This window comes from Armigeres subalbatus, chromosome 2 (assembly GCF_024139115.2).
Source record: "Armigeres subalbatus isolate Guangzhou_Male chromosome 2, GZ_Asu_2, whole genome shotgun sequence".
NCBI classification, from domain to species: domain Eukaryota; kingdom Metazoa; phylum Arthropoda; class Insecta; order Diptera; family Culicidae; genus Armigeres; species Armigeres subalbatus.
The window spans coordinates 36962430-37034518 of NC_085140.1; the positions used below are offsets into that span (position 1 = coordinate 36962430).

The 72089-nt window shown below is 40.7% G+C and overlaps 1 protein-coding gene and 1 long non-coding RNA gene across 4 annotated transcripts; one reads left to right on the plus strand and one right to left on the minus strand.

Annotated features, from left to right (window-relative positions):
- Positions 1-11731: 11731 nt before the first annotated feature.
- On the minus strand, positions 11732-12564 carry LOC134214256 (uncharacterized). The gene is made up of 3 exons (XR_009979718.1): positions 12402-12564; positions 12082-12328; positions 11732-12024 (listed from the first exon to the last, which is right to left on the minus strand). It is a non-coding gene; the product is annotated as an uncharacterized LOC134214256 (long non-coding RNA).
- A 4335-nt stretch (positions 12565-16899) lies between these two features.
- Positions 16900-57065, plus strand: LOC134218466 (uncharacterized). 3 transcript variants are annotated; one of them, XM_062697479.1, is made up of 6 exons: positions 16900-17261; positions 18087-18489; positions 37899-38315; positions 41031-41954; positions 56181-56330; positions 56531-57065. In XM_062697479.1, the coding sequence occupies exons 2-6, from the start codon at positions 18445-18447 to the stop codon at positions 56597-56599; spliced, it is 1605 nt and encodes a 534-aa protein (XP_062553463.1). In that variant the 5' UTR covers positions 16900-17261; positions 18087-18444; the 3' UTR covers positions 56600-57065. The 3 variants fall into 3 exon arrangements, with proteins under 3 accessions (XP_062553463.1, XP_062553462.1, XP_062553464.1); XM_062697478.1 differs by having other exon boundaries at positions 16905-17261; positions 18185-18489; XM_062697480.1 differs by having other exon boundaries at positions 16905-17261; positions 18185-18489; positions 41058-41954.
- The last annotated feature ends 15024 nt before the right edge of the window (positions 57066-72089 follow it).

Here is a 72089-nt window from a genome sequence, read left to right on the forward strand (position 1 = left end):
CCAATATGGACCCAGAACGCATACGCACCACTAGAAAATGCGGAGGATTTCCCAAGCTTACCAAACACATACGTGGAAATGTCGTCTGGAATGTTCTCCAACCCACTACGAGAACAATGGCAGAAGACTAACGAGCAGAGAGCAAAGATCCAACCGGCGGTTAAAATGTACAAGGACAAACCCAAAGACAACACCAAAAAAACATCTGGAGGAAAAGGCCTAGGACCGAAGACACCCAGCAAAATCAAGCGACGCAGTTAAATAGCAAGGCCGAGCCCGGTAGCCAGACCAATGGAATTACCTTGAACAACACGCACAAGGTTTCTGAAAAAGAAAGATGGGAACGATTAACACAAGATGCCAAACGGAATGCAGAAGCAACAGCGAACCGGAATCTGCAAAGCACGGTGATGTCATTCTACGCCGACTTCCTACAAGAGATTGGAACATCCGAGGAGACAAAACGTAAGTTCAAAATATGCACGCAAAAGCACTTTAATCTAACTAGTTCTGTAGTCGAAAACGAATAAAAAAAAAGTAAGTTCTGAAACAAACAAAAAAAAACTATATCAAAGCTCTATAAACATTTTCTTTAAAATTCGCGGGAGAAAATAAAACAAAAATTTTGCAATGCAACGTTCAGAGTTTGGAAAAGCAAAAGCTGAAATTCGGAGAGTACTAGTAGAAGGAAACTATGATATAGCTATATTATCAGATACGTGGACGCAACCAATACTAGAAAACAGCAGTAGATATAGAATAGCTAACTACCATCTAATACCTAAATCTCGTTATGATAATTATGGAGGAGTGGCGATATTACTTCACAATGATTATAACTTCATTCCCCTGACACTACCCGATACAGCCGATGGCGTACAGACATGCGCTGTGAACATACCAATATTAGATATTGTAATAGGTGCCATATATGTGAGTCCATCAACATCAAACAAAGATTTCGAAGAGGATATACAGAGGCTTCTTAATCAGCTTAGGGTACACCGAAAAGTTGTATTAGGAGGTAACATAAACGCGCACCACTACCTTTGGGGAAGCGACAATTGTGACAGGAAGGAAATATATTTGCAGACATTATGCTAGGGTAGATCTGGTCCTCATGAACACTGGGGAGAGCACATTCAGGCCGATCCAGCTAAATAAGAAATCAAGTGCAATAGATGTAACCCTTATCAGTCCTAACCTGTACAATGACGCCGAATGGAAAGTTCTAGAATTCGGCATAGGTAGTCATCACATGGCCATAGAAGTAAACATAGTCGGCTCGCAGAGAAAGAAGAAATACATATATAACATGAACAGGATAAGCGAAACCTTGGGCGCACTAGGCAAGGAAGATGTGAAAACAATAACAGACCTGAACAAACACGTAACCAAGGCATACAGACAGAACAGGAAGAAGGACGATCGAACGCCGAAACCATTTTTTTTTTTTTTTTTTTTTTTTTTTTTTTTTTTTAACTAATTTTATTTGCTAATTATCTAATACATGCATTTATCTCTTAGACTAGGTGTTCCGTGTTTTCTTAACACTATCATCCTTATTTGCTATGTTACGCTTTTAGATATTATTAATACATTTCAATTGCCTCTGGCAGTTACGATATTTCCTCTGGTTGAATTAAACCATGTAGGAATTACAATGTTTTCTACTTAAACTAAACTTAACCTAATTTATACTAAGGGTACAAGGAGCTAATCGTTGCAATAGAAGATTGCAACGATTTTTGTCTAAAATTGGAAATTATTTTGTTGGACATTTGTTGCAATGTCTCAATATTAGAAATTCTATGAAGTTCATTGGTACTATACCACGGAGGTAACTTCAGAATCATTTTCAAAATTTTATTTTGAATCCTCTGGAGTGCCTTCTTTCTGGTATTGCAGCAACTAGTCCATATTGGCACAGCATACAACATGGCTGGTCTAAAAATTTGTTTGTAAATCAAAAGTTTGTTCTTAAGACAAAGTTTTGATTTTCTGTTTATAAGTGGATATAGACACTTAATATATTTGTTACATTTGGCTTGAAGGCCTTCAATGTGATTTTTAAAAGTTAATTTTTGATCTAGCAGAAGTCCTAAATATTTAGCTTCGCTAGACCAATTAATTGGAACCCCATTCATAGTGACAATATGTCTGCTAGAAGGTTTCAAATAAGAAGCTCTCGGCTTATGTGGGAAAATTATAAGCTGAGTTTTGGAAGCATTCGGGGAAATTTTCCATTTTGCAAGTAAGTGGAGAAAATATCCAAACTTTTTTGCAATCTACTACAAATGACACGAAGGCTTCGCCCCTTGGCTGAGAGACCTGTGTCATCTGCAAACAAAGATTTTTGACACCCCGGCGGTCAATCAGGTATGTCAGAAGTAAAAATGTTATACAATATGGGCCCCAGTATGCTGCCTTGAGGAACACCAGCTCTAACAGGTAATCTATCAGATTTAGAATTCTGATAGTTTACCTGCAGTGAGCGATCTGATAAATAATTTTGGACTAGTTTAATAATGTACAGAGGAAAATTAAAATTCATCAATTTTACAATCAAACCTTCATGCCAAACACTATCAAATGCTTTCTCTATATCAAGAAGAGCAACTCCAGTCGAATATCCTTCAGATTTGTTGAGCCGAATTAAGTTCGTAACTCTTAATAACTGATGAGTGGTTGAATGCCCATGGCGAAAACCAAATTGCTCATCAGCAAAAATAGAATTGTCATTAATATGAACCATCATTCTATTTAAAATAATCTTTTCAAACAGTTTGCTTATTGAAGAAAGCAAACTGATTGGGCGATAACTAGAAGCCTCAGCTGGATTTTGTCCGGCTTCAAAATTGGAACAACTTTGGCGTTTTTCCATTTATCTGGGAAGTATGCCAATTGAAAACATTTGTTAAATAAATTAACCAAAAGGATAAAGAGCTCTCAGGAAGTTTTTTGATAAGTATGTAGAAAATACCATCATCACCCGGGGCTTTCATATTTTTAAATTTTCTAGTAATAGATCTCACTTCATCCAAATTAGTTCCCAACGAAGGGTCAAAAACATTATCTTGGTTGAGAATGTCTTCGAAGCTTCGTGTAACCTGATCCTCAATTGGACTAGTGAGACCTAGACTAAAATTATGGGCACTCTCGAACTGCTGAGCAAGTTTTTGAGCCTTTTCGCCATTTGTTAATAAAATTTTATTTCCCTCTTTAAGCGCTGGAATTGGCTTTTGAGGTTTTTAAGAATTTTCGTTAATTTCAAAAGGGTTTCGAACTGGGATCCAACTTCGAGACATTATTCTCAAAGTTGGTATTTCTCAGAATAGCGAAACGTTTTTAATTTCATTTTGCAAATCTCGCCAAATAACTTTCAACGCGGGATCGCGAGTTCTTTGGTATTGCCTTCTTCTCACATTTTTAAGACGGATCAGTAGCTGAAGATCGTCGTCAATAATAATGGAGTTGAATTTAACTTCACATTTCGGAATTGCAATGCCTCTGGCTTCGACAATTAAATTTGTCAAAGATACGAGAGCATTATCAATATCACTTTTGGTATCGAGAGGAATATCAACATCAAAATTCCTATCGATATACGTTTTATAAATCCCAATCAGCTCTATGATAATTAAAAGTAGAGCTGATTGGATTATAAATGGCTTCTTGTGAGATTTCAAATGTCACAGGAAGGTGATCAGAGTCAAAGTCAGCATGAGTTACCAATTGGCCACACAGCTGACTTGAATCCGTTAAAACTAAATCAATTGTAGAAGGATTTCGACTGGAAGAAAAACAAGTTGGTCCATTGGGATATTGAATAGTATAATATCCCGCAGAACAATCTTCAAATAAAATTTTACCATTTGAATTGCTTTGAGCATTATTCCATGAACGGTGTTTGGCATTGAAGTCACCAATTACGAAGAATTTAGATTTGTTGCGAGTCAGAATTTGAAGATCAGCTTTCAACAAATTCTTTTGCTGCCCATTGCATTGAAAAGGCAAGTAAGCTGCAATGAAGGAAAATTTTCCAAAATTTGTTTCAACAGAAACTCCCAAGGTTTCAAAAACTTTGGTTTTGAATGAAGAAAATAATTTATGTTTGATACGTCTATTGATGACAATGGCGACCCCACCACAGGCGCTGTCAAGACGATCATTTCTGTAGATAAAATAATTTGGATCTCTTTTAATGGAGAGTCCTGGTTTTAAATAGGTTTCTGTTATAATGGCAATATGCACATTATGAACTGTTAGGAAGTTGAATAATTCATCTTCCTTACCCTTTAGAGAGCGGGCATTCCAATTTAGAACTTTCACACAATTATTTGGATCCATTGAAACGGAGTCCGATAACAATTTTTGTGTGTACTTTATACCAACCTGAACAGCTTCTGGAATGGTATTTGCTTTGAACATTGCATCAATCATGTGATGCAATTGTTCAGTTAAAAATCAAATCGGAAGCAGTCATGCTACCTGAATCGGCAACATGACCATTATTTTCCGTTGGGACATGGGTATAAACCTCATTTTGAGAAGAGAAATTTTGTCTACCAGCAGCGATGTTTGCATACGTAGGTACATTCGAAAAATTGGAATTTACTGAAGTGCTTGCTACCCGTTGACGAGCGGCGAAATTTGTTTGTGAATTGTGGTGGGTATGAATTGCTCGACCGGTAACTGGTTTCGAAATTTGAGCGTTTGAAAAATTTCTACCCGGCGAATCTTGGATCCTATTGGAATTTCCCGTCATCCATTTTGCACGGGAATTCAAAACTTTTTTGCGTGAAGAGCATTCCCAGCAATTGGATTTATGATTGCCCAAACAATTGTCACATTTAAATTTATTGGAATCTTCTCTCAGACGTCCTTGGCGTGAGAGATTTCACCACAAATCATGCATTTAGCATCCATGTGGCAATGTTTAGTTCCGTTTTGGCACTGAGTGGAGTTTTGGAAATTTCCCCCAGGCCTGTGGAAATGTTCCCATGTAACGCGGACATGGGACATAATACAGGCCTTTTCCAAACTATTCATATTATTTAGTTCACTTTTGTTAAAGTGAACTAAATAAAGTTCTTGAGAAATGCCCTTTGGGAAGTACCAGAGTGGGATTTCTTTTCATCTTAATTACTTGGACTGGTGAAAATCCAAGTAATTCAGAAATTTCAATTTTAATCTCATCCAGTGATTTGTCATCACTGGGCAGACCTTTCAAGACGACTTTGAACAATCGCTCAGTTTTGTCGTCGTATGTGAAGAATTTATGGCGCTTCTCAGTTAAATACTGGATAAGACGTTTGCGATCGTCAAAGGATCCCGGCAAACGCGGCAGTCACCCTTCCTAGCAATCTGAAATGAAACCTTGATTCCCCGAAGGTTACTCAAGATTTCATTCCGAAAGCCAGAAAACTCGGCAACAGATACCACAATTGGCGGAATCCGTTGTTTCTTCGCATGAATCGAATCACCTGGGCTAGAGGTAGATTCGATTTCCTCAAATTCGTTATTAATCAAATCGAACTGATTGCTCAGTTCGATGGGAGAAGAAATAATGTCAACGTTAGATTTAGAAGGAATATCTGAAGTCTCCAGCTTCCTTCTATTTTTTCCGCGCTTGGGCAGGACGGTCTTGAAACCTTGTTTCTTTGAAGGAAGTGGAGAATTCAGAGACTCCCCCTTCCTCTTGTTTTTATTAATACTCATTGCTGAGCGTGGAGACGTGACCTTCTTAGAGGTTTTTTCCCAGAACGGTGTCCCTGCAGGATTACCACCGCTTGTCGAAATTTTACTTCCGCAAACGGGTCCAACGTAAAACGAAGGCACGGGTCCTTGCAAAGATCGTAACGGGATCAGTGGGTACAAATAGCGCTAAGAAGCACCGTTGAAATTAAAATAGCTTCGGGTAGTATTAAAAACTTCCTTCCGCAAAGAGAGAAAGAACCGCACAGCACGAAAGCACGATGCGGTCTGAACGCCGAAACCATGGTGGTCGGAGCAAGTAGAGGTAGCATGGAAGCAAAAATCAGAAGCCAGGAAGCAGTTCAACGGGATGTCTACACTAGAAAACCTGCTAGAATATAAAAGAAAAGCTGCATTGTTTCAACGACTTAAGCGAGATGAGATGAAAAAAACATTCGAAGAATTTTCCAACGAAATCACACCATTCATGAGCTCAAGCGAATTATGGGCTAAAGTAGGACGATTAACAGGGAAAAAAATTAAGCGAAAGGTAACGAATATACTGGAAGACGATAGGAAAGTAGCGGAGGATTTTCTAGATCTGCATTTTGGACCTAATGATCCCGTAGCATACACACCGTCCCTACCTTTAGCCCAGGACAACATTCTCACCATCGAAAAATGGAGCACAATCTTAGCCGATAAAGGGAAAAGAAGATCCGCGCCAGGCGAGGACCGCATAACATATGAAATGTTGAGGAAACTGGATACAGAAGTGGCGAAAAACCTGATTGAAGAACTGAACGGAATGTGGAAAAGAGGACACGTAGAGGACACCTTGAAAGCCATAAAAATAGTGGCGATTCCCAAACCTGGGAAAGAACAAACGACACCTGCTGGGAAACGACCTATATCACTAGTCCCCACTTTAACAAAGGTAGTGAATACGGCGGTCTTAGAGAGGCTAAGAGAAGAGGTAGAGGAAAAACAACTATTACCTGAAACATCTTTCGGCTTCAGAAAGGGATCATCGACGACAACCTGTCTATCGTACATCACGAATGCCATCAAGAAAAACAAACGCGAAAAGATGCTAACGGCCATGATCTTCATCGATCTAAGCAATGCGTTTAACACTGTCGATTGCACAATACTAGCACAGATACTATACGACATCAGAATAACACCGGAATTGGTTGCATGGATACACAGCTTCCTAACAAATCGCAAAATAATATTCCATATGAGAAAAGAGACAATAACTCGGACGATAAATAACGGTCTACCACAAGGAGATGTGTTGTCGCCAACGTTATTCAATCTCTATTCTGCATCTTTACACGAAATACAGGAGGAAAATGTGGAGTTAGTACAATACGCCGACGATTTCGGCATACTTGTAACAGCAAGGAATTTACAAGAGCTAAATGAAAAGGCGCAAAATACAGTAGACAAATTCATTGCAATAGCAGAGAAACTGAAGCTAAAGATCAACGGAGCTAAAACAAAAGCAATACTATTCCAGAACAGCAATAAAGAAATGGACATACAAATCAACAATGAAAAATTAGAGACAGTACGTACACACCCATACCTAGGAATCACTATGGATAGATACCTCAGTTTCGGTCCACACATACGAGAACTGCAGAAGAAAGTGGTGGATAGAACGAATATGTTTAAAGTCCTAACTGGTATTAAAAAAGGGGCACACCCATCAACTGTGATCAAAATCCACAAAGCGCTAGTAAGGAGCACAATCGAATATGGGTGCATGATACATAACAATGCCAGCGCAACGAATCGGAAAAGAATAATTACCGCGAACAATATGGCTCTGAGGAAAGCGACAGGATGCACCAGGTCTACGCCATTAAACACCTTGGCTGCAATTTCAGGAGAAGAGCCAATTGAGCTGAGGCAAGCGTACGTCACATCGAAAGAAATAGCGAGATACTTCGAGAGGAACAACGTAGTAGCTGCACAACTCAAACAATTAATTCGACCAGAAGACGACGATATGAGCAAGTACTCATACCTAGAAAAAATATATTTCCAACATCAGAACATGTTCAACAACATAATTCCAATCACCAAAATACAGACTAAAAATGTCGAAATACATGCATACCTTGACGGAATGGTTGGCAGCAAAAAGAACGCAAATCCAAGAAACCTTAAACAAATGGTTTTGTACTTGCTTAATGGACCCTACAAAGAAAAACAGAGAATCTACACGGACGCCTCCAAGATTGGAACGAGATGTGCTGTAGGCGTGTATGTGGAAGCACACAAGAAAAGACTGTACTTCAAACTAGAAGAAGAAACGAGTATCACGTCAGCGGAAATTTTGGCTATTCGGATAGCAATGGGATATATCGAAGAAAGGGAAATGAACAACGTCGTAGTACTCACCGATTCCAGAACTGCCTGCGAAATGCTAGAAGACGTCCAAGCACTCAGAGCCGGACCTGAGATACTAGCTGAAATACTATGCATCGCCGACCGTCGGAATACATCTCTACAATGGGTACCCAGTCACACTGACCTAAATGGTAACGAGATAGCAGACGAGCTGGCCAAACTAGGACTCACTTGCGACGATCCACCAGTTTACCGCAATAGGATTCTTCGTACCGATTCACAATTTCGACTGAAAAATATAAAACAGGAGAAAGCCGAAAACTGGTACCAACAATATTCAGCTGAAAAGGGGAAAAAATACTATGAGATACAACCATCTTTTGACCTAGAACCATGGTTCACAAAAACAGACATGTCAGGACCAGACATACGGCTTACAAACAGATTAATGGCAGGACACGATTTCTCCAAATACTGGCTGGGAAAATGAAATTAACAGAGAGCGAAAACTGCGATACTTGCCATGTTCCCGAAACCGCAGAGCACACAATTCTGCGATGTCCGGTATATGATACTATTAGAGCAAATTATAGTTTTGGAACAAAATTCACTAGCTTGACAGAGCTTTATAAAACTAAACAAAAAGAGCTTTACTCAGAAGTCATCAAATTCGTTCGACAAACTAATCTGAATCTATGACAAAAGTCACAAATGTCATAAATACAAAAACAGAACAAAAAAGTTAAAAAGTGCATTTTGCATAAAGTGCATTGCGTTATGAACGTTACGAATTGCATCTGGTCATATGGTCTTTGCTACCGGGCCAACAACAGAAGTTGACAGCTGACAACTTCGATTAAGAAAGAAGAAGAAGAAGAACTTCATTCATGTCTGTCTGTGGGCAATGAATGTGTTTATGTTTTATGCTTTGTGTACTTACCAGGTCCGTACCGGGGTTCAGGCAAAACGCACCAAGCGCCAACAAAAAATTACCGATTTTTCTGCTCAAACTTTCGTTTAGCAGATTTAATTTATTCAAAGTATGTAACGAGTACAAAGATTAATCAGAAGCTTCTTGCTTCGTCGCAAGATCAATGTAACAACAGGTTGAATCACTTTCATTAGAGAAGTTTTTTCTTCTTCCACCAACATAAATTGCTTCTTGGAGAACAACTTGCAGTATTTAAGGTCTTTACTGTTGATATTGTTTGCGTATCCAAGTTCATAACGGCCTTTTTCAAACACCACTTTTTGCATGGAATCCACATACGGGCGTGGCTTGCTGTGGTTTATCGTATACTCCAAAACGGTGAGCTTTGAAGAAGTCAGTTGCTTGTATATCAAGTACGTCAACATTGTTCTTTGCATTGCCAACCACAGACTTGAAGTTTTCTTAACTGACGACATGTTTATGGCGCATTTTGGAATCAAATGCCGAAAGAGTAACGGCCGTTAACGTATGTCCCGATTGAAAGTTCTCCAACAGTATGCGCTTGACCTGAATTTCATTAAATCTAGACAAACATTTCAAATGGTCCTATCTAACAATTACCATGATTGGAGAAATATCAGATGAAATATTTGGCAAAAGAAATTAAATCTCAATTAAAATTTCAACTTCGTACAAGAATTTTTAAATCGTTATCAGACAAAATAATAGTGGAAGAATTGATTCACAGTAATTGTTTTCCAGTTCTGGTCGTTTTTCTTGGATTCTAAGACATTTTTGTTACTTTGGACCTTTTGCATTTGAACAATCAGTTGGGACCTGTTACATTGGACATTATTCACAAACCAAATTCACTTAGGACCTTGAATGAAAATAACTCGTTCTTCGTTAAAGGAGGCTAGTTTTTGGTGGATATTACAGAAGATCATGCATAATTAAGCAAATATTCATATTCTTCAACATCAACACTTTTTTAAAGTAAGATTGAGCAAGTAAATTATGCAATCTTTTAACATGTACGTGACTTAACTTGTTCCATATATATACATACGTTCAATTCGCATTTAAGCCAAATGACTTATTCGATTTACTTGCTTAATCTAAATTTAGCATATAAGTTTACTGTCGTTCTACGCATAACTGTCCCATGTTAAGTTTGATAAAAAAACATCAAACTTGCGTCAATTTGTCCCACTAATTTCAGAATCATTCGGCTCTAAACATTTTACCAAAATGTTTGGTATGTAATTAGCGTTGACTGCACTTTCCAGAACACAAAATGGATCACTACTTATGTAAATGTTTTTCAGTCTCCATTATCATCAAAAACCTACTTCATTTTTTCAGTGGGACAGATCGACTCGAGTTTGATTTTATTTTTATCAAAGATAACTTAGGACAATTATGCGTAGAAGGGAAGTTCAGATTATGCAAGTGAACTAATTGATTTGAAATTGAGTTTTCTAGCGCCAGAATCACAGACACCATACTTTACGGTAATTTCAGCTGGTCGCATCATAGAAAGATATTGATTCAGCCTATACGTAATAACCTACATATTTAAATTTCTAAATTTATTGTATAACGAAAAGTAGCTTGATGGCAATGCTAACACGTTAAATTGGATTTCTTAACGTTAACACGTAATAAAGCTTGTAATCAAAATAGGCTAACAGGGTTAAATTAGCACAATTGCTAGCATTGGTTCTGTTGGAATTGACATGTCTCTACTGTAACAACTATTATAGGATTAATTTAATACTACCTTCAGACTATTAAGCCCATATAGGGGGCTATATGTTTCAAATACATAATACTCAAAAGCTGCAATCAATCTTATTGGTAGGGAGCAGGCATTGAAAGCGTGAGTGAAGCGGGCGAGCATTGATCTAATTCAATCATAGCATCATATGCCAGTGAGTGAACAGCCTTGCTCAGATGGATACCAAACAACGATTATGAGCGATCGTTGCTGCGTAAACAACGAGCAACAGAGTTCGCCAAGGTATGGTATCCAGGGAAGCTACGACTGGAGCTACGCCTACGCTTGCTCTACTAGAATAAAACTGAAACACATCAGGTGTTCTGCTTTATTCACTCTGATTTCAAGTTGCTGGGATGGAGGAGAGAAAGTATCAGAGCCTCCCATGCAATGTATCAGAGTTCCATTCTTATAGCGGACTTAATTTTCCTAATGTCTGGAAAGATTTTTCTAACAGCGTGCGGTAACAACACTCATTGTTAGGTTACCAAGTGATTTGCCTCGCTCAGTTGTCTTCCATTGGTGAGCGATGAAGATCTTTAAACATTGAATCAACGAACGTCAAATTTCAACGATCTAGAAAGCATCAGCGATTAGGCCGCAGCAGAGCATCAAGTTGGCATGAATTTAGCCGATTTTTACTCGTGAACTGATTTTTTTCAATGCCTGGTAGGGAGAATATGTGTGTGGTCTCACATTATGTGCTGATGATCCGGTATTTAACGTTGGAGTATATTTTTTTTCTATAAATTGGCACCAATTCGCAATAGTCTATATATAGCTGGATAGTATCATTTTGCTTAGGAAAGACTCCCTTATGAATCATTATGCCATGAATCCTATTACATATGAGTGCATTAACTGGGATGAAATTATACAAAAATATTTCTTCCGTATTCGGTTACATTTTGACGCTTTAATAGCTGTTTCAATTCTCAATCATTTAAATAAAATAAGTGTTTATTTCGTAGCAATAACTTTATTTTTGAATCTTAGCCACATGTCCACCGGACATGTCTTGCTTCACATCCATGGACAGCAATACAGTCGTCAGTTGCTCTTTTAGAGATACGCTTTCGCGAAATAATAACGTTAACTTACTGGATCTGGATATTTGATTTTTCACACGAGTGTCGCCGTTGGCTTTCCTGCAAGTTCCCCATTTCGAAGAACGGCAAACGCTGTGAGGAACCAAGCCGCTATATGTTGTCTTAGTATAAAGATGATTCCGAAGGTTCCAGGATGTCTCAATCTGTTATTAAATATGTCCGGTATTATGAAATGTTTAATAAAGTAAAACAAAACTTACATTGGCAATGATTCGGGGAACGATTCGAGGGTTGTTCAGATATTATAAAACTTGTACAGATGATCCAAAGACAGGTGCGATTTCCGCTCTTCGTCGAGTTTCTAAGACCATTTTTAATATGGTTTAATGTGCTAGCGGAACGCAATATGCCAATCGGTTGCTATTTAGGAGTTCCCAGGAATCGGGATCCGGTTAGCGAAGGCACAGTGGACAGTCCACGCCATAGAATCGATGGCCCTGATGTGAGCTGCAAATATAGATACAAGTACTACATATGATAAGTAAAATTGTCAAATAAAGAAAATGCATGTATTACTTACCATTACATTCTTCTGTTTTTCTCAACGCAGGAGTTTCCATTGTGATCATATTTTATGATATTTTCACTAAAAAACTTCGAATTTATTTGATTTAAAGTTTTGCTCAGAGGGTCCAATCTGAAATTTAAGTTTGTTTTGATGGATTTCAGATTGGACTGTCAAGTGACAAAAGGTCCAGACTGCAGATCTGGGAGATATTGCCGGTAATGCAGTTTGGACGTTTTGCACGGGAAGATTTTTAGGCAAAAAATGAAAAAAATATGTTGGGATTTAAATTGACCGGTAAGATTGAGAGCAAAATTGAATGAATACATTATTAACTCGATTTGTTTACAAATGTTACTTAGGACCTTTAGAAATATTCATCTAGAAATACTGTTTATCAGTAGGGTAATGCGATGGAATAAATTCCAGTTCTTATTTGGCAAACAACAATTATCCAACCAAAAGATAATTGGGTTGTTTAGCAAAGAAAAATATGAGGTTTTTTATAGTTTAACATAAAGAGCATGCTCTCCGGATCTCTAACATATTTTTATTTTTTTTGTAAACCTTTTATTTACATTTTTATACAGCAAACAATAAGCCATTTCAATCGATAGAATGACACTAACATTCATAGAATGACAGTTAGCCCATGCAGCATAAGAACAAATTTTTAGTCCCATATAAATTTAAAATGCAAATTAAAAATAGTTCCGGGGCTCCAAAAATTCTGAAAAAATGGGGTTAGGCTCAGTTTTTTTATGCAGATTCAGAATATGTACAAACATGTATACATATATATACCCCTAAACAACCCAATTGTCTTCAGGTCAGCATACTGGTAGCACTTTGTCACCATCATCTCTATAAGACAGTCTTGATTCCATTGGACGTTGAGGATTGAAACTACGCCACTGCCGCTAAGAACCGGTTGGTCAACCTCTGGGACCGGTAATGGAACGTTTGCCGGCTCCGCAAACAAAACACGATCACCTGTGTCATTTTTTTTAAATCGAACCCGAGGAAGTCCTCTTCTGATTCCGCCTCACTGGATTGTCTGTATTGGATATTCCATTTGCGGTTCCACTTTATACCGACTGCGAAAAATCACACCAAAGAAATACAATCGTCGCTGGCGAAATATAAAATCAAATTTACAACCATCTCTCAGTTCACGGTGTGACAAATATGCGTACATTTTTTGCCTGGCCAGTGAATTTCGCGGCATAAGTGTCACATTCGATTGAAAATTGTGGGAAAATAGTTGTTTTTGGCAATGTTTGAGTCCGGCCCAAAGAATATGAATATTTTTCTATAGTTTATTGGGTTGAAGTAAAAAAAAAGCAAAATTTTTCGATAATAGGATGAATGCATTTTGAAACTTCAAATGCGTTTTTCTCATTTTTCTCGTTTGTAACATGTGACATTTATGAGTCCGACGGCAGTATAGGAGAATTGGGTTGTTTAGGGGTATAAATGTTTTAACATATTCTGAATCTGCATAAAAAACTAAGCCTAACCCCAATTTTTCAGAATTTTTGGAGCCCCGGAACTATTTTTAATTTGCATTTTAAATTTATATGGAACTAAAAATTTGTTCTTATGCTGCATGGGCCAACTGTCATTCTATGAATGTTAGTGTCATTCTATCGATTAAAATGGCTTATTGTTTGCTGTATAAAAATGTAAATAAAAGCTAGTAAGTAAACCTAGGTTTACAAACAAAATAAAAATATGTCGGAGATCAGAAAAGCATGCTCTTTATATTAAACTGCAAAAAACTCGATATTTTTCTGAGCTAAACAACCCAATTCACATAAGGGGTCGTTCAAAAATTACGTCCAAGGTTTTAGGGGGGAGGGGGGTCGGAGTTTTGTGACAGTTTGTGACATGGGGAGGGAGGGGGGTTCGTCTTATGTGACGTCCATTCACAAGAAAAAATCCTGAAAGCATTTTAAGAACAATTTGCATTTTAAAAACATATTCAAACTTTTAAGGCTCCGTCAGACGTTGCAAGCAAATCACTCGTGCGAGCGAATGATTTCTGAGAGCACTCGCAATTGCAGTCACACCTAGCAGTTTTTTACTTTAAGCAAATGTCAGATTTACTCTCATGCAAATATAAACAAAAACGAAAAACTTGTTTTTCGGCCACAAAATCTAATTTCATTCCTATTTTTGCAATGCAACACTGCCACCTGAAAACGTTTTCACTTTTGCGAGCGAAAAATTTGCTACACTGAAAGAAAGGACATGGTAACGCCAACCATATCAAGGGTAAAATTGAAAACATTTTACCACTTGATTTCGGTAGAACGCAATACACATTTGAAATAACTGCGTTTGTTGGCGATTTTACTATGTTGTTTATAGTGATGTGCTACAGCAGATTTTACTATTTTCATAGAAAATTTTACCATGCGCGTTATGATATGAACGTGGTAGATTTGACTACGATATCTTGTCAGATAACTATAGGTATGATAGTGATTTGTTTTCATTTCATTATAACGAAACTCTTTTTTAATATAATTTTATATATGCTTTATTCAATAAAGTTTTATAATGTTTAAACTGTTGACACTTTTTTGCGAGATGTGATGTCTTTTTCGGCATGGATAACCGTGTCGTTCCCCTTGGTTTAGTGTTCCTTCTACCAAAATTGCGTTCCCGTTCATTGCGTGATAGATACTTTTGGGCTTCCAGGTCCGTGGTAATAGCAACTTTTGTGCCGCGATTTTAAAGATCAAGCGACAGCCGGCAAAGAACAGCAATACTTTTTTCAGCTACATTGAGCAATAAGTTTTACCACCAGAGTGTTTCTTGATCTATAAAACGAGACGAACATCATTTTGAGATGTACCTCGGGAGCCGGATCAATTTTCCTGAAAATATGCAGTTTCGTTACTCAATGTTGACACAGACGACTAATATTAACTTACCACATGAATTAAATGAAACTAATAATTGTTTTCGAAGATCCAATTCGGGTGCAATTAAATAATTATTTCGAACGAGGAAAAACCACACAAAATTATTCTTAAACAAAATATGGCGAATGAAGTTGATTGACTTTCGTGTCTGTTTTACTATGCATTACAGGAATCATAACTGTGGACCATCATGATTGCAACTATGAGCATAGTAATATCGGCTAAATAATACACAGTAAATTCAACTGTGGGTTATAGTAACAGTTTGACAGCTCACACATAGTAATATCGACTAGATCACTGTAACATTCATAACGTTTAGCTGTTAACCCTACTATTCTAAGGCATAGTAATGCAAAACATGTTTCTGTTGTCGCATTTACTACAGAATTATTATCAGTGTAGTGCTGCACTAGCAAGCGCAATTTCGTTTCTGCGAGTTGAAAATTTTTAACGCTTAGCAGTCACACATTGCAAGCGAGCGTTTGCTTACGAGTTGTCATTTGTTTGCATGCAATCACTTTCGGTGTAGTCAGACAGGCAAATTTTTGACAGTTGTTACTTTCTGCGAGCAAAATGCTCGTTGCGAGTGATTTGCTTGCAACGTCTGACGGCACCTTTAGTAAAGGACATAACCTACACTGAGGAAAATGGACGTATGACCCAAGTAACCAGAAATCATTAAATATTGCATGTAATCAATCACAGATCAGCATATTAAATGCTAATTGCAGTTTTAACGATGTAAAGATGCATTTATTCATCACTTGTCAAGCAACGATGCACTAGTTCAGCATTACGAATTCAGCGATGCATTACTTATGTTTTAATTCAACATGTCAAAGTAATGAAGCATTATTTCGGTCGTAAAAGGGCCTTTTTCCACTTTAAGTCAACTCTAATGGCTGTATTATTTGCAAGCATATATAGCTCCATGGTTACTTGGGGATTTTCAATCAAACGCCTTATGAAAATTTGCCACAAGGAATCGGTATGAATTTCAATATGTTGCCTTATGAATGATAATTTTCATTTGAAAAAAAGTGAAGTGCGGCAGACTGGGTTCGAACCATGGACGTCGGGGTCGGGAGGCCGGTATGTAGACCGCACGCCCATCGACGCTTGATTACTCGGGAAGGTAACTGCATATAAGAAGCACTGTTGGTGGAATAATCAGTCGAAGATTCATAAGGCGCCAGTTATGAATTTCGATAGTCCAGTTCGCTGAGTGTACTATGTTATTGTAAAAACAGTGTACGAAAAAGAAAAACCAAAATAATCGCTCAAATAATAATGACACATGAACGTACAGAGGGATGGGGGGGTCGATGATTTGTGACAGTTTGTGACATGAGGGGGGGAGGGGGGTTGAAATTGCCGAAAAACGATGGACGTAATTGAACGATCCCTAAAGGTTTTTAGTTAATTTTCTCGCAATACCGTGATTTTATGAACACGCCGTCTCCACCAGATGGCAGCAATGCGGCAAGGCGAATTAAATATTTTTTAAATAAGCGATTCATCTTCCGCTCCATCTATGACTTTAGAGCTCATTCGCCGAAGTGTCAATCATCAGGTCACCCACACTATCAAAGTAGCGGAAAATTTCAATGCAAGAAAAACGAAAACAGCCATCATCTTATGCAAAGAAAAATCCGATTTTACGTTTAGTCAGCCAGCAAAGCCAGAGAGGTTTAGTTTAGAGAAAGGTCTAGTGCAGTGGGAGCAGTAGCCGCCGATATCGCCTTTATTGGGATCAAAAGTGGAAATAGGAATCCACAAAAGGAATTTCGTCCCATCCCGTCACCGTGCAAAGCGCAAAGTGTTGATTTTCCGGTTCATTTGTTGGGAAATAATCCGGCCGTATCCGCGAGTGCGTCTCTTCGTAGTGATTGGTCATCGAAATTTGTGCGGAATTTGCGTGAATCGAAACGCCCTCAGGGTAAAGTGTCCAAGTGTTGCGGTGCACGAAGGGAACAGTTTTGGCAGGGATGCCAGATGTCAGACTTCGAACACATTTAGATAATTACAATTTGTGATATTTTGATTCAGATAACTATTTACACCTAATTTTATGTAACATGTATTAGGATGCGCAAATTCTGGACTACAATGCAACTACAATTCTGATGATTATAAAATCGATTACCAAAAACATGAAAAGTAGAAAAAAACAAAATATTTGATTTATTTAGTAGAGCTTATTATATATCTTTTATGAACTTATGAAATTTCAAATTTATTGTATTTGAAAACAAAAAATGTTTCAGAGTTCCAGTAGCTCTGTGGTTAAAGGAAAGGGGGGGGGGGGATGCCCACCTATTGATAACCTTCTTAGACCTGACTAATAGTTTTGTACTACTACAGGGTAATGTTCAATAAATACAAATATAAATTAATTTTATGGTTTTGATTGTATGGTTCTTCATTATTTGATCCTTCCCCATAGCCTTTATGTCAGTATTGAGTATAATGATTGAGAATATGATAAACAAAATTGTATTTTGTAAATTATTGTTTATTTATCTTAACCTGTTAGTCAGGACTTTGACTCCACTTGAAAACGAATGGAGCGAAATTAAAGCTTTTCTAAAAATATCCTATGAGATTTAATAAATTTTATTCGATTGTTTGGTAGCGAGTAGTAACATGATGGTGTAATAGAGTGATGGATAATATTTTTAAATTTGTATTAATGAAGACATCCTTCGAATGATCGGTGTCGGTGAAGATGCTTTAAAATTCATCTGATATCCCTGCCAAACAGTTTATATGCCATATCATGTGGCAAAACTAGGAAGAGAAGGAAGCAATCAGCAGAAAGCGTATAAGTTGTGTGACTTGTGCTAATCATATCTACAATAGTATTCAGCTAGGGTGTGGAAAGCAGGAAAAAGATTGCCTGCTGCCGAAATTGTTGAGCGACTGAGCGGAGAAGCCTGACTTACCTACGACGTCCGATTTAAGAAAGTGATTTAAGAAAAAAGAGAGTGAAGAGCAGCCCAGCAAAGCGAGAAGCAAAGGAAATATTTCTGAACCAAGCGGAGCAGAAAATCAGAAGCAGTTCCGTTCAATTCCGAGCGCGCCGAAAGTCGACTAAGACGACAACGACGAAGTGGTTCAAAATGGTTATCAAAGTGTATATCAGTGGAATGTCCGGCAGCAAGGAGGTAAGTGCAGCAGGCTGTAGCGCAGCGGGTATGTGGGAGGACGGGAACCTACCATACGAACGGGGTGAATTATGTACAGTTATCTTCTGATGGTCCGTTTACCCAATAAGGCAATGGAAACGCTGCTCTCTTGCTCTTCAACCCTTTGCGGAGCTCGAACCAAACAAAAATATGTACGCGGGGTAATATTATCGTGGTACAGGGCTGGTAGAACATTGTATTCTACAACATTTTTATTATATAAAAAAAAAGTTTTAAATTTGGCAAGTTTTATGCGATCTTTTGAGCCATGTAACATAAAAGATCGGTTTTATTTTCTATCTTATGCCTCCTTGTTCATCATATGTTGGTTTAATAAAATAATAGTTATGTAGCCAAGAAGAATCGGAACAGAGAATTCAAGATTGGCTTTTTATCAAATCTGCCGTGAACAAGGGATAATAGATATTACATTCCAGCCCTGAACTCCGTACATCAAATATTGTTGTTGTGCGAGCTAACAGACTCAGAGTTAGTCCATTAAACGTTGCCGTACAATATTTGAATGTGATGCGGTGACCTTCGAGTCACTGGCAGAAAATGGCAAAATTTTAGAATGAATTAAAATAAACGAATCGTTCAGTATGATCGATAATTCGGGGCGGGAGAGTCGTCCAAGCGGTAGGCAGAATCGCGACCATTCCGGGCGGAATGATGATGTCATATAAATTGTGTGTATCAGAAATACGATAGCCCATCCGTTTTTTTTTTTCGTTTGCGATTCACGATTCGGGAGTGGTTGGTTGGATGATGGAAAGAATTACGCCGCGCTGCGCCATGCCGCAAAGCGGATGTATGGGTACCGCGAGCTGCACAGTGGGACAGACGTTGAAGGCGGCAAACAGTAGGTTCTATTTTTGAGACACTTTGCAGCCCAAAGTCAGAGCGCGAAAAGAGCGAAGAAAACAGAGAGTACGCCAAAACGAAGAGAAAGATACACACCCGAAATGCCTCGGTGCCGTGGATCGCATACCTCGCTCGGTTAATGATAAGCATAAGTTCTAATTGCGGACAAGTGCGAATGGGAAAGCGAGATTCTCTTTTGTCACCAAACGTCGCGGGGGAAAATAAACAGCTGTGCGATGTAATTAAAGCGACACGTCTTAAGTAAAGGTTTAGCGAAATCAAAACGATCATCATCCGTTAAACATTGTCCCTATTGGTTCTCATAGGGAAACAGTTTTTCGTTTTTCATTCCGGATTTTGTCGCAATGCAGGAATTCAGGCATCCTGGATAAAGTTGCATGCTACAATAAAAGGGGTGCAAAGGATATTGATTCTATGCTAGTATCACATGTGAAGGCGTAGGTAGTTATAAATTTGGGGAAAAAATGTTAAATCGAATTTAGAAAAACAATATTGCACAAAAGTATCATCATTACCCAAAAAATGCCCCTTTGCCAAATGTAGGCTCAATTAGACATGTTCAAATAAATCATTTTCACCCATGGAACCTTTTCAAGGATCAGAAAAAAAAACAAAATGATTTTTTTTTTCAATTGAGATCTGGTATCATTTTTTTTACATTTTATTACATTTTTTTTTCAAATTCAGTTGATCAAAATTAAACCTTAATCCATCGGAGGCTCTCCTAAACCATGTTCGATTGACTCCAAATTAAGCATTGTGGCGTATTTTGGGCTAATGAAATGTTTGCTCAAGTCCTATACTGCCGCGATTCGCATAAGAGTCCCATGTCGATCTTTGACGATTTTGATTTTCTTTCAGAAATAAGCTTAAAATGAACTCATCTTTAAGAACAACTGATAAAATAATGGGCTTTGTTCTATAAATTTGGAAATCCAAACCTACTTGTGTTGTCCCATCTTGCTATTTATTCGCATAACAGTCACATTCCTGATTTTAACACGTTTTTCTCAAAAAATAAATACAATCATAATCCATTTGTTAGTTACATAGCAATATATACAGTTAAAGAATATTATGCCAAATTTTCAGAAAGATTGCAGGCTTTATCGATTTATTAGATTTTTTTGTATTTCTCCATATAAAACGAGTTTGAAAAATTCAACGGCATATTTCTCAAGTTGAAGAAAACTGACATGGGACGCTTATGCGAAGAGGGGCAGTATACTATTCATAAGAAAACCACTGCCAGAATGCATCGTTCCCCAGAAAATGAATATGAAGATTATAGTGATTTTACACTGGAATTGGTCTTTCGTCGTATTAACGTAAATTCCCCGGGAGTTCCGGAACATCCAGTGAAGTGGTCAATTCAAGTAATTCGTCCCAGAAAGCTGAGACTTTTTTTAAACCGTTTGTTGTAGCAATGCCAGAGCAAAATCAATGCAAGGTTCACTCATTGATCCCTGGTGGCCACCTAAATGTCTGCTGGGAGTTCTGGAACTCAAGTGGTCAGTTTCAGTAATTTGACCCAGTAAGCTGCTACAACAGCTTACTTTGCTACAACAAACGACGGTTTCAAATACAGGCTATTTCTCCAGACAAGTGAGTCCTTATTTGAAAAACAAACCATTTATGAACATTCGCACCTTAAAAGGACAAGTTTCATAGATTTAGCCTTATTTTCACCTGAAAATAATGCGTGGTCCTTGTGTTGAGTGTGTGTTGTGTTGAGAGCACCTGAATGGCGATATGCAGGGTTGTTACGACTACGCGGATTTCGCGATTTTCGCGGATTTCGCGGTTTTCGCGGATTTGGCGCGGATTTACTTAACGATTTTGGGGTTTCGCGTGGATATGGCGCGGATTTAGTTTTAGGAAAAAAATAATAAATAAAATGCTAGATCTAAGGATATTCATTTGAAAATTAGTTCTATGTCTATCTAGATGGACTTTATTTTAATTAGCAAATGTTGTTGAGAACAAAACTTACGTTTGACAGCTATTAATTTTATTTTTCGAATATGTCCAAGCCCTTATCGCAAGGTATGTATTAAACTCTTGAGCGTTATGAAGAGAAGGACGCCACTTGTTGCCATATTTAATTCATACTGAAACATCGCAAAACATTGAAGGACATGAAAACCCATTTTCGCCTTGTCAATTTCTTTGTAATTCCAAGTTATTTGTTTCTGATTGATTATTTCTTTTACGATGAACCACTTAGCATGATATATCTTATCATTTATCAAAAGTTTTTTCGTCAGTAATTCCTTAATAGTGTTAGAACATTTTATATTGTTTTCATGACATTCATCTAGAACGAATAAGGGTTTATACAACAAAAATGTTCTTTGATTGTTTGATTTGATGCAGATGTCTCCTTTTAATAGGTGCGTCATTTTTGAACGTCAGAAAGACGTTCAAAAATTAGAAGATAATTCTCAAAAGTTATTTCTGAAGGTTTTTGGCGATATTTTTGGATAACTCCGATGGCATTTTTACAGGATTATCAACAAAAAACGAAGAAACATCCTAAAAAAATTCTCAAGCACTCTATGAGGATCCTTGTAAATAAATTTCCACAACCTAAAGATGATTTTTGCAGCATTTAAAATCAAAAAAAATCATAAAGATTTTTTTGGAGGGACTTCCACCGATTTTCTTCAATTTCCAAAGAATTTCCAAAGCGATATTCGCAGGAATTCATGAAGAGATTTCCGCAAATAGGCTGAAATTCCGGTATGGTCAAAAAATTGCAAATTAATTTCCACTAAAAATGTTGTCGGAATTTATGCTTGAACTCTTAGAGAAACTTGTTGCAAGAATTAAAGGACAATAAGCACAAATAACGTACTATTTTTTTTTCTAAAGTTCACGCAAATTATTCTACCGAATTTTCAAAGTAATTTCTGCTGAAAATTCTGAAAAAAAATCTCAAAAATTTCCGAAGGAATTTACGTTTGAAACTCAGTATTCTGACTGGAAAATCAACGGAGTTTGAGCAACCGCGGTAGATTTTGTATCATTTGTTTCTTGAAACGAATTCAAATAATTATTTTACAGCTACGTTTTGTTTAAAACCGGAGCTGCATTGTCAAATTCCTTAATCTGTACGCAAGTTTGTCTTGTGATCAATAATACACCAAAGTTGCATAATTCAGAAAAAATTACGGTTTCGGCAGATTTTCTATTGTTTGCCTATTTTATCTATAACCAATCATGATCAAATGTGACCTGAACATTCTTTGTATATCAATGTGTCTTATGCCGAATTTTACAAAGTTCGATCAACAAAAAATCAACTGACAATAATGGAACAAAACATGCAAAAACCATCATCTCATTAAATAAAATTTGGAAAAGCGGTGCTTATTGAAATAGCTTCGGCTGTTTAGTTCTTTTCACTTAGCTTCAGTACTTCTAGTAATGAATAGGGCCATCTAGAGTGGTTGTAATACCCCGGGTAGAAGCTGTGGTATTGATATCAATACATGATATGAACTTGTTTGAAATAAGAGTAAACATAACAAGCGAAAATATCAAAAAATGCACCGAAGTGTCATAAAAATATCAGGTTTTGCCATTAACAAGAACTTATCAATATCATGAGCTATTAGTTTGCTCTTGTGAATGGCAAAACCTGATATTTTTATGATATTTTGGTGCAATTTTTTGTTACTTTCGCTTGTTATTTTTACTCTTATTTCAAACAAGTTCATATCATTTTTTGTTATCAATATCATTGTTTTACTGTTGATGAGCTATTATCGTCTACCCGGGACTAACTGCAGGTTACTTAGTATGTAGAGGAAATGCTAATAGAATGCTAAATTGAACAGCAGGCCAAGTTCCTGCTGGAATGTATAATCATTGAAGAATAAGAATTATAAAAAACCAACTTGAAAAGACGTTCAGTAGATTTTGATAAAAAAAATTGATATTTTACGCGTATTTGCTTAGAATCTAGTTTTAAGTCGCGCGTAATTGTCGCGAAATGGATTTGATATAGCGCGGAAATGGCGCGGATTTGATTTTAGACGGCGCGGATTTGGCGCGGAAAATATTTCAGGATCTCCGTAACAACCCTGGATATGGCAGACAACGGTGGCGGTATGGTAATGAACCTAGGAGCACGCGCGCAGGACATGCGACTTCCGGCTCCGAATCTCCAGGAAATCCAGGAGGAGATCGGCCGGCTAAAAAACAACAAAGCCCCTGGAGTTGACCAACTACCAGGAGAGCTGTTTAAACACGGTGGTGAAGCACTGGCTAGAGCGCTGCACTGGGTGATTACCAAGGTTTGGGAGGATAAGGTTCTGCCGCAGGAGTGGATGGAAGGTGTCGTGTGTCCCATCTACAAAAAGGGCGATAAGCTGGATTGTAGCAACTACCGCGCAATCACATTGCTGAACGCCGCCTACAAGGTACTCTCCAAAATTTTATGCCGTCGACTAGCACCAACTGCAAGGGAGTTCATGGGGCAGTACCAGGCGGGTTTTATGGGCGAACGCTCCACCACGGATCAGGTGTTCGCCATACGTCAGGTATTGCAGAAATGCCGCGAATACAACGTGCCCACACATCATCTATTTATCGACTTCAAAGCCGCATATGATACAATCGATCGGGACCAGCTATGGCAGCTAATGCACAAAAACGGATTTCCGGATAAACTGATACGGTTGATCAAGGCGACGATGGATCGGGTGATGTGCGTAGTTCGAGTTTCAGGGGCATTCTCGAGTCCCTTCGAAACGCGCAGAGGGTTACGGCAAGGTGATGGTCTTTCGTGTCTGCTATTCAACATCGCTTTGGAAGGTGTAATACAAAGAGCAGGGATTAACACGAGTGGTACAATTTTCAATAAGTCCGTCCAGCTATTTGGTTTCGCCGACGACATAGATATTATGGCACGTAACTTTGAGAAGATGGAGGAAGCCTACATCAGACTGAAGAGGGAAGCTAAGCGGATCGGACTAGTCATCAACACGTCGAAGACGAAGTACATGATAGGAAGAGGTTCAAGAGAAGACAATGTGAGCCACCCACCGCGAGTTTGCATCGGTGGTGACGAAATCGAGGTGGTAGAAGAATTTGTGTACTTGGGCTCACTGGTGACTGCCGAAAATGACACCAGCAGAGAAATTCGGAGACACGTCATGGCTGGAAATCGTACGTACTTTGGACTCCGATCGAATAGTGTTCGCCGCCGTACCAAACTGACAATCTACAAAACGCTAATTAGACCGATAGTCCTCTACGGACACGAGACCTGGACGATGCTCGTGGAGGACCAACGCGCACTTGGAGTTTTCGAAAGGAAAGTGCTGCGTATCATCTATGGTGGGGTGCAGATGGCGGACGGTACGTGGAGGAGGCGAATGAACCACGAATTGCATCAGCTGTTGGGAGGACCATCCATCGTTCACACCGTGAAAATCGGACGACTGCGGTGGGCCGGGCACTTAGCCAGAATGTCGGACAGTAACCCGGTGAAAATGGTTCTCGACAACGATCCGACGGGCACAAGAAGGCGAGGTGCGCAGCGGGCAAGGTGGATCGATCAGGTGGAAGATGACTTGCGGACCCTCCGTAGACTGCGTGGTTGGCGACGTGTAGCCATGGACCGAGCCGAATGGAGAAGACTCTTATATACCGCACAGGCCACTTCGGCCTTAGTCTGAATAAAAAAAATGACATCCGCTCAACTACTGCATCGTTTATTTCGTAATATCTGGGACACCGCAACTTTCCCGGTTGACTGGATGCAAGGTATCTTAGTGAAGATGCCCAAAAAGGGTGACCTGACTGTATGCGATAACTGGCGAGGCATTATGTTGCTGTGTACCGTTCTCAAAGTTCTGTGCAAAATTATCCTAGCCCGGATTCAGGAGAAGATCGATGCGACTCTCCGGTGGCAGCAAGCCGGATTCCGTGTCGGAAGATCCTGTGTGGAGCATATTGTCACGCTCCGCATCATTCTGGAGCAGGTCAACGAATTCCAAGAGTCCCTTAGCCTCTTTTCAGGAGGCTCGAAAGCCTACTTTCAAAAGGTTCGGAAGCCTTCTTTCAAGAGTTTCGGAATTATTCTTTCGAGTGGCTTGAAAACCTCCTTTCAAGGGGCTGAGAAGCGTCCTTTCAATATGTTCAGAAGCCCCTTTTTGAGCGGCTCGGAAAGCTTCAAAAGTCCTCAAAGTATTGTGGGAAGCTTGATGAATAAACGTAATTTGAATTGAAAAGTTTCACGGAATAACGAATATTTCAGACAACTTTTTGGAGAACCATACTGTCGCTAACCGCAAGTCGAGCACATCTGTATATGGAGGCCCATATACAGATGTGCTCGACTTGCGGTTAGCGGCAGCATATATCCCGTTAGTTTTCAGGTCCGTTCTGCATATATCTTGAGAGTTATTTTATTATTTTTATTCACGAGAAAATACCCAGGTAACCAGTAAGCATTATATAAAGCATTTAAGTGGCATTATATGCGCCTTTACTGCAAAACATTAAATGCCAATAAGCCCTATAGTCGCCTTTAATGCTATTTTAATGCAGGTTTTGGCCCAATATATGGCTGAATAAATGCTCAATCCTACTTTATCGATAAAGTAGAAATTTTACTGAGTAGCATTTATTCAGCATCCGAAATGCTGAATAAATGCTTAACTTTAAAAACAAGAAAAAAAAATTTTTTTAATCGCGTTTTTTTTCTATTTCTTTTTTTACATAGTTTTTTTTTCATATTATATCGTTGTTATTTTTATATTTGAAATGGAACATAATTTTTTTTACTTTCTTCGAGCGGGATTCGAACTCGCGCTCTTGCCATTCGACGCTGTAGTTGTCATCGCCCTTACCAGCTGGCCCATAAGAGAGAGATGGTAGTGGAAATAATTTTGCCCAACATAAACAAAATCTTCTTTCAGGAACATTGAAACTTAATCTAACTCATCTCAGAATGCAACCGTCACAAACGTCATATCCAGTTGCAATAAAACAGCTACAGTAGTGCTGCTTTAATGCATCCATCGAAAATAGTGCAAAGGAATAATACAATGTATAGGATTAGGTTAACGACAAGTACTCCTGTCAATGGTCGGAATGGAAAACAAACATTCTGCACGTACCGATTTCTATTTTCAAATGTAAGTTCATTGGACAAATAGTCCCCGTTATTTGGTTTCATATTGGAAAACGTACGGGTTCAAGCAAAGATCGTAACGGGATTAGTAGGTACAAATAGCACTGAGAAGCACTGTGGAAATTAAAATAGCTTCGGGTAGTATTAAAAACTTCCTTAAACAAAGAGAACAGACAACCGCAATTTTCTAAGGGCTCTGGTACAGTGCGTTGATCTAAATTTGAAACTGAAGTCGCTGAATAAGGTCTTGAGTTCAACTACGTTATTCTCTTCGAAAGATATACAACTTTTTGGCTGATAGTTTGTGGCCAAATTCATCTTAGCGCATCTTAATAGTTCTTATAACTGTCATTTTCGATTCGAAAACAAACGTTTTGATATCAATTTAGTCTGTTTCTGATTGTCATCAAAGCCCAAACTCAGAAACTGCGACCCTACCTATCCATTTATTTCTCATGCACACTTGAAAACCCGTATACAGATAAAAATTCAATGCTACGATCACAGTTAGACAACATGTGCCTGCTCGTACTGAGAAAAGTAGCTTCTAATTACTGTGGCGACTTTTCGGCTATTTGTGTATTTACAAGAAAACAAAAAGTCTAACCGTTTCGGTCACCGATATGAGAGAAAGCAGTTGTCGGATCGCTTTTGCAACACTTTGCGCGAATCTTTGTAAGCTGCAATCTGACGGAAGGGGATTTCTCAGTGAGCGCAGATTAGACGGCCGACTTGGAGTGGCGTGGCGTGAAATAGATAGTTTTCAAGGACTGTGCAACAGAAAAAACAACGCCAAGACGAAGCCGGTGTAGCACTTTGGCATCGGTTCGCGAAGGAGAGCCGACTATCCTCAAGAGTGCATTTTGAACGTTCTTCAGTAGAGTGCAAATGTGATGTTAATTTGTTTTGATCTTCTTTTATTATATAATGGAATGCAATTCGATGCTATTTGTCTTGTGTTTAGCTTAAAATGTATTTAAATGTTTTGATTGCCGAAGGTGTGCGGTATTTCACTATATTCTTTAGCTATCTCATAGTTCAACAGGTACAACTCATTACTGTCGGACCTAAATCATTGCATATATTAATTGATTACTAACGCAATGTACACGCAATATAGTCTCCAATGTACTGTGTGTCAGCAGACGGTGCTTACTCAACAGTAACGTCATTTATGTTTCACATTCCCAACGGAACACGTCTGAGTCACCTTCTGCACATTCGAGAAAAACCAACTACAAGTCTACCAAGTCAACTGCTTTTTTATTGATCACTCTTTACAACATCAGAGATTATGGTGTGAAAAGAGAAACACCAATTTAACCAGTTACTGATAGTGCACCTGATTGCGAATTACTGATTTACTTTGATTTATTAAACAAAGATATCAGTTGATTCGATGACTCATGGAGGTAAGAGCACAATTAACGTGGTAATGACTCTCATTCAAACCAACAGACTGTGGAAATTTATGCAGCACATGCAACCATTGCATTCAACGTGAAGAGTATTGAATATAATTGTTCAGCTCGTTGCGCCGGATCAACTACAGCACGTAAAAGTAATCATTCTATAAAATATACCAATCCGCCATAAATATGTATAAGAGATTTTGGGTCAAGGTTTCTTCTTACTACAGGTAGGTGTGGTAGTGGACGTCTAAAACGTCTCCGTCCAGGCGATTGATGTCTATCAAGAAGCATCAACGAAGACGACGACGACGACGACGATGGCGAGAGGCAACAATCAAACAAGTTTTCCCTATTTGGAGTGTTGGATTCGTATTGAGTCAAGCTTCAATGATGTCTGTTAGGCTATTAATGCCATTGGTAACTGAACTGAACAGAATATCAAAATTTTACCGAGCATCGAAAGTGAAATCTGAATGACAATTATAGGATGCAACATCTTCCATTGCGCATTTACCTACAAGATACTCACAGAGGAACAAACACCACACTTTGAAAACTACGACTCCAAATAGCGACTTAATTATTTATACTGATATATCAGCAAGTTTATCAACCTCAACCAAATTTCGTATAGAGAACTCCTAACAAACATATTTTCTAGAGATAATTTTGCTTTGGAAGACTCGGAAAACAGTTTTCCGAATCTCAGCTAACAAACATCAACATTCTAGTATTTCAAATCGCTAAGCACACGGCAGTGTGGTAAGATTTTATTGCCGACAACATATTTTCTCCTCGTCACGCATCCGACCGGCGCATTACGATTCGCAATCCCTTACATTCAATTGTGTCCCTCCGTGTTGTATCACCACCCACTCTATATCCTCGTATCATCGCACGGTTTTCCCTCACTATCTGTCACGATGATCTTTCTGTGGGCGATCCTAACTACAATGTGAATTATTTCTCGCGGCCAATAAAACTGTCGCAGTCGTCCTCGGTTCGTCTTCCTTATTCCTCTCGTCGGAAAATCCAAGATCTTTGCCAAGGTCAGCATAAAAACCGCGGCCATTCATCAGAACGGTGCCATACGATGATCATCTGCGCAGCTGCCAGCTTGGTCGTTGCTTTGGTTTGGTCAGTGAGAATGGGCGAGACACGGCACGATTAAGGGCGATCACCTGACGCGCGCGCGGGAGAGGATCGCCAGCGTAGTTTTGTTTACTTTGCCACCTGCTCTGCTGCTAGAGAGCGCGAGCGCATTTTGGCACACTTTTCGACAATCAATATCAGTAATTTGGTTGTTACATCCTTAGAAATAATTTATTTCGCGTTCAATTTTAAGGAATGATTTTTTCTACGCATTTTACGACGGTATAGTGATTGTGCATACTTTTCTAATTGGATGTGATAAACCGCGGGTCATTGACTCTACGGACGGTGTTGTACAATTCTGCGAAATCTTCAGAAACTAATTTTAAACTGTGTGCGAATAAATTCTCGAACAATCTATTGGCGCCAATATGGTCTAGTTCGTCCCGTCATGTAGCAGTTTTTCAATTTATCACTTCAATTTGGCGAACATTATTGCGGTAGAGACCCAGCCCGCATTGTACTCCTGTGCTGTGTGGTTGTATTTTCTCTTTGATGAAGCAAGTTTTAATACTACCAGAAGCTATTTTATTTTCAACAGTGCTTCTCAGCGTTATTGATCCCGTTACGATCTTTGCTTGGGTCCGTGTCTTCGTTTTATATTGGGCCCATTTGCGGGAGTAAAATTCCGACAAGCAGTGGTAATACTGCAAGGACGCCGTTCTGGAAAAAAAATCTCTTAGAATGTCAAGGCTTCATTGCCAGGAAGGGTGACTGCCGCATTTTACCGGATTCTTTGACGATCACAATCGTCTTCTTCACTATATAACTGAAAAGCGCGGCATAAATTTTTCACTTACGATGACAAGACTGAACGATTGTTCAAAGTCGTCCTAAAAGGTCTCTCAGTGATGATAAATCACTGGATGAGATCAAGATGGACATTTCAGAATTACTTGGATTTGCGCCAGTCCAAGTAATTGAAATGAAGAAGAAATTCCTCTCTGGTTCTTTTCAGAGAGAGATTTCCCAAGAATGACGTCCTTTGAAAACGTTGACGTTTCAACGTTTCAAGACAAACTCCACGAGTGTGGGCTTTCACCAATACTAAATAACTATTTGTACAACTTGTTGTCTGAGAAACATATGAGCTTTTCTCATGGAAACTCAACAACTTCAAGAATTAATTACATGGGTCTCCCCTAGGGCTCATGTGGAAAATTGCTCGTTAAGACAGCTTGCAGATGACGCTGTTATCTCCTTTACAGGAACTGGGGCGGGCGATCTGCAAGGACCATTGCAAGATACTCTGGACAATTTGTCTACTTGGGCTTTAAAGTTGGGTATCGAATTCTCTCCGGAGAAAACTGAGCTGATAGTCTTTTCAAGGAAGCATACGCCAGCAAAATTAAAGCTTCATCTTAGGGGTAGGAAAATCTCTCAAGGCATTTCACATAAATACTTAGGGGTTTGGTTCGACTCGAAAGGCACCTGGGGAATACACATTAGACATCTGTATCAGAAATGCCAACAAAAAATCAACTTCATGCGGACAGTTACCGGTACGTGGTGGGGAGCCCACCCGGAAGATCTGATAAAGCTATATCGTACAATGATTTTGTCGGTTATTGAATACGGTAGTTTTTATTTCCAAGCCGCCGCGAAAACTCATATATTGAAGCTTGAACGCATTCAATATCGCTGTCTCCGCATTGCGTTAGGCTGTATGAACTCGACTCATACAATGAGTTTGGAGGTACTCACGGGAGTACTTTATCAGATCGCATCGCGGAATTATCGTTCAGATTCCTCATTCGGTGTGAGGTTTTAAATCCATTGGTAATTGAAAATTTTGAGAAGCTAATCGAACGAAACTTCCAATCAAAATTTATGACACTGTACTACTGGTACATGAGCCAGGAGATTGGCCCTTCTTCGAATGTTCCCAATCGTGGTTGCTTCTTAGACTCCTCCAGTTCTTCTGTAGTTTTTAATCTGACCATGAGAGAAGAGATCCATGGAATTCCAGATCCTCTCCGAATGTGTATACCACCAATTTTTACAAGTAAATACAGCCATGTCAGTTGCGTCAAAAAGTTTTTCACTGACGGGTAAAAAAAAATGAATCCACTGGATTTGGTGTCTTCAACGAATTGCATAGCACAGCTCGAAAACTTCAAAATCCTTGTTCCGTATATGTTGCAGAATTAGCAGCTATACGCTACGCATTAGAGCGAATTGCCTCTCTTCCCTCTGATCAATACTTCATTTTTACGGATAGTCTCAGCTCAATAGAGGCTATACGTTCAATGAGGCCGGTACAGCACTCACCGTATTTCCTGAGCGAAATACGATTCATATTGAGTGCTCTATCGAATCACGTTTACACTATCGCTTTGGTAAGGGTCCCTTCACATTTCTCGATCCCGGGTAATGAGAGAGCGGACTCACTTACCAAGGTAGGCGCTATGGAAGGTGATATATACGAGCGTCAAATCGCCTTTAATGATTTTTTTTTCAATTTCTCGTCAGCAGGTCTTTTTCAGTTGGCAACGAAAATGGGATGAAGGAGATTTGGGTAGGTGGTTACATTCCATTCTCCCGCAGGTTTCGAAAAGACCTTGGTTCAAGGGGTTGGACCTTAGCCGAGACTTTATTAAGGTAATGTGTCGGCTAATGTCCAACCACTACTCATTAAACGTGCATTCCTATCGAGTAAGGCTCGCAGACAGCAATCGATGCGGTTGTGGGGCAGGCTACCAGGACATCAATCACGTTGTCTGGAACTGTCCCGAATACGGTATACGGTAATACGGTCCGTTATATATGCACCCCTCCGGGCCCGAGGGAAATCAGAAAATTAGGACATTAGAGATGTGTTGGGAAAGATTATAGACCAACATTTGAAAAGGGCGTAACAGCCAAAATTTATTCCTTCTGATTCTTCGTGTACATATATAGCTATATTTATGGAAGAAGAATCAGAAAGAATAAATTTTGGCTGTTACACCCTTTTCAAATGTTGGTCTAGGATTGATCTTGACTACATGGTCCTTGTTCACAATTTTTTGAAGCACATCAACGTCATTGTTTAGTTCCCTCTCCCCCCATTCGTAGGGCCATGTCCACCTTGTTTTCTCCCATTCCGCTCGGTAGAAACGTTTTGCTTGTATCATTACAGTTTGTCCCTGTTCTGCACCACACCAATCATCATGGAAAGACTGCATCAACGTTACCTACGGACACCAATATAATCCCAAGGCCTCATCCCATCCAATTATTATTTTTTGTATGTACTCCTTACCCTCTTAAGCAAAAGATTAAATTGTAATGAAATTTCAATTGACTTTCGGCTCCGTTATGCCTTCGAGCGCTTTAGCTTTCAAATAAACGGTAATTAAAAAAAAAAAATTAGTTCACTTCAACAAAAGTGAACTAAATAATATTATGTCCCATGTCCGGACAACATTGCCACAGGCCTGGGGGAAATTTCGAACATCCCACTAAGTGCCGTAAGGACCAAAAGAAGAGTCATGGAACCAAACATTGCCACATGGATGCTATATGCATGATTTATGGTGGAACCTCTCACGCGAAGGATGCCTATCCTGTGTGAGAAAATTCCAATAAATTTAAATGTGCCAATTGTGGGGATAATCACAAATCCAATTTCTGGGGGTGCCCTTCACGCAAAAACATATTGAATTCCCGTGCAAAATTGATTACGCGTTAAGCATAACAAGCGAGTAAAAGTAGGCACCGTGGTAGAATAAGTTAATGTACCTTGATAGTACCTACGTCTAGTATAAATAGTGTAAGCTACGTTCAGCTTCTTAAAGTCGAGTCAAGTACGGTACGAGACACTGAAGACGGCCTCGTGGCTCATTCGCCTCCTCCACGTACCGTCCGCCATCTGCACCCAACCATAGATGGTACGCAGCACATCCTTTCGAAAACTCCAAGTGCGCGTTGGTCCTCCACGAGCATCGTCCAGGTCTCGTATCCGTAGAGATCTACCGGTCTAATAAGGTTTTTGTAGATAATCAGTTTGGTACGGCGGCGAACTCTATTCGATCGGAGCGTTTTGCGGAGTCCAAAGTACGTACGATTTCCTGCCATGATGCGTCTCCGAATTTCTCTGCTGGTATCGTTATCGGCGGTCACCAGTGAGCCCAAGTACACGAATTCGTCAACCACCTCGATTTCGTCACCACCGATAGAAACTCGTGGTGGGTGGCTTACATTGATCTCTATAATGTACTTCGTCTTCGACGTGTTGATGACTAGTCCAATCCGTTTAGCTTCGCTTTTCAGTCTGATGTAGGCTTCCTCCAACCTCTCAAAGTTATGTGCCATGATATCAATGTCGTCGGCGAAACCAAATAACTGGACGGACTTCGTGAAAATCGTACCTCTCGTGTCAATCCCTGCCCTTCGTATTACTCCCTCCAAAGCGATGTTGAATAGCAGACACGAAAGACCATCGCCTTGCCGTAACCCTCTACGGGTTTCGAAGGGACTCGAGAATGCCCCTGAAACTCGAAATACGCACTTCACCCGATGAATAGATTATGTGTGGGCACGTTGTATTCGCGGCATTTCTGTAGTACGAAACCCGAACACCTGGTCCGTGGTGGAGCGTTCACCCATAAAACCCGCCTGGTACTACCCCACGAACTCCCTTGAAATTGGTGCTAGTCGACGGCATAAAATTTGGGAGAGTACCTTGTACCTTGTTCAGCAATGTGATTGCGCGGTAGTTGCTACAATCCAGCTTATCGCCCTTTTTGTAGATGGGACACACGACACCTTCCATCCACTCCTGCAGCAAAACTTCCTCCTCTCAAATCTTGGTAATGACCCAGTGCAGCGCTCTATCTCCTCCTGGATATTCTGGAGATACGGAGCCGGTAAAATTATGTCCTGCGCGCGTTCTCCCAGGTCCATCACCATACCGCCATCTTTGTCTGCCACATCGCCATTCAGGTGTTCTTTGTAGTGCTGCTGCCACCTTTGGATCACCTCACGCTCGTTCGTAAGAAGGCTCCCGTTTATGTCCATACACATATCAGGCTGTGGCACGTGGCCCTTACGTTAACGGTTTAACTTCTCATAGAACTTTCGTGTGTTATTAGCGCGGTACCGTTGCTCCGTCTCTTCACGGTCTCGATCTTCATGCTGGCGCTTTTTCCTCCGGAAAATCGAGTTTTGTCTGTTCCGCGCCTGTTTATATCGTGCCTCGTTCGCCTTCGTGCGGTGTTGCAGCAATCTCGCCCATGCTGCATTCTTCTCTTCTACTAACTGCTCACATTCGCCGTCATACCAGTCGTTTCTCTGATCCGGGGGCACCGTGCCAAGTGCAGCGGTTGCGGTGCTACCAATGGCGGATCGAATATCTCTCCAGCCATCTTCAAGAGACGCTGCGCTTAGCTGCTCTTCCCTTGGAAGTGCCACTTCCAGCTGCTGCGCGTATTCTTGGGCTAGGCTACCGTCTTGTAGCCGCCCAATGTTAAGCCGCGGCGTCCGACTTCGACGCGTGTTGTACACCGTCGAGAGTTTTGAGCGCAGGCATACTGCAACGAGGTAGGATTCAATATTCGCACAGCGATAGGTGCGGACGTTCGTGATGTCGGAGAAGAATTTACCGTCGATTAGAACGTGGTCGATTTGGTTTTCCGTTTCTTGGTTAGGTGATCTCCATGTGGCCTTGTGGATATTTTTACGGGGAAAGAAGGTGCTTCGAACTACCATTCCGCGGGAGGCTGCGTTTGGTTTTTTTACACAAGGTTTGTTTACAACATAAGTTACGCCCAATTCGCAAATTGGTCCTGACTTATGTAAACGTTTTTTAATCCTGATTATCATCAAACGACAATTTCATTTGTTTTTCAGAGAAACAAACTGACTCGAGTTTGGATTTTTTCATCAAATGTAACAACTATGCGTAGAACGGCAGTTCAAGTCTTGAACACTGTCTGTATATTTTCGGCTGGTTCGGACGAGTTTTCAAGCTCGAAGGACGACATAGGCTGTTTGAGTCTTACTTGAAGCATTTGTAACCCGTTTGGAATGCCGAGGAAGTCGTGTTCCTCATAATTTCGCCAGCAGACTTGTGAAATGTGGAAGGAGAAAGATCGTACCGTCAATGCTTCCTTATCCTTGTCTATTAAACTGGCCCAGCCTTATATGGGGGAAATAGTTCTCGAACTCTACCCCCAGGATTGTGCCTTTGGGTGAGAAAATCAATCTCTGAAAACTTCAGTTCAATCGGTTATTGTATAAGCTGGCGCATTTGATTTGAAGTTTGTATGGTGGTTTCAGATAAAATGTATAGGAAAATACACCTACGACACTCATTCATTCATCAAATAGGTTCGGTTTGCCCGATTGAGCTCAAACTGCAACGAAAGGGCCATGCACAAAGTACATCACGCTTTTAGAGGGAAGAGGGAGATGCCATCCACAAAGTAAGTGACGCTTTTAGGAGGGAGAGGAGTTTCAAGAAGCGTGACGACCTTTACAAAAAATTTAGAGAATTAATACAAAAAGCGTGACGAAGGAGGGAGGGGGTTGGAAATTGCCATTTTTTACGTGACGTACTTCATGGATCTTCCCAAAGACATATGTCATATGTTAAAGATCAATTCCAAAGAACATTATACGATGATTGAATGAACTTTTATATAGATTTCGTATGAACTATTAGGAGTTGAGTTATGCACTTTGGCATTCATTGATTGTCATGAAAAACGTGCGCATGTCAACAGATTGAAAGTCTTTCGGTTAGGGCGCGAACAAGTATGAAGCGATTGTGAATCTTCTTGCCTAACGTCCTGGTTGTGGACGGTTTGGTTTATGGAAACCACCGTTCAAAAAAGGCAAAAAGATCCTGGCAACGATCTCCCCACGTGCTGTTCTGTTTTATATAGAACTGAATGTAAAACAGAACAGCACATGGGGAGATCGTTGCCTGGATCTTTTTGGCTTATCTGGGTCGAGCTATTTTCAATGCTTTTCCATCAGTTGATTTTCAATTATCTTTCGATTATCTACTCCATCATACTTTGTTGAAAGTTTCAAACTTTGGCAAAGAATGTTCCGAAGAAAGGTTAAATTCCATAAAATTTCCAGAGGAAAATCTAATATTTTTCAAGGAAATTTTATTAATTTAAGAGAACTTCCCTTAGGAATTTCGGAGAATTTTTCTAAAAATTCCAAAAAAATGAGGGAAACCGCCAAATGTTGAACAGCTAATTTTGTCGCCTATTGTCGAACTCCCATAAAAAATGCACGCGCTTTCAACAATAGGCGAAGAAATTAGTTGTTCAACCTTTGGCAATTTACCCTACCGAAGAATTTTTGGAGCATTTTCCGAGGATAGTTCGAAAAAATGGAAGAAAGTTTCGAAGAATTTTCCTAAGAAAATGTGTAGATTAGATTAGCACACATCTCTAGCCCACTAGTATTTTATTCATTTCTTTATGATAGGACATAGGATGAATATTGTTTTCAAACCTTTTCAGTAATTTTAAATCAAATATGCTTAAAACTGATAACACTGCCAATTAACTTTCCAAATCCTAGGGGAGGCTATTTTTTTTTCTAGGGAGGGTTAACCCCACTCCCTCCCCATAAATTTTCATCATTGTCACTTTTTTCAGATGTCGCATTGATTTCTCGAAAAAATCACAACAAATCGAAGAACAATTAGGTTGCATCAGGTGTAAAAATTTAGATAATCCGAGAACTTACTGAATTGTATTTACATAAAAAGCGACCAAGGGTAATTAGACAACATAAATCGACGAAATAACTAAATTTTGTATGGCTATAATCCTCGCTAATTGTTGATTGCACGTGCACTCTTCATGAGTGTTCAGCGAGTTAGGCGAAAATGTTCAATATTTGACGGCATAAAAACGACATGGGCAAAGGAAGTTTATTTCATATTAACATGGGTCGTCGATTAAAAAAGCACGTAGTAATTTGTGATGTACCCCTCGAATCACACTCATAGTTAATTACGTTGAATTGTTGAACTGTTTATAAATACATCTCGAAACAGGCGCTACTCTGCAACCACTGTGTGTCAAACAATTAGCACCATCAAGCACTTTAGCGCTTGTTTCTTTTGGGGTGTGCGGTCGTGAATTCGTGATAATGTTTTGAGATTTGACGCGACAGCAGCGGAAAGGATTTCGTAATGATATATTGGTAATTCTTGAGTAATTAAAGCTAATCTAAGCGGACGTCGGTATGGGCATGAAATGAACGAGGAAGTCGACATCAGAATTAAGAGTTCAACATATATATTTATCTTCACTGTATCTTCTTCTTCTTCAATGGCTCTACATTCCAACTGGAACAACTGCCTGCTTTTCAACTTAGTATTCTATTAGCATTTCCTCAGTTATTAATTAAAAGCTTTTCTATGCCATTGTATGAGGATGTATCTTGTGTGGCAAGTACAATGGATACACTATGCCCAGGGTGTCGAGAAAGATTCCAACCCGAAAACATCCTAGACCAGACCAAGAATCGAACTCGCCATCTCCGGATTAGCAATTCTACGCCTTTGCTTGCAAGGCTACTGGAGAGAGACCCCCTTCAATGAATACACATCCCAAATCGGAACGTTGTCATCAACCAAATTCAAATTATTTCATCAGTTCCAAACTTATTATTTCGAATTCTTCGTGGATCTTAGTTATCTAATTTCATATACCTTAATTGTGATCGTTCTATATCTTGAACCTTTAAAAAAGTGGTTGTGTTCAACAAAAATTACCAAATGTTTTGAGCTGTATTCAAATCAGTAACAATGTCGTTCTCTTCTCTTTCCCTTGCAACAGGTGAAAAAGCGCCAGCAGCGAGTTTCGATGATCCTGGACAGCAAACACATCTCCTACACGATCGTCGACATCACCGAGCCCGGCCAGGAAGCGGAAAAGGACTTTATGCAGAAAAACTCAGAGCACAACGGAGCGACGATCAGTGACCAAAACCCGCGCCATCCGCTGCCCCCGCAGATGTTCAACGATGCGGAGTACTGCGGGGACTACGACGACTTCGACCTGGCAAACGAGGTGGACAACCTGGAAGTGTTCCTCAAGATCGAAGCCCCGAAACCGGCCAGCGAGGTGAGCGAAGCACAGCAAAAGAATGGCACTGGAGATGCCGAACAGGACCAGGTGACAGCGGCGACGGCGGAGGCGTCCGCGGAAGACGACGATAACAAAGAAAATAAGACTGAAGAGGGAGCGAACGAGGTTTGAGTTGTTTGCACTCACACAAAAAGCGTGTACGGTTTAGTTGTTTCTTTTGAGTTAGAATATTTGGCGTATTACAATATGGGACATTTTTTGCTTGTTGACCATTTAACAACAACGATGAAGGTTCACTCACTCGCGTGGCTTAAGATTGCTCTCCTTGGATGGTTAAAAAAATGAAACCGTTCACGCCCCGTCGCCGCAAAAGACAGTAATTTTGTTATTAATGCCTATAAATTAGAGAGTTGCATTTTCGGTGTTGCTGTTCCACTCGATTTATTTGCAATCATTAACGTTTAAAATGATTAAGGTTTGAGAAATAAATGAAACAATAACAATAGTTTCAAAGGCATGTATTTTTTTTGTAGTGAACTTATGCTTATCCGATCGATTAAACCAATTAATAAGGATTGCTGCACATGTGGAATCGAGACGCCTAATTTATGTTTAACATACAAATATATCAACGGTAACGCACTAACACGAGTTGTACGAGCTATGATGATGACGCAATGTTCTCCTGAAAATATAATTTTCGAGCGTTGTTTGTTGAAGGGGAACCGATAAGATAAACATAATAACAGGTTGTTTTCATTTGCAAAGAGATTGCCGCTTATTGTTAGGCACTTAGTAGGGCGATGTCGATATCTGAGTCGCAGTTGGTTCAAAGCAAATTGATAGAGCTACGTAACCAGCTTCAGAATATCACGAAAGGTTTTATACATCTATGCGATACATCCGTTCTGTTTGATAATGCAAAACGTTATTTTGAAAAGAAAAGAGATTATTTTATCCGGATATAAACAACCGGGAATACATATTTGAAGAATTTATTAGTTTGAGTTTTTACACATAGTTTTGATTGAGATTTTAAGGTGATACAAGAATTGCTCTAGATGTCGAGAATCTTATTGAAAATTTGAAACATTTATCCATTCTTCCAACTGCTCGATCTTCTTTTTGCAACACTATTTTCCTACTAACAGAAAACAATGTCCTGGGTATTTAAATAAAGAAGTGATTGATTAGGGTATACTCAAATTATGCGCTTCCAAGATAATTTTGGGTTTACTTCCATCTCTTTTAAAAGTTCAATAATTTCAAAATTTGTACGTTTCCAGCATACTTATATTGAAACGGTGACAAAATAATACAAATGTTGGGTTCTCCTTTGATTTTTAATCGTATAGGAGTCACCTTTACATTGGCCAGTTATTCTGAGGATAGAGTAGACTAACATTGGATAAATCCGGTCTTGAATCAGTCCAACATTGATGATGTTTTTGTCTCAACTTTGTTCGGTTAGGTTGTGATTATTCTGCAAACATGAGCGAGTATATTGTGAAACTTAAGGTTAATTAAGCAGCTCTACTTTACTTGCTGGCTACAAACATGTTTCTCAATAATAGTAATGTTGGTCATTTTAAGTCGTTAGCAGAATCAGAATTAGGACAAGACGTGGTGCACTAACATAGTTGTTTTCAAAGCCTATCATTTTTTTTATCAAGTGTAGCCCATCAATTAGGGGAACGGTTCGCCACTTCATCTCATAGCTCCTATTTCCATCCCATCAAAAACAAAGCAAAGGAAAGGAATTGTGTTTGTTTATTATTTTTGTGATTTTTTTCAGCAGTGAGCACGCATGTTGACAAAAAGAACCGACGAATTTGATGCCGTATTTCTTTGTTTAGCGATGAGATGGATATATGTACAGTGAGATTGAGATCGGAACAGTTCCCCTATAAAGGCTAACGCCACCAGGATCGTTTGCGTCTGTTATCAAAAAACTTATTTTTACTATTTTTTTTTAACTCACTTCAATATTTATACAATCAATCTGATATCAGATCCGTCTTCCTTTTTAATTGTTCCTTGAGCAGTGTTTTCCTAATCTACTTTGAAAGCCGTAAGGTCTTTCTACAACATAACTGATATTAAGTTATTATCCACAAGAAGGTGTTGTAAAATTAGATTCGAAAGTAAATGCTTACTTCCAATAATTTTCAATAAAATAACGTTATAATCAATCAAACTCTTCCAGCACATCAATTAAACTATTTCAGTTAGTATTACTTTACCACTATCATTTTTTAGGGAAACGATTGCAACTTAACATTTACATCACAAAATTTTACTCTGTTTTATTGGTTTTGAGAATATATTATAAGTGGCGTACATAAAAAAACTAGATGGATTATCCTAAATTCTTACAATATAGTATTTAATAGAAAAAAGCAACGGCTACGGATAAAATCAGAAAAGTAAATGAAATCAAAACCGTAGAAATTTGTGCTTTTGAAAAAAACAACCAATCTTTCATATAAACTTGAAATTAAGAAATTTGCATAGATTTTAAGCCGTATTTACATAGAAAATAATGAGTAATCTCTTTGCTGGATAAAGGACGAAAATAAAAGTGCGGCGGCGAGAGTTCGTTGTCAGTACGGAAAACCTTAATTGTACGCTTTGTGCTTTCGAGTGTTCATTAACCCGATAAACTTCCCTTTGACAGAGCTAACATTATGATAAGTCGCTAAATGGATGTCGTATTTTTGCCCTTTTTCGTAGAATAGATTTACTTAATTTTCATTTGATTTTCATTTCATATCTACACGATTGCGTCGTGCACATTATCTTAAACGATTGGCATTCACAAACTCAATTCCCATAAACTGAATACTCTCACAAATTGGCACCCACATCGCCATAATCAAGCACACCAACACTACAACACCTGAACAGAAGACTAACGATGAAACCATAGCTAACGAAGAGCTAGATGATGTTGGAAAACAGCAGGATAGCGAAACTGGCGTTGATGCAGAGAAGACGCGAGAAACGGAGGATAACCATAACTCGGATCTCTCGGTTACGGCGGAAGAGACTGCTGATACTAGTTGCAGCGATCAAGCAGTACCCGTTGACAAAAACGAAGAAGAAGACGAGGGAGACTCCCGAGAGATAAACAAAGAAGTTATGATGGTTGATGAGGAGCTACCAGTTCAGAAATTTGATGAATCCGTGCTATCGCAACCAATCGAAGAGATTGAACAGGTCGAGATTACTCCTGAAGTTGAAAAATTCGGAGAAGAGAATGATCCTTCTCACCAAGAAATTTCACAAGAAGGTACTTGTGATGATCAAGAACAGACTGACAATCAAATAACAAAACAAACAAATAACGAAAATGAACAAATGCCAACAGCAATAAGTACTGGTTCTAGAGAGAGGTCTGAAGAGCCGATGATTATTGACGAAGACATTAGAAAGTCGGAGGAAGTGAATAATGAAATCATGCATAACATCAAAGAAGATACGGTGGTCAAACCAGAAGAGGAAATCATTGAAACTGAACAGCCATCATACGAAGGTGAAGAAGCGTCGAAAGATGAAGCAACAGAACCACAAGTGAAAGTGGAAAGCGCCAAAGATCCTCCACCGGAGAACGACGAAATTGAAAACAATACACCAGAGTTTGAAGTTGGTGACGACGAAGAGGAAGAGGAAGACGATAGTGACAGCGACGAGCCTGTATCGGTGATGGAGGTAACCAAAGAAACTAAAGAAGATGAAACGGAATCGCAAGCAGTTGTCCCTCTAGCAGGGGATGATACGGATTACGAAACAATCGCTGCAAAGGTTTGATCTTATCATGTGGTGGTTAACGTTGGTTAACGCTCTCTACAACCTCTCGGCAATTGATGTACTCTGTGTAGCACGAATTGTGTCGCATGCTAATTTTATCGATTCTCTATAGAACCAAGGCGCATTTCAACAACAAACTCGCATTTGTTTTATTTTAATGTTTAAAGGGAGAACTACTTTTCAGCCATATGAAATCAATAACAATGTTAAAAAACTCGATGTGCATATGCACAGCATATGAAAGAATCAGTTCGAAAAATGTATTGGAGGTAACGACAGGCTAGACAGGTGCTTTCACTACTGAGCTACGAAAGACCTCCGTCGTCCTCCACAATCAATTCTCCGAACTCTTCCCTACGTTACACATGCAAATCGAGACTGAATTTCTAGAACAAATCATCTCTGAGGGTAAATGATATATTATGGACATGTGCATAGTTTGGATTAGTCTGAGCTTCTACGATCATTACTAGTACACCCTGTTTTTTTTACACGGTTTGATTTTGGTCGTTTAAGACCTACAGCGTCAATGAAGCAATGAGTTAATCCTACGAAAAAATTCACAAAAAAATCAAAGAAAATTCAGGGGGTATTTAAAAAGCTGTGAAACATCAGGTTAACCGAGAAATTAATGAAATCCAAACCGCGTAAAAAAAACCTGGGTGTAATTAACCCTTAAAAGGCCGGGACGACAGTCACCTCCTTCAAAGTGCTCGTTCTCAGTAAAGCGTTGACCAAATTTCATGACCCCGGACTTTTCTCAAAAGGGATTAGTAGAGCTTTCTTTTGACATAGGTGCCGCCCCGCTAGACCCCTCCCCGCGTTCATGAGTATCGAAAATGTCTGTGTTTTTTCCTTATTTTTGCTATGATGGCCAAATTTCAAAAAAATAAAGTAGATACATGAAATATATCAAGTAGAAGTGATTTTGAACGTTTCCAAGTTATCTGATTACTGGAATTACCGATATTGAAAGCCATATCCCTGATCTAAAATGTATGGTTATATTTCTTAAAATCTGATCACGAAATAAACCAGACAGGAGGTAAAAATATCACAAAAAACTGTAGACATATGTGTAATCAATTTTATGTATTGAAGATACTATTTTGGAACATTCCAGTTCATCCAAAATATCCGTGAGTTCAGGTCTTGAATTCTACCATAGAAGCGAAAGGTAATGTGCACATAAAAATACTCAGAGTACATCCTACTCAGTTCAAACATATCAAATGACTCATGGGAAACTTTTCTGCGTGTCCCATAGTGACATTCTAGAATGCGCGAAATGTTCTGAAGTTCGGCTCGTAAGACCTACGGTACAACGGCCTCGAAAATGTTTTCGGCAGCTATCAAAAACCTTCCCAACAGATCCTTGGATACCTGCCAAGAAACGTTATACCGATCTTTCTGCACTTCAATACACTGCAGGTCATCCAAACCGTTCTTGAGTTCAGGTCGTCAGATCTACAATCAAGTAGAAGCGCAATGCTGGTTTCAAATCAAGCTCAGGTCATCCTGCCCAGTTCAAAGAAATCAAATGAGTTATGGGAAAATTAGCTGCGTGCCCCAGAATGCCATTCTAGAATGCGCGAAATGTTCTGAAGTTCGGCTCGTAAGACCTACGTTACAACGGCCTCGAAAATGTTTTCGGCAGCTATCAAAAACTTTCCCAACAGATCCTTGGATACCTGCCAAGAAACGTTATACCGATCTTTCTGCATTTCAATATACTGGAGGCCATCCAAAACGTTCTTGAGTTCAGGTCGTCAGATCTACATTCAAGTAGAAGCGCAATGGTTGTTTCAAATCAAGCTAAGGTCATCCTGCACAGTTCAAAGAAATCAAATGACTTATTGAAATATTTTCTGCATGCCCCAGAATGACATTCTAGAATGCGCGGAATGTTCTGAAGTTCAGCTCGTAAGACCTACGCTACAATAACCTCGAAAATGCTTTCGGCAGTTATTAAAACCCTTCCCAACAGATCCTTGGATACATGCCAAGAAACGTTATACCGATCTTTCTGCACTTCAGTACACTACAGGTCATCCAAAACGTTCTTGAGTTCAGGTCGTCAGATCTACAATCAAGTAGAAGCGCAATGCTTGTTTCAAATCAAGCTCAGGTTATCCTGCCCAGTTCAAAGAAATCAAATGAGTTATGGGAAATTTTGCTGCGTGCCCCAGAATGCCATTCTAGAATGCGTGAAATGTTCTGAAGTTCGGCTCGTAAGACCTACGTTACAACGGCCTCGAAAATGTTTTCGGCAGCTATCAAAAACCTTCCCAACAGATCCTACCTACCAAGAAACGTTATACCGATCTTTCTGCATTTCAATATGCTGGAGGCCATCCAAAACCTTCTTGTGGTTAGGTCGTCAGATCTACATTCAAGTAGAAGCGCAATAGTTGTGTCAAATCAAGATAAGGTCATCCTGCACAGTTCAAAGAAATCAAATGACTTATCGAAATATTTTCTGCGTGCCCCAGAATGACATTCTATTATTTTTATTTAATCAGACTAAGGCCGAAGTGGCCTGTGCGGTATATAAGAGTCTTCTCCATTCGGCTCGGTCCATGGCTACACGTCGCCAACCACGCAGTCTACGGAGGGTCCGCAAGTCATCTTCCACCTGATCGATCCACCTTGCCCGCTGCGCACCTCGCCTTCTTGTGCCCGTCGGATCGTTGTCGAGAACCATTTTCACCGGGTTACTGTCCGACATTCTGGCTACGTGCCCGGCCCATCGCAGTCGTCCGATTTTCGCGGTGTGAACGATGGATGGTTCTCCCAACAGCTGATGCAATTCGTGGTTCATTCGCCTCCTCCACGTACCGTCCGCCATCTGCACCCCACCATAGATGGTACGCAGCACTTTCCTTTCGAAAACTCAGTGCGCGTTGGTCCTCCACGAGCATCGTCCAGGTCTCGTGTCCGTAGAGGACTACCGGTCTAATTAGCGTTTTGTAGATTGTCAGTTTGGTACGGCGGCGAACTCTATTCGATCGGAGCGTCTTGCGGAGTCAAAGTACGTACGATTTCCAGCCACTATGCGTCTCCGAATTTCTCTGCTGGTGTCATTTTCGGCAGTCACCAGTGAGCCCAAGTACACAAATTCTTCTACCACCTCGATTTCGTCACCACCGATGCAAACTCGCGGTGGGTGGCTCACATTGTCTTCTCTTGAACCTCTTCCTATCATGTACTTCGTCTTCGACGTGTTGATGACTAGTCCGATCCGCTTAGCTTCCCTCTTCAGTCTGATGTAGGCTTCCTCCATCTTCTCAAAGTTACGTGCCATAATATCTATGTCGTCGGCGAAACCAAATAGCTGGACGGACTTATTGAAAATTGTACCACTCGTGTTAATCCCTGCTCTTCGTATTACTTCCAAAGCGATGTTGAATAGCAAACACGAAAGACCATCACCTTGCCGTAACCCTCTGCGGGTTTCGAAGGGACTCGAGAATGCCCCTGAAACTCGAACTACGCACATCACCCGATCCATCGTCGCTTTGATCAACCGTGTCAGTTTATCCGGAAAACCGTGTTCGTGCATTAGCTGCCATAGCTGGTCCCGATCGATTGTATCATATGCGGCTTTGAAGTCGATGAATAGATGATGTGTGGGCACGTTGTATTCGCGGCATTTCTGCAGTACTTGGCGAATGGCGAACACCTGGTCCGTGGTGGAGCGTTCGCCCATAAAACCCGCCTGGTACTGCCCCACGAACTCCCTTGCAGTTGGTGCTAGTCGACGGCATAAAATTTGGGAGAGTACCTTGTAGGCGGCGTTCAGCAATGTGATTGCGCGGTAGTTGCTACAATCCAGCTTATCGCCCTTTTGTAGATGGGACACACGACACCTTCCATCCACTCCTGCGGCAAAACTTCCTCCTCCCAAATCTTGGTAATGACCCAGTGCAGCGCTCTAGCCAGTGCCTCACCACCGTGTTTAAAAAGCTCTCCTGGTAGTTGGTCAACCCCAGGGGCTTTGTTGTTCTTCAGCCGGCCAATCTCCTCCTGGATTTCCTGGAGATCCGGAGCCAGTAGAATTATGTCCTGCGCGCGTTCTCCCAGGTCCATCACCATACCGCCATCTTCGTCTGCCACATCGCCATTCAGGTGTTCTTCGTAGTGCTGCCGCCACCTTTGGATCACCTCACGCTCGTTCGTAAGAAGGTTCCCGTTTATGTCCTTACACATATCAGGCTGTGGCACGTGGCCCTTACGTGAACGGTTTAACTTCTCATAGAACTTTCGTGTGTTATTAGCGCGGTACAGTTGCTCCGTTTCTTCACGGTCTCGATCTTCCTGCTGGCGCTTTTTCCTCCGGAAAATCGAGTTTTGTCTGTTCCGCGCCTGTTTATATCGTGCCTCGTTCGCCCTCGTGCGGTGTTGCAGCAATCTCGCCCATGCTGCATTCTTCTCTTCCACTAACTGCTCACATTCGCCGTCATACCAGTCGTTTCTCTGATCCGGGGCACCGTGCCAAGTGCAGCGGTTGCGGTGCTACCAATGGCGGATCGAATATCTCTCCAGCCATCTTCAAGAGACGCTGCGCCTAGCTGCTCTTCCGTTGGAAGTGCCACTTCCAGCTGCTGCGCGTATTCTTGGGCTAGTCTACCATCTTGTAGCCGCCCAATGTTAAGCCGCGGCGTCCGACTTCGACGCGTGTTGTACACCGTCGAGAGTTTTGAGCGCAGGCATACTGCAACGAGGTAGTGGTCGGATTCAATATTCGCACTGCGGTAAGTGCGGACGTTCGTGATGTCGGAGAAGAATTTACCGTCAATTAGAACGTGGTCGATTTGGTTTTCCGTTTCTTGGTTAGGTGATCTCCATGTGGCCTTGTGGATGTTTTTGCGGAGAAAGAAGGTGCTTCGGACTACCATTCCGCGGGAGGCTGCGAAGTTTATGCATCGTTGGCCGTTGTCATTCGATACGGTGTGCAGACTATCCGGTCCGATGACCGGTCTATACATGTGCGTTCATGTCACCGATGACGATTTTAACGTCCCGCAGTGGGCATCCATCGTATGTCTGCTCCAGCTGTGCGTAGAACGCTTCTTTCTCGTCGTCGGGTCTCCCTTCGTGTGGGCAGTGCACGTTGATGATGCTATAGTTGAAGAAACGGCCTTTAATCCTCAGCTTGCACATCCTTGCGTTGATTGGCTGCCACCCAATCACGCGTTGGCGCATCTTACCCAGCACTATGAAGCCGGTTCCCAGCTCGTTGGTGGTGCCACAGCTTTGGTAGAAGGTAGCCGCTCGATGCCCGCTTTTCCACACTTTCTGTCCTGTCCAGCAAATCTCCTGCAGCGCCACGACGTCGAAGTTGCGGGGATGTAATTCATCGTAGATCATCCTGTCGCAACCTGCGAAACCTAGCGACTTGCAATTCCATGTTCCAAGCTTCCAATCGTGATCCTGTATTCGTCGCCTAGGTCTTTGCCGATTATATCGAGTCGCATTATCTCTTATATTGTTCGTAATGATTGGTTTTCTAGGCGGCTTATTGGGCCAGCGCAAACCTCCTGTCTCGTCGGAGGGCCGTCGTGTCAGGGCTGTTTAGCGTCCCACCTAACACCAGGACTTGGGCTTGTGCGCTTTGAGCGGCACACGGTCGCTTTGGTGGGGCCTACTTGCGGATACATGCAGCTTTTTATAGAGGTTTAACAGGGCCCACTGTCAAACCCCACCACATCCTAGGCAAGCCCCACAACTCGCAGATGGCCTGGGGAGGGATCGTCAAGCCCTTGGACATAGTCCCTGCTGCCCGCGAGACATTCTAGGATGCGCGAAATGTTCTGAAGTTCAGCTCGTAAGCCCTACGCTACAATTACCTCGAAAATGTTTTCGGCAGTTATCAAAACCCTTCCCAACAGATCCTTGGATACATGCCAAGAAACGTTATACCGATCTTTCTGCACTTCTGCACGTACACTGCAGGTCATCCAAATCGTTCTTGAGTTCAGGTCGTCAGATCTACAATCAAGTAGAAGCGCAATGGTTGTTTCAAATCAAGCTCAGGTCATCCTGCCCAGTTAAAAAAATTAAATGCGTTATGGGAAATTTTGCTGCGTGCCCCGGAATGCCATGCTAGAATGAGCGAAATGTTCTGAAGTTCAGCTCGTAAGACCTACGCAACAACGGCCTCGAAAATGTTTTCGGCAGGTATCAAAACCTTTTCCAACAACTCCTTGGATACCTTTCTGCACTTCAGTACACTGCAGGTGATCCAAAATGTTCTTGAGTTCAGGTCGTCAGATCTACAATCAAGTAGAAGCGCAATGCTTGTTTCAAATCAAGCTCAAGTCAACCGGCACAGTTCAAAGAAATCAAATGACTTATTGGAAATTTTGCTGCGTGCCTCATAATCACATTCTAGAATGCGCGAAATGTTCTGAAGTTCGGCTCGTAAGACCTACGCTACAACGGCCTCGAAAATGTTTGAGGCAGCTGTCAAAAACCTTCCCAACAGAACCTTGGATACATGACAAGAAATGTTATACTGCTCATTCTGCATTTCAATACACTGAAGGACATCCAAAACCTTCTTGTGGTTAGGTCGTCAGATCTACAATCAAGTAAAAGCGCAATGCTTGTTTCAAATTTAGCTCAGGTCGTCCTACTCAGTTCAAAGAAATCAAATGAATTATTAGAAATTCTTTTGATAGCTGCCGAAAACATTTTCGAGGTCGTTGTAGCGTAGGTCTTACGAGCTGAATTTCAGAACATTTCGCGCAATCTAGAATGCCATTATGGGGGCACTCAGCAAAATTTTCAATAGGTTATTTTATTTATTCAGACTAAGGCCGAAGTGGCCTGTGCGGTATATAAGAGTCTTCTCCATTCGGCTCGGTTCATGGCTACACGTCGCCAACCACGCAGTCGACGGAGGGTCCGCAAGTCCTCTTCCACCTGATCCATCCACCTTGCCCGCTGCGCACCTCGCCTCTTGTGCCCGTCGGATCGTTGTCGAGAACCACTTTCACCGGGTTACTGTCCGACATTCTGGCTACGTGCCCGGCCCACCGCAGTCGTCCGATTTTCGCTGTGTGAAGGATGGATGGTTCTCCCAGCAGCTCACGCAACTCGTGGTTCATTCGCCTCCTCCACGTACCGTCCGCTATCTGCACCCCACCATAGATGGTACGCAGCACTTTCCTTTCAAAAACTCCAAGTGCACGTTGGTCCTCCACGAGCATCGTCCAGGTCTCGTGTCCGTAGAGGACTACCGGTCTAATGAGCGTTTTGTAGATTGTCAGTTTGGTACGGCGGCGAACTCTATTCGATCGAAGCGTCTTGCGGAGTCCAAATTACGTACGATTTCTAGCCACTATGCGTCTTCGAATTACTCTGCTGGTATCATTTTCGGCAGTCACCAGTGATCCCAAGTACACAAATTCTTCTACCACCTCGATTTCGTCACCACCGATGCAAACTCGCGATGGGTGGCTCACATTGTCTTCTCTTGAACCTCTTCCTATAATGTACTTTGTCTTCGACGTGTTGATGACTAGTCCGATCCGCTTGACTTTTTTATTCAGTCTGATGTAGGCTTCCTCCATCTTCTTGTACCATATGCGGCTTTGAAGTCGATGAATAGATGATGTGCGGGCACGTTGTATTCGCGGCATTTCTGCAGTACTTGACGAATGGCGAACACCTGGTCCGTGGTGGAGCGTTCCCCCATAAAACCCGCCTGGTACTGCCCCACGAACTCCCTTGTAATTGGTGCTAGTCGACGGCATAACATTTGGGAGAGTACCTTGTAGGCGGCGTTCAGCAATGTGATTGCGCAGTAGTTGCTTCAATCCAGCTTATCGCCCTTTTTGTAGATGGGCCACACGACACCTTCCATCCACTCCTGCGGCAGAACTTCATCCTCCCAAATGACCCAGTGCAGCGCTCTAGCCAGTGCCTCACCACCGTGTTAAAATAGCTCTCTTGGTAGTTGGTCAACCCAAGGGGCTTTGTTGTTCTTCAGCCGGCCAATCTTCTCCTGGATTTCCTGGAGATCCGGAGCCGGTAAAATTATGGCCTGCGCGTGTTCTCCCAGGTCCATCACCAAACCGCCATCTTCGTCTGCCACATCGCCATTCAGGTGTTCTTCGTAGTGCTGCCGCCACCTTTGGATCACCTCACGCTCTTTCGTAAGAAGGTTCCCGTTTATGTCCTTACACATATCAGGCTGTGGCACGAGGCCCTTACGTGAACGGTTTAACTTCTCATAGAACTTTCGTGTGTTATTGGCGCGGTACAGTTGCTCCGTCTCTTCACGGTATCGATCTTCGGTATCGATTACATTCGCAGTCATACCAGTCGTTTCTCTGATCCGGGGGCACCGTGCCAAGTGCAGTGGTTGCGATGTTACTAATGGCGGATCGAATATATCTCCAGCCATCTTCAAGAGATGCTGCGCCTAGCTGCTCTTCCGTTGGGAGTGACACTTCCAGCAGTTGCGCATATTCTTGGGCTAGTCTACCTTCTTGTAGCCGCCCAATGTTAAGCCGCGGCGTCCGACTTCGACGTGTGTTGTACACCGTCGAGAGTTTTGAGCGCAGGCATACTGCAACGAGGTAGTGGTCGGATTCAATATTCGCACTGCGGTAAGTGCGGACTTTCGTGATGTCGGAGAAGAATTTACCGTCGATTAGAACGTGGTCGATTTGGTTTTCCGTTTCTTGGTTAGGTGATCTCCATGTAGCCTTGTGGATATTTTTGCGGGGAAAGAAGGTGCTTCGGACTACCATTCCGCGGGAGGCTGCGAAGTTTATGCATCGTTGGCCGTTGTCATTCCATACGGTGTACAGACTATCCGGTCCGATGACCGGTCTATACATTTCCTCCCTTCCTACCTGTGCGTTCATGTCACCGATGACGATTTTGACTTTTTGTTTTCAATTTTCAATAGGTAAGTCATTTGATTTCTTTGAACTGTGCAGGATGACCTTAGCTTGATTTGAAACAGCCATTGCGCTTCTACTTGAATGTAGATCTGACGACCTGAACTCAAGAACGTTTTGGATGGCCTCCAGTATATTGAAATACAGAAAGATCGGTATAACGTTTCTTGGCAGGTATCCAAGGATCTGTTGGGAAGGTTTCTGATAGCTGACGAAAACATTTTGAAGGCCGTTGTAGTGTAGGTCTTACGAGCCGAACTTCAGAACATTTCGCGCATTCTAGAATGTCATTATGAGGCACGCAGCAAAATTTCCATTAAGTCATTTGATTTCTTTGAACTGTGCCGGATGACTTGAGCTTGATTTGAAACAACCATTGCGCTTCTACTTGATTGTAGATCTGACGACCTGAACTCAAGAACATTTTGGATGACCTGCAGTGTACTGAAATGCAGAAAGATCGGTATAACGTTTCTTGGCAGGTATCCAAGGATCTGTTGGGAAGGTTTTTGATAGCTACCGAAAACATTTTCAAGGCCGTTGTAGCGCAGGTCTTACGAGCCGAACTTCAGAACATTTCGCGCATTCTAGAATGGCACTATGGGACACGCAGAAAAGTTTCCCATGAGTCATTTGATATCTTTGAACTGGGTAGGATGTACAGTCGGGATTCGCTGGTTGGGATCTTAATACTTGGGTCACTTTTTAGTTGGGCCTCCGCTGGTTGGGCCATGGTCCAACTAAAAAGCAACCGTACGTCAAAATTCAATGTAAACACGGAAAACGGGATTGGGCGTCACTGGACATCATTTGTGATGTTCAAGTCGAAATACACGTGTTCAAATGGCTGTCAGTTGGCCCAACTAAAAAACCGAATTCGTTAGTTGGGCCGAGATCGTGGCCCAACCAGCGAATCGCGACTGTACTCTGAGTATTCTTATGTGCACATTACCTTTTGCTTCTATGGTAGAATTCAAGACCTGAACTCACGGATATTTTGGATGAACTGGAATGTTCCAAAATAGTATCTTCAATACATAAAATTGATTACACATATGTCTACAGTTTTTTGTGATATTTCCTGTCTGGTTTATTTCGAGATCAGATTTTAAGAAATATGACCATACATTTTAGATCAGGGATATGGCTTTCAATATCGGTAATTCCAGTAATCAGATAACTTGGAATTGTTCAAAATCACTTCTAATTGATATATTTCATGTATCTACTTTATTTTATGACACCAGAACTTTATTGCACTTGATTACTGAAGAAATTTGGCCATCATAGCAAAAAATAAGGAAAAAACACAGACATTTTCGATACTCATGAACGCGGGGAGGGGTCTAGCGGGGCGGCACCTATGTCAAAAGAAAGCTCTACTAATCCCCTTTGAGAAAAGCCCGGGGTCATGAAATTTGGTCAACGCTTTACTGAGAACGAGCACTTTGAAGGAGGTGACTGTCGTCCCGGCCTTTTAAGGGTTAACCTAAAATGTGATTTTTTTTCATCAAAGCGGACATTGCTGTATTATAGCACAAACGAAAGTCTTGAGGCTCTAAAGCAAAAGTTTGACTGTAATCGACATATCAATAGATTCTAATCCTTTTACAAAAAAGAAGTGACCAAAATTAATTTGTGCTTTCATGCATCATATATTTACTCGTCACCTCACCGCAGTAAATGGATGGACCAGTAATGGTCTGTTTTTAATAATATCGATCCAATTTCGCTAAGATTATGTGAATTTACAATGTTATGAAAACTCATATGTGAATATGTACGTTATGTGGAAGATATTGATTTGAAAAATGTATTGGAGGTAACCACTTTCCCTTCGATGGGACTCGAACCCATGACCCTACAGTACGCTAGACTGGTGCTTTAACCAACTAAGCTACGAAGGACCTCCATCGGCCTTCGCAACCTAGCGGCTACTGAACGAGCTCGAGATTCCCAAATTGGACGCATAGTCAAATCACTCGCAATCCATTTATCAAGCCAATACTTCCACATGTGTATTGTACACGTCCACATTAGAGGAGCGTGAGTATTTAGAATGTCTGGCGGCTATACATTCTTCATCAGCAACAGTACTGATCAAGTGAGGTTGTGTAAGCTATTTGCCAGTCGGTCGTCAAGCTCAGACCCGACCGCATTGCGTAGGCAAGAGCACGCAACTCAAGTTCAGTTCAATCAAAGGTAATTGCCTATTTCCGGGGATTAAACCACCCGACTTGGACGTTAATTTACAATGTTATGAAAACTCATATGTGAATATGTACGTTATGTGGAAGATATTGATTTGAAAAATGTATTGGAGGTAACCACTTTCCCTTCGATGGGACTCGAACCCATGACCCTACAGTACGCTAGACTGGTGCTTTAACCAACTAAGCTACGAAGGACCTCCATCGGCCTTCGCAACCTAGCGGCTACTGAACGAGCTCGAGATTCCCAAATTGGCAAATAGCTTACACAACCTCACTTGATCAGTACCGTTGCTGATGAAGAATGTGTATAGCCGCCAGACATTCTAAATACTCACGCTCCTCTAATGTGGACGTGTACAATACACATGTGGAAGTATTGGCTTGATAAATGGATTGCGAGTGATTTGACTATGCGTCCAATTTGGGAATCTCGAGCTCGTTCAGTAGCCGCTAGGTTGCGAAGGCCGATGGAGGTCCTTCGTAGCTTAGTTGGTTAAAGCACCAGTCTAGCGTACTGTAGGGGTCATGGGTTCGAGTCCCATCGAAGGGAAGTGGTTACCGGCAATACATTTTTCAAATCGTTATCTTCCACATAACGTACATATTCACATATGAGTTTTCATAACATTGTAAATTAACGTCCAAGTCAGGTGGTTTAATCCCGGAAATAGGCAATTACCTTTGATTGAACTGAACTTGAGTTGCGTGCTCTTGCCTACGCAATGCGGTCGGGTCTGAGCTTGACGACCGACTGGCAAATAGCTTACACAACCTCACTTGATCAGTACCGTTGCTGATGAAGAATGTGTATAGCCGCCAGACATTCTAAATACTCACGCTCCTCTAATGTGGACGTGTACAATACACATGTGGAAGTATTGGCTTGATAAATGGATTGCGAGTGATTTGACTATGCGTCCAATTTGGGAATCTCGAGCTCGTTCAGTAGCCGCTAGGTTGCGAAGGCCGATGGAGGTCCTTCGTAGCTTAGTTAGTTAAAGCACCAGTCTAGCGTACTGTAGGGTCATGGGTTCGAGTCCCATCGAAGGGAAAGTGGTTACCTCAATACATTTTTCAAATCAATATCTTCCACATAACGTACATATTCACATATGAGTTTTCATAACATTGTAAATTAACGTCCAAGTCGGGTGGTTTAATCCCCGGAAATAGGCAATTACCTTTGATTGAACTGAACTTGAGTTGCGTGCTCTTGCCTACGCAATGCGGTCAGGTCTGAGCTTGACGACCGACTGGCAAATAGCTTACACAACCTCACTTGATCAGTACCGTTGCTGATGAAGAATGTGTATAGCCGCCAGACATTCTAAATACTCACGCTCCTCTAATGTGGACGTGTACAATACACATGTGGAAGTATTGGCTTGATAAATGGATTGCGAGTGATTTGACTATGCGTCCAATTTGGGAATCTCAAGCTCGTTCAGTAGCCGCTAGGTTGCGAAGGCCGATGGAGGTCCTTCGTAGCTTAGTTGGTTAAAGCACCAGTCTAGCGTACTGTAGGGGTCATGGGTTCGAGTCCCATCGAAGGGAAAGTGGTTACCTCCAATACATTTTTCAAATCAATATCTTCCACATAACGTACATATTCACATATGAGTTTTCATAACATTGTAAATTAACGTCCAAGTCGGGTGGTTTAATCCCCGGAAATAGGCAATTACCTTTGATTGAACTGAAGATTACGTGACAAATTATTTTTTGCTTTATAAATTATATCAGTTAAGTAGATTAATAAATTCAATTGTCTATTCAGATTACTCTATGTATGATTATGAATATCATGATAAAGAATAACTTGATACCACTTCACTTCAAGAGATGATCCTTGGGTTGAAAATCTCTTTAATAAAGATATGAAAAAAAGTATGTCACGGTTTACACAGTAGTAAAACTTGTTTAAAAAATAATTGGTCAATTGGAACACAAAGCCAACAATAGGTTATATATTTGAATGAACTTTGTGGTTTTGAATTGTCTTATTCTCCTCAATCTCAATATATTTTCTAGTTCTGTGCTTGTCCAATATACATCATTTACCCTATCAATACTCATTAAGTGATAATATGGCTTTATCGTTAATAGTTGTCTCTTTACTGTTATTATTTTTATCATGTTTTCTTTTGTTCAGATGTTTCTTTCTCTTCTGGTAATTTTTTTGTTCGACTAAATGACAGATAACTCGCTGAAAGTATCATCATTAACGTTTGCATTAAAAAAAAATTCGGATGGTGATAAAAAAAACAGTGGTCGCGACTTCCGCTTCCTGACATGTATGTTCATGTTCGCCAGGTACTTTTTCACTGTTTGGCCGGTTGCACCGACCTCCCGGCCAAGCACATGCAGTGATGTAGCCACTTTTTCCTCGGTCTTCCTCTCCAGCTTCCTTTGGAGTTTCTTGTCGCTCAGGAAATCGGCCGTCCAGAATCGGGCTTTCTTCCGATGCTCTGATTGTTGTCTAATAGTGCCAAAACGTTGTAAATGCCGGATCGGGCGTATTAGGCGTCCACAAAGTGCCGCACGATGTCCGTTTTCGACACGGCGGAGTTCCGTTCCTCGAACGCGCACTATTCTGAACGGAGTTGCTTCACTGGGTTTTTGCCTTCGCGGTTGGAGTACGACTGATAGAGCTGTCAAATTTTGTCTGTTTACTCATGGGTTACTATGATTGATACTGAATGGGTAGTTTCGTCAGTGCGGGTGCAGGTAAACCCATGCAAAATCGGCAATTTTTGTTCATTTTTTTAATGCAAACGTTATCATGTGATTCAAGCCTTGCTCTAATAAGTTTGTTGGCTTCCAATACTGTTTTCCTATGCTTATGCCTACAAAACTTTAGCTACTTCTACGAGCAGAGTGGCATGATGTGAACAAGGTAAGAATTGTCAAATGTTTTCATACAATTTGTCCGAGCAAACTCGAATGAGAAAAGTTGATATCGACATCACGTCATTCTACTCGGTTAATATGCAAAACATGTGAATGTAATGTACATAATTTACAATCTTCCGTAAATCAACACTGAAATTTAGTCAGTCATAATTACGTATAATATTCAAACCGTTTCAAAGGAAATTTCAAGTGATATTCACCATGACGACGACGATGTGGCCGAGCAGAGGGAACTCCTGGAGACGGTAGATGCAATGGGAGAACGAGAGGACGCCGATGAGAACGTTGACCAGCAGACCACCGAGGAGGACGTGGAAATTGCTGATGAGGTACCATTAACCGCCCAGAACTGCTAGTGCTTGCTTAAGATAACTTCGTTTAAGGAGATGTTTCTGATAACATTTTGCAAGTTCAACTTTTCTCGCAATTGATTTAGATTTTTATTTATGAAACTTTACATCTATGCTAGACTGCTAAAGAATGCATGAACTTGTGCATATATATTAATTTTCTGTTTGAAATCTTTTAGGATGATGTTTCCGGAAAACTAGGGGACACCGACGAACATATGTCAGTGGAACAAGAACAGGAGGAATAAAACTTTTCCAATAAAATGACGTCATCCAAAATCTCGTATCGGTTCAATCTCCATTTTTCTAAGATAATGGGTAATAAACTGTTCAAGAAATCTAGTTTGACCATCATTAACTTTATTTGACGAATAAATATATTAATACATAACTAATTTCGCATTCAGATCCTCTCATCACCATTAGGTCAATACCTTATAAGAAAAACATAGATTAAGTGGAGCATTGATAAGACCTAATTAAAATAAAGTTTTTCAATAGAAAAGGTTCTAGTTCTACGTTTTATGAGACCCTCTCTGGTTGGCTAATGGAATAAATGATGTACAAGCTTCGAAAAAAAGCGAACGAAGCGGCTGACTCACCACTCTACATATTTAGGTTTTAAATGCTGAAACGATAATTTTCGTAAATCTGTCAATTTTTTTACAACGTAGGGAACTGGCCAAACACAAATTGAATTATTTTATTCTGGTGTATCCCGATAATAGGTTATCGTTCAAGACTGGGGTCTAAGCGACACAAAAGCTACTGAAGTAAGCGAAACAAGAACAAAACTTTGGATGTTAGGGCAATTTGTGATGGTGTTGTAAGAGGATGAACTAAGATAATAAAACATCACTGACAATCAACCAAGCGTAGAACAAAGAAGTTTTCTTTATCTGTGCACTGAAAGTTACCTCAATTCCGTAGGCGCATGTTTTCTTCTTGTACCTTTCGAATTAGTCGAATCACTTCCGAGAATCATTTCTTATCATTTTACCTAGCTCTTATCTGCCTTGATTCGCATAACTGTCCCATGTCGGATATGAACGATTTTGATTTTTTGTTAGAAATAAGGTACCCCGGGGCAAGTGGGACCTAAAAAACGCTAGTTCAGCCAAATCATTAACGCATACTTAGAAAACAGGCTATTTCAGGACATTAACCACGGATACATCATTATATGCTTCCGTTGTTGAAGTGTAGACGTGTTGCCATTTATTCAGTTACAAAAATATTGGTAGTGACATAAAAAAAACCTGTGGGACCAACTTACCCCTTCAAACGGGGCAAGTGGGACCTATTCTGCTTTATACTGTCGATCGAAACGAATTTGAAGAATGTAGAAATAGTGTTCATGTAATTTCTGAGGCGTAGTATTTCAGATCATGGATGGAGGTTTATTGCTTGTTACACTTTTGTTTTTGCAAAAAGAAAGGGATCACAATGCTAGCAGATATTGATAGATAATTGACTTTCCATTAGCTTACTTTCTTACCAATTGTGTTAGATGGAAGAGATGAGCAAAAATCTTTGTTCACTTTTCGAATGAATGTTTCTCTGTTTAGAACACAAATTATTACCTAAATTAGAACTTCAAAAGAAACGTTTTTATTCAGGCGATGCGCAGTGTACTAAATTTGTAATAGAACGCCCATTTGTTTGTCTTAACTTCTTCTTCTTCTTCTTATTGGCATTACATCCCCACACTGGGACAGAGCCCCCTCGCAGCTTAGTGTTCATTAAGCACTTCCACAGTTATTAACTGCGAGGTTTCTAAGCCAAGTTACCATTTTTGCATTCGTATATCATGAGGCTAACACGATGATACTTTTATGCCCAGGGAAGTCGAGACAATTTCCAATCCGAAAATTGCCTAGACCGGCACCGGGAATCGAACCCAGCCACCCTCAGCATGGTCTTGCTTTGTAGCCGCGCGTTTTACCACACGGCTAAGGAGGGCCCCTGTTTGTCTTAAGCAATTTGTTTATCTGAAAATCTGTTAATCCGATGCTATGTTTAAAAATAACAAAACACAAGAAAAAACCTGTTGATCTATTGTAGAATAAATAGATTGTTTGCACTGTAAACTGCAAATTTCGCATAGTTATAACCATTGCTCTTTTCCATGAGGAAGATAAATAATTTCCAGAAAGTAAAATACACATTTGGTAAATCAACTGTACACTACTTCTTGACAACGAAACCAACGATATCAACTGCATTTGATTCAGATCCATATGATATATGAGTGTCGAAGTCATTTTTCACTAGAAAACAATCTAAAAACAGGTAAAATGGCTCTATCGAAAATGTTTTTCAAATATGTTCCACTTGGTCCATATATGTTAAAACTTAAGGGCAAGTGAAAATTGCAAATTTTGGCTTTAATCAAAACTTTTCAATCGTTTTCGATGTCACACAATTATTCAATTACTCAAAATATTCACTTTCCACATCAATGATGAAATTAGAAATGACTATTTTGTTGGAAATCCATTGAATTAAAATAAAAGTAATAGATTTTGCCGATAGTTTAAAGTCACGATTAAACAATACCATTAGTATGGTGCCGCAAATGGTTTTGATTACATTTTTTTTGTGTCAGGCGAATTCGTTGATAATTCTGCTTCATCTTTCTAGAACATTGTTACCATTAAAAACGTTCACCGAATAATCGGCAGCCATAGTACCCACTTACCCCGTATTTTCACTTGCCCCTGGGTACCTTGGTACAACTTGTGATTCATGCGTCTGCGCCATTCACCATTTTCCACCACGCCGCCAAGTATTGAGCGCAGTATTTTCCGTTTAAACACTCCGAGACTGGAACCCAGCGGGACATTGCAGCAGAGGCAGACCCAGAGGCTCATGGCGGCGAAGCCTCAATAAAGAAATAAAAGAAGTCGACCGAAATCTAACCTGGCAACAGGTTAAAGCGATAGCCGGCAACGCTCAGGATGGAGATCTTTCAAGTCGGCCCTTTGCACCACCGGAGGTGTGTAGGATCCATAAACTAAAAAAAACTCCGAGAATTCGATAGTCTTGTCAATGTCTAGTCGATGCATCTTCTTTTAACATCCATGCTTCATGGCCGTACAAGGCATCATCTTAGTGAAGGTCCGGGAAAGCGGATTTGACTGTGTGCGACAACTGGTGGTTCTTCATGGCACGGTCTATTGTTCTCATATGACTCTGCTAAGGATATTCTACAACAAATGTACGCAGAAATTGACATGAATTAATTTCCGTTTTAATTTTACGAACAATGTGTCACAACAAGTCAGTCCAAAAGCCGCTTGGAGCGGTTTTGTAGATGTCCGACCCTGTGTGGATCATATATAGTCCCTCTATTTTGTATCCCTTGGCCACGGACTAATTCGATAGTATGAATTACGAAAATCTGTGGGCGTTCTGAGATGCAAGGGAGTCCCGAAAAAAATTGTCAACCGTATCGATCGAAGAGGACCTGAGGGCGCTCAATGTTCAGGGCGACTGGAAGCGATTGGCCCAGGATCGAGTCCAGTGGAGAAGGATACTCCATTCGGCGTAGGTTCATCGAAGAGCTGTAGCCCATCAAGTATCAAGTATCAAGTATCGATCGCAGTACAAATCTTTGACGTGCAAAGTCCTGCATAAAGCAACGTACACACCAGTCAAGCAGTTTGACGAACATTGACTCCGCCCCCAAGAAAACGCTTCGGTTGCTGCTTTGTTTGAACGTGTATGAAGTTGTTCGAACAACCATTTGACAGTTGGCGGCTCGGTTGGAAAAAATTAAAACGGTTTGATTTTGGTTTGAGTTGACGGGGGTGGAGTCAAGGTTCGCCGAACATGTTTGAGCATTTGTAGTGAAGTTGCTCAAACTCCCATATATTTTTTGATGGTTGGTGCTCAAGTTGGCACTTCGGTCGTTCGTGTGTGATATTGTTGGTCGAATATATTGATTGTTCGTGCCACTGTTGGTAAAACTTGATGGATGTTTGAATAAACAAGAGGTGGAGTCAATGTTGGTCAAACTGCTTGACCGTGTGTACGTTCCATAACGAAGGATTGTTTAGCTCCATCTTTGATGCTGGGGTTGAGGCCGTTGAGGCAAGAATGTTTTCTTCTTCCTCATTGGCATTACATCCCCCACTGGGAAATTGCCGCTTCGCAGCTTAGTGTTCAATAAGCACTTCCACAGTTATTAACTGCGAGGTTTTTAAAGGTTTAAAATTTCTTTGTTAAAGTTATTTTTTTAACTATAAATAAAGTTCATCACTGGTTTCTGCATTCGTATATCATGAGGCTAACACGATGATACTTTTATGCCCAGAGAAGTCGAGCCAATTTCCAATCCAAAAATTGTCAAGACCGGCACCGAGAATCGAACCCAGCCAGCCTCAGCATAGCCGTGCATCTTACCGCACTGCGAAGGAGGGCCCCGAGGCAAGAATGTATTCTATGTATATCTATATCTACTGTTCTAATCGTAATAAACGAGATCGTGGTGGGAACGGTTATTCGTGTACCAAACAGTGGGCGGCTCTGACTTTCTACTATGTACTATGAAGCATCTGATCGACTTAGATTTGATTGATTATGTTGCCCTAGCGTAACGGTACTGTGATACGTACAGTCAGCTTAACAACATGGCCGATAGCTCTTCTATGAACTCACAATCAACGTCATCCTCGGATGTCAAGACGAACAACTCCTCCAAATTTGGGGTAGACGGGCAAACAGCGGAGATGATCGAAAATTTTCAATATCTTGGCAACCAATTGGGGTCAGACGGCGGAATAGGATAGGAGCACTATGATAGAGCTGTCTTTGTGAGTTCATGAAATATTTGTTGATCATATCTGATAAATCAACCAATATTCATCTATAAAGTGCATTTTTTGTTGTTACACCAGTGAAACTTGGTTGGTATGAGCAGACATTACGCTGAAGCTGTAAGTAATCATCTACCGATATCTACGTTTTATAATACGGACTAGTTACTAGGTCTTACAACTGGAATTCGAATGCAGAGCTCCATCGTCGTCGTCGATGTCATCAAAAACCGATTCTAACAGAAATTCGACCAGCCCGATCCGTATGCATTACTGAAAGTTTCAAAACGTTGTCAAAATCGAATGGGTACTGTATTTAAGTTTTTTTTGCGTGTGCGATAAAAGCACGGAGCGCCTTCTATTATGCAATTTCTAAACACGACAGAAATGTACGACGACATAAAAATTTTTGATCGGCCTCATCGCGCGTGGGCTTTCAGTAGCGTTCACTCTCGGTAGGACGAGCAACTATAAGCAAGCAGGCTATACCTAGGTATTTATAATTATCCAGTACAATAAATCAGCCTAATAAAGGATTCCTCAAACACACGCGACGCGATTCTATCGCTTGGCGACAGCGATTCTGTCGCTGTTAGTATGGAAGCGTAAATTGAACATTCCCTGCAGCGACCCAACGATAGAATCGCGGCGACTAGTTGTCGTCGTCGCGGCGATGATATCGCTTAGGTCTGGGGGAGCCTTAAGGTCACTCCTGACGGAATCCAAGATTAAAAGTGCTCGCGTTTTCGGGGGCACACCACTCGATTCAGAGGCGGCGTACAACTGTCATTTTTGTTGATTTAGCTTTGCTGCATCGCAGCATGCGTGAAATAATAAAAATTACAGTTGTGTGTTGCCTCCGTATCGAGTGGTGTGCCCCCGAAAACGCGAGCACTTTCAATCTTGGATTCCGTCAGGAGTGACCTTAATGATCAGTATGTTCCAGCTTTGTATCCGAGGATCATAGCGCTACACTCAGAAATAGACCAAACCTGTAATAGCATACAAACAAAACATTATTCATATTTGCAAAGTTTATACTAGTTTTGAAAAGTAATCTATCTAAAAAAAATTGTACAGAGAGGATACGGAGGTTTTACTAATCGAGTATAAACTGCACATAAACGAATCTAGGGTCAGGAGAAACGCGGTTAGTATTGATTTATTTTAGAGTGTAGGTTAAGCAAGGCCATAAATTCAAGACAAAATTTTCAAAACGACTTATCTGCTTTTGTAAACAAAGATTCAAACGACGATTTGACGAATCTGATAGTTCTCCCACGCAAACCAACACCATCAACAGGTAGCGGGAACCTTCACCTACCTATTGATGGTGTTGGTTTGCGTGGGAGAACTATCAGATTCGTCAAATCGTCGTTTGAATCTTTGTTTACAAAAACAGATAAGTCGTTTTGAAAATTTTGTCTTCAATTGAAACCTCCAAGACTAGAAAACCCCAAAATAGTCCACCTAGCAGTGATATTGTCTTTCTATTGCCATCTAAGTTCAATTTGAGTTTGATTAGGGATGTTGATCAGAGTATAATTCTCGGGTACTTATTCAAAAGGACGTATGTGATTTTGTAAACAAAGATTCAAACGTCGATTTGACGAATCTGATAGCACTCCCCCGCAAATCAACACCACCAACAGGTAGCCGAAGGTTTCCCCTACCTCTCGGTGGTGATGGTTTGCGTGGGAGTGCTATCAGATTCGACAAAACGACGTTTGAATCTTTGTTTACAAAATCACATACGTCCTTTTGAATAAGTACCCGAGAATTGTACATGAGTTATGAGTTATGTTAAATAATTTCAAATTGGATTGAACATGCATCCATGCTACCTTTAAAAACGTAAATAATTGGATGCACATAAACCAAATGATTGCACTAATTCCATTGACTGGTTTTATTACCCTACGCCCACTCATTCACCCAATTCACTTGACAATGTCTCAATCAAATGTAATCCATCCGATTCGAGAGCTCTTCAAGTGTAGGCCCACTCCGATGATGATGATGTGGAGCCGACAGCCGAAATAAAAATACGTCCAAGAGACTTGAACGGCTGCTCGAGAAATTGCCGACAGCATGACGGTGTTCATCATGGAGCGACCACGCGCCGATAGAACATAGTCATCTACTCTAACAAACCGAATTAGAGGGAGGCAGGGTGGACAGGACAACTACATGCCACCCCAGAAGCCGGTAAATAATAATGGTGCCAATTATAAAGTTGAATGTCACATTTGCAGGCTCCTTCCAATAATAAGCTCTGTCAGGCTCATCATAACCTAGGCCAAGCTACTACCCAGTTGCAATGCGTTGGCGGCAAATTCGGTAGCATCACACTTGGTTTCAATATGTGGGTCAAACGGTTTAATATTTGGTGCGAAATTCACCCGACCATAGTTCACCATAAAATAAGCACGAAGGCGGAGGAGAACGACTGAAAAGCGGGTTTTACCACAACAAAAACATAAGCTTCTTGACTTTTCTGCGCACTTGCACTACCTACATAGCTATAATATGCACAGGCAGGAATATCCGATGAGCATAAATGAAGGAAAAGACTCATTAAAGTCGAAAATATCACACTACACGCATTGCTTGACAGAGGCTGGCACAGAATGTTGTCGATTGCCCCTCGATGGTAAATCTGTGACTCATATATGGATATCCAAAATACTTGAAAATGATGAATTCTTATTTAATTAATAATGATTACTTTTGAAAAAAGTAACAAATGGATTTTCAGTGTAGAAAGCATTTTTTCAGTTCATGATATACGAAAGCAGAAATGGTAACTTGGCGGTTAATAACTGTGCTAAATGAACACTAAGCAGCGAGGCGGTAATGTCCCAGTGTGGGGATGTAATGCCAATAAGAAGAAGAATTATTGAAGCTTTCACTAATCGAGTGATGTCTCGGCTGTTTCCTTTATTTTACATGTTTTATTGTTTGAGAAAGTTGGATGGTTAAACACACGTTTTTATAAGTTTAAAATCCAAACCCGCTTCTTCCTATCCGAAATCTCGTTCCGTCCCTAATTTTCTCGACTTCCCTATAAGCATACGTACATGTATCATCGTTAGCATCATGATATACGAATGCAAAAATGATAACTCGGCTTAGAAACCTCGCAGTTAACAAGTGTGGAAATGCTGAACACTAAGCTGTGAGGCGGCAATGTCCCAGTGTTGAATGTGATGCCATTAAAAAGAAGAAGATGGGACCAGATTCAGTCATAATCAAGTTGCTGCAACTATTTTTGTCCAACTTGTGCTGCTAGGGAAGATGCTGGTGAAGTTAGTGAGCGATGAACTTTTCAGCTATTATGTTTATTTGTCTGTGACTAAAGTATTTGTTATGTAGTAAAAGAGCTGGTCGTTCAAATTTACTGTTGTTTCCCTACAGCAGCATCATGTAACAAAGTGTATAGGTTCATGGTCAGCCTCATTTATCCCACCAACGACTTTTTCACGACTAATAAGGATGTTCTTATTCCTCACCAGGTACGCATCATTTTTGCGATAGTTATAGTACGTACATATAGGAGAATAAATCCAACGTTACAGGTTTGTTTGCTTATTTTGACGGAAACGTGAATCGGAATAGGAATAGTAAGTAGCTGTAAAATACTATTATTCTTTTCTACAAGGTCGTCTAATGATAGGCACGCACGTTAAAAGTCCAAAATAGATAATTTGACATAAGGCCCGGACATTCATAGTTTTACATAGGAGGGTGTCTCCGGTTGAGGGCCTAGTTGCGTTCTTCGCTCATAACTTTTTTGTTTTTCTAGTCAATGTTATGCGCAGTGATGTGAGCACCACCAGAAAAGCTAGGGACCTGGGCTAACGTTTATCGGAAGTAACAAAGCCCTAAAGGCCGGTAAGATGCGCAGCTACAAAGCAAGACCATGGCTGGGATCGATTCGCGGTTCGATCTAGGTAATTTTCGGATTGGAAATTTTCTCGACATCCCTGGGCATAAAAGTATCATCGTGCTAGCCTAAAGTGTCCAGATTTTCTTTAGGCCAATCCGTGACACCTTATGCATTACATAAATTGAAAGCGTATCAAATCGTTTCGAAACAGGTTTTTCTCCTAAATCTGCCACACCCAGCTAATCACTTGATTTCATGAAAATAAATACCCTAGAATCTATAGATTTTCAAAATATTTTTGAGATAAAAAATATTTTGTTATCTACTATGTGACCGTACGGTTGCATGCAGTGAAGTTGTCTTTTTCAATCTTCAGATGTTTTAGGCGTTTCCTGATTTTTCAGTATTTTAGGTCTTTGCAGATTTAAATATGCTCCAGATTTAACAATTTATTTCAGATGCCTCAAGTCCTTTAGATTCAGATCATTGTCATTATCAAAACTTTTCAGAATATTTTTTGATATTTCTAATTCCTTTAATCACACATATTCTTAATATTCCCTTATTCTCTGCACCCTCCAGATCACTCAAATGTATCAGATTCCGAAGATTTCTCCGTCCTTTAGATTCATTCTGACAAATTTACTAAACTTTTTTAATCTTGCAGAATCCCTAGAGTTTTTAATATGTGCTTACAGAAATTGTTAAAATTCCTAACAAAGTATTAAGCCTTCATTCTCCAAGTTCAGTAGATCCTCAAGACCAGCGGTTCTCAACCTGGGTACCCCGGTGGGTAGCTTTGCTGGCCCCAAGCGGTACCTCGGACAAAAACGCGTAATGCGTATTACAATTCCAATAAAAAATTGTTGATAAAGTTTTGATAATTGTTTAACTTTTGATTCCAAAACTTTTGTGTCGTACATAATATGCATATCGATCAGTATTGTGCCTTGCAAAAAAATGACAACTTTCGTTTGGTCTCATAGATGGGTAAAATTTAACCGCAGTACAAATTGCAAATCGCTAGAATCCAGCACGAGGCAGCCACAATTTCAAAAATATCAAAGTACCTTTTTTTGAAGGTGTTTTTTGCGACTATCTGGCGCTTTTATTTTTCTACGAAAATGATTTTAACCTTTTAGTGGAATATATTTACTTGTCATAAGACGAGTTTGTATATTTCAATTTAATTCCAGTACTTTACTCATACTACGCCTTATGGCAAGTAAATACATTCCACTAAAAGCTTATTTTTCGTTGCGACCAAAAATAAGCGGTGGAGTAGATTTTTTTTACGAACGGTAGGGGAGAATGTTCCCAAACCAACTCCCTAAATGGCAGCGGCCATGAAATTGCGAAAAATGATTTCTTGGTCAAGTTTCGTAGTCTATATTGTAGCGGGAACATTATTCTGTATTTCTGAGGCTTTATTGTGGGTGCAGATGTGAAAAGTTAGGAGATACAGAGGGTAAATTGAAAGTACACGTTTTCGGCATTCTCAAAAATGATGGTCCGAAACCGACCTCCCCATGTTCCGAAACGGACCCCCTTCCTGTAGTACAGAACTGTCATATATTTCGCAAACAAATAGTTTGAGTAACGACAAACGAGAGTGCAGACAGATTACCCAACAGCGCCATCTGCGAGAAACACCGAGGATTCGGTACACTCCCCCCACAATTATGGAACACTTTTGCCAAAAAGTAATAATTTCACAATCAAATTCACTATTTTCAATTGAAAATGAATTTTTATCAGTAATATTAGATAACTAACCAGCAACCCATCATCATTTTAACTGCTTCAAATGCTTAGAAAGCTTTAAATTTGATTTATTTGAGATAAATTAAATTGATCAGTGTTCCATAATTGTGACCACGACAAAATTTTCTCACGTTATGGAACAGTTTAGTATTTCCTGAATAAATCGCTTCATAATTATTTTTTATGTCGACATCCACGCTCAAAAGCAATAATTGTGGGTTACTGTTATATTGTAGTACTGACATTGGCGGTATGAACGAATTTGTGGCTAATATTTGCATTAAAACGGCATTGTTTACATTCGCCGCCATCTTTGACACGAAGTGTTCCATAATAAGGTTATTTGCAATCGATTGGATGTTCAGTAATTCTGTTCTAATTACACCTATTTTAGATTGGATATCACATAGCGGACCAAAAGCTTTGATCTTAACGTTGGCTGTCGTGTATTAGTATTATATTAGTAGTTGTAGAACTGGTTGGTTTTGTGGCGTGTTAGAAGTAATTGAATGTTGAGAAAGTCGTTAAGCATTCCATAACTGTGGGGGTAGTGTACGGGACCAACATTATCCCCTACTCAAGAGTAAATTTCACGTATGGCGATTACGTTCGCGGAGCTGATGTAGGGTAAGACGGTATAATTGACGATACCCCTGGCCAAGACGCCCCTGTGAGATTTCTAGAAAACTAGAACTTACTAAGGTCTATAATCAGTTGGTACCTTCAAATATTTGTAAGACCATCATACTACGTGACTGTGGAAGTTTTTTTGTGTTACATCATGAAAATAATTACAATATTCAAATAAACACAATATGAATTTGAAACAATATGAAATTGCGTTGAAAAGTAATAAGACATTTAAGTATTGCCTTAGGGGGGGCATATTATACCGTCTTACCCTAGCTAGATAAAAATTCTCTTTCCCCGTTTTGTCCCATCTCAGCAAATAAATATATCACGAAATCATTTATAACTTCGTCCACTCTCTTTCTCCCTTTCAAATCATGCAGTAAAAAGTAGAGTGCAATAAAATGGGGGGTCGGTTTCGGACCACCCCGACTTTTTGCCTTTCTCGTATACTAAGTATACGTAAAGGCTATATGTTCACTCCAAAAACAAACTTTTTATAGAAGGCTCGGAGACCCATAGTGTTATATACCAATCGACTCAGCTCGACGAATTAAGGTGATGTCTGTGTGTGTGTGTGTATGTGTGTGTATGTGCGCACCAAAAGAGCAAAAAGTTTAGCTCACTTTTTTGCACTTACCCTCAACCAATTTACTCGCAACAGGTTGCATTCGACGCAGTATACTGCCCCATTGTTTCCTATTGAAAATTGGCCGATTCGGACTATGGGCTTAGAAGTTATGGCCAAAATACTTTTCCTCATAAAAAAGCGCGTAAAAAAGTCTAGCTCACTTTTAATGCACTTACCCTAAACGGATTCCCTCACAGCAGCCTGCGTTCGACGCAGTATCTTGCTCCATTGTTTTCTATTGAAAATTGGACGGATCGGACAATGGGCTTAGTAGTTATGGCCAAAATACTTTTTCTTTTTTTTTTTTTTTTTTTTCTTATAAAAAAGCGCGTAAAAATATCTAGCTCACTTTTAATGCACTTACCCTGAACCGATTTCCTCGCAACAGGTTGTATTAGACGCACGAGAAAGGCATCATCACCGCTAGGTGGATTAATCTGGGTTTTTCTCAAAATAACACGCCGTTCAACAATACCACCTCATACGACCTAATCTGAGTACGTGCAGTATAGCTTAGACCATAAGCATGGGGGCAGCAGGGACAGCAGGGACAGCATGATGTCCAAGGGCTTGACGACCCCTCCCCAGCTGTCTGCGAGTCAGGGAGAACTGCCTAGGGCGTGGTGGGATTTAGCAGTGGGCTCTGCTAAAATCCCTCCCAAAAAACCACAAGTGCCCGTAAGCGGACTCTATCAAAGCGACTGTGTGCCGCTTCAAAAGCACAAGCCCAGGGAGGGAGTGCCAACTGGCATGTGGAGTGTCCCTACTTCGGTAGGGTAGTGCGTGAGCTGCTTCGGCAGGGAGTGAGTGATCTGTTTGTGCTGAGGCAGGAGTGTCATAGCGAGTCGCCGCCGCTATGGCAGCCTCGAAGCGCAGCAGAAGTCTGAGTATGGACTGCACATGCTAAGGTAAGAGTGTCGTAGCGTTGCTACCGCTATCGACACCTCGAGGCATGGCAGTGGAGTGTTAGAGTAGGTCGTGGGGTGTACCTACTTCGGTAGGGTAGCGCGTGAGCTGCTTCGGCAGGGAGTGAGTGATCTGGTTGTGCTGAGGCAGGAGTGTCATAGCGTGTCTCCGCCGCTATTGTCACCTCAAAGCGCAGCAGAAGTCTGAGTATGGACTGCACATGCTGAGGCAGGAGTCGAGGTATCCCATCGACACCTCGAGGCATTGCAGTGGAGTGTTAGAGTGAGCACCTGAAAAAGGGTCACATGGAGCGAATGGTCTTTGGAGAAGCTGCTTCGGCGGCGGGGTAGCAGTGGGTTGTACCCACACACCTACAGTTGTGCACATGTGGTGCATGGGGAGTGTCCCTGCTTCGGCAGGGTAGCGTATGGTCTGCTTCGGCAGTGGTGTGATCGATCTGCTCGTGCTGAGGCAGAGTGTCGTAGCGCAATATCTGTAGGCCCAGGCAGTTACCGCTATTGACACCTCGAGGCATGGCAGCGGAGCGTCCGGGAGAGCATCCAAGTAAGACTCAAATGGAGTGAATGGGGTGCGAGTCAGTCTCGCGTGGGACGAGTGCCTGTGTGAGCGATAATGAGTGAGTACGCTTAGTACTGCCGTCCCCTCAGAAGTAGTACTGCGAGGTAGTTCCTGGGGGAAACGATGGTGGAGCCCAAGGGAGTTTAGTCGGTATTACCGGTATGGTCGAGTCCGACACTCCAGTACACTTCCGTGTGGTAGTTTGGCAACTACAATGCACGTGTACTGGGTTAGTGTGTAAATGCATTCTCCCTTGTAAAAAAAAAAAAAAAAAAAGACCATAAGCATAAGGATAACTTATCGTTCAATTAATCAATACACGCTAAAAATATTTTACCGATATCTCCTGCAGCCAAAAAATCAATTCAAACACAATGTGGCGTGGTCAAAACACAATATGGCTCGAAAACTCCGAAAAACGCAACCTTGGAAGATGGCTGCCTACGTCCAAATTAGTAGTGCTGCGGCAGTGTTCTACTGACAATACAGGCATATTCACCGAAAGCGCCATCTATGAGATAGACCAGGGGGGGGGGGTCGGTTTGGGAACACTCTCCCTTACAATAATTCAAAGTTTAGTTAATCTTGCCTATCACATCCAGCACACTGTATGAAGGACTTTAGGACAAAAGGTTAAAAGAACAATAAGACGAAGACACAACATTTGAAAATCTATCTAATGTAATCTTTCTGATTGAGACAAAAAAAATATGCTTCTGAACTAAAATCTACAATCTAATGGTTTGGAAGCTTCTATCCGAAAGGCTTAAAAGACTTCTTTCCGAAAAGCTGAGTAGCTCCGGTGCAAAAGGTTTGGAAGCCCTCTTCAAAACGGCTCGTAAGATTTTTTTTAACTCTTTATTAACACGGCTCGTAAGACTACTTTCAAAAGGATCCGAAGGCTGGAAATCCTACTTTCAAATAATTAAGCAGCCAGCCTCGGAAGCCTTTTTTCAAAAAGCTCGGATTAATTCTTTCAAGACGCTTGAAAGTCTTTTCTCAAGAGGCTATAAAGTTTTCTCTTAAGAGACTCAGAAGCCTCCTTCCAAAAGGATACGAATCCTTCTTTCAAGAGGATCGGAAGCTTCCTTTTAAGAAGCTTTCTCCTTTCAAGAGACACGCAAGCCTCCTTCCAAATGGCTCAAAGGCCTCATTTTAAGACCTCCTTCGAAGAGGCTCGAGAGTTCCTTTTCAAAAGGCTCGGGAACCTCCTTTCAAAACGCTCGGCAACCTCTTTTCAAGAGGTTCGGGAGCTTCCTTTCAAAAGGTCTGGGGGCCTCTATAAACCAGGTATTATGCTAATTAATGATTTGAGTGTATTACTTCTACGTGAAGTTAAACGATTTACAATGATATCTTCTTCTTCTTCTTCTTATTGGCATTACATCCCCACACTGGGACAGAGCCGCCTCGCAGCTTAGTGTTCATTAAGCACTTCCACAGTTATTAACTGCGAGGTTTCTAAGCCAAGTTACCATTTTTGCATTCGTATATCATGAGGCTAACACGATGATACTTTTATGCCCAGGGAAGTCGAGGTAATTTCCAATCCGAAAATTGCCTGGACCTGCACCGGGAATAGTGCCCAGCCACCCTCAGCATGGTCTTGCTTTGTAGCCGCGTCTTACCGCACGGCTAAGGAGGGCCCCAATGATATAGAAATGCTAATATCATCTTCCAAACTTAGACGCTGATAGAATTAGAGGCGAAAGTATAGAATTGATAGTTTCGTTAGAATACGGCAGGCATGAAGATTGTTTCATAGAAGTCGATTTGAAAGCGAGCGGAGGGCAAATATTTGTGATGGCACATATCGCAAGACCTTCCTTCTGCCAAGCTCTTGTATGAAGGGGGAGGGAAGAATATCAGTGTGGAAGCTGTGGAGCCAGTGGAGATATATCAGCTTCCACACTGATATTCTCACAAAGTACACTCAATTAACTAAGTGATAAAGTATAACACAGCAGGAAGAAACCATATGCGTGTGCACGCTCCGGTATTGGCTACGATTATTTGTGCTGTCAAACTATAAGTTTACAATCCATTTTATTGGAATACAATTTAATAATTGATCCAATATTTAGATACATGTAGTTGGAAATTCAGAAACATTAACACTCCAACTTACAATTTTTGAATATCTAAGTCGGGATGATGTGATTTGTATCATCACTTTCACATCACTTTAAAAATTATTTATGACTAGTAGAACCTTGCTCCGATCTTACACGAGTTGTTCGTTTTTTCGCCCTAATTGTCAATCGCTTAGTTGATTGTAGCGTCGCACTCAACTGCCATAATCTGAGAAAGTGAAGTAAGATCGAATTCAGGTCATACAACATAGTTCAGGTCATACATAAACACAGCTGTTCTCAAAATGAATCGATACGTGAGGAAATCTTGCAAATCGGTCCATCCGTTCGTGAGTTATATTGCCTCAAAGTAATTGTAAACTCATTTTTATATATAGAAAGATGTAACACTAGAGAAAACAGTACCAATAATTCCCAATTTATTTG

What these genes read in the sequence shown, in the direction of transcription:
- LOC134218466 (XM_062697479.1), top strand. Translation starts at nt 18,445, where the DNA reads ATGGTTATCAAAGTGTATATCAGTGGAATGTCCGGCAGCAAGGAG. An exon ending in ACGAAACAATCGCTGCAAAG is followed by an intron (nt 41,955 to 56,180) that starts GTTTGATCTTAT and finishes ACCGTTTCAAAG; the next exon opens with GAAATTTCAAGTGATATTCA. An exon ending in ACGTGGAAATTGCTGATGAG is followed by an intron (nt 56,331 to 56,530) that starts GTACCATTAACC and finishes GAAATCTTTTAG; the next exon opens with GATGATGTTTCCGGAAAACT.